Source organism: Panulirus ornatus, chromosome 2 (genome assembly GCF_036320965.1).
Source record: "Panulirus ornatus isolate Po-2019 chromosome 2, ASM3632096v1, whole genome shotgun sequence".
Classification (NCBI taxonomy): Eukaryota; Metazoa; Arthropoda; class Malacostraca; order Decapoda; family Palinuridae; genus Panulirus; species Panulirus ornatus.
The window spans coordinates 27486443-27537605 of NC_092225.1; the positions used below are offsets into that span (position 1 = coordinate 27486443).

The 51163-nt window shown below is 37.8% G+C and overlaps 1 protein-coding gene across 2 annotated transcripts; it reads right to left on the reverse strand.

The window, feature by feature from the left end:
- Positions 1–16235: 16235 nt before the first annotated feature.
- Positions 16236–44345, reverse strand: LOC139754890 (F-box/WD repeat-containing protein 7-like). Of its 2 annotated transcripts, XM_071672718.1 has the most exons (12): positions 43905–44345; positions 41266–41382; positions 39063–40058; positions 37967–38035; positions 34250–34329; positions 29076–29235; positions 27849–28118; positions 26005–26184; positions 22911–23092; positions 21805–22030; positions 20048–20258; positions 16236–17531 (listed from the first exon to the last, which is right to left on the reverse strand). In XM_071672718.1, the coding sequence occupies exons 2-12, from the start codon at positions 41371–41373 to the stop codon at positions 17257–17259; spliced, it is 2757 nt and encodes a 918-aa protein (XP_071528819.1). In that variant the 5' UTR covers positions 41374–41382; positions 43905–44345; the 3' UTR covers positions 16236–17256. The 2 variants fall into 2 exon arrangements, with proteins under 2 accessions (XP_071528819.1, XP_071528826.1); XM_071672725.1 differs by lacking the exon at positions 37967–38035 and having other exon boundaries at positions 43905–44342.
- Positions 44346–51163: the final 6818 nt, after the last annotated feature.

The following is a 51163-nucleotide window of genomic DNA, read 5'->3' on the forward strand; positions in this document are numbered from 1 at the left end:
AAACTCTTGCATTCACCTCCCTAACAACCCCATCCATAAACAAATTAAACAACCATGGAGACATCACACACCCCTGCCACAAAGCTACATTCACTGAGAACCAATCACTTTCCTCTCTTCCTATACGTACACATGCCTTACATCCTCGATAAAAACTTTTCACTGCTTCTAACAACTTGCCTCCCACACCATATATTCTTAATACCTTCCACAGAGCATCTCTATCAACTCTATCATATGCCTTCTCCAGATCCATAAATGCTACATACAAATCCATTTGCTTTTCTAAGTATTTCTCACATACATTTTTCAAAGCAAACACCTGATCCACACATCCTCTACCACTTCTGAAACCACACTGCTCTTCCCCAATCTGATATATATATATATATATATATATATATATATATATATATATATATATATATATATATATATATATATATATATATCTTTCTTTCTTTCTTTCAAACTATTCGCCATTTCCCGCATTAGCGAGGTAGCGTTAAGAACAGAGGACTGGGCCTTTGAGGGAATACCCTCACCTGGCCCAATTCTCTGTTCCTTCTTTTGGAAAATTAAAAAAAACGAGAGGGGAGGATTTCCAGCCCCCCCGCTCCCTCCCCTTTTAGTCGCCTTCTACGACACGCAGGGAATACGTGGGAAGTATTCTTTCTCCCCTATCCCCAGGCAGCAGGTTTGGATGGTATTGCAGTGGAATTTATTAAAAAAGGGGGTGACTGTATTGTTGACTGATTGGTAAGGTTATTTAATGTATGTATGACTCATGGTGAGGTGCCTGAGGATTGGCGGAATGCGTGCATAGTGCCGTTGTACAAAGGCAAAGGGGATAAGAGTGAGTGCTCAAATTACAGAGGTATAAGTTTGTTGAGTATTCCTGGCAAATTATATGGGAGGGTATTGATTGAGAGGGTGAAGGCATGTACAGAGCATCAGATTGGGGAAGAGCAGTGTGGTTTCAGAAGTGGTAGAGGATGTGTGGATCAGGTGTTTGCTTTGAAAAATGTATGTGAGAAATACTTAGAAAAGCAAATGGATTTGTATGTAGCATTTATGGATCTGGAGAAGGCATATGATAGAGTTGATAGAGATGCTCTGTGGAAGGTATTAAGAATACATGGTGTGGGAGGCAAGTTGTTAGAAGCAGTGAAAAGTTTTTATCGAGGATGTAAGGCATGTGTACGTGTAGGAAGAGAGGAAAGTGATTGGTTCTCAGTGAATGTAGGTTTGCGGCAGGGGTGTGTGATGTCTCCATGGTTGTTTAATTTGTTTATGGATGGGGTTGTTAGGGAGGTGAATGCAAGAGTTTTGGAAAGAGGGGCAAGTATGAAGTCTGTTGGGGATGAGAGAGCTTGGGAAGTGAGTCAGTTGTTGTTCGCTGATGATACAGCGCTGGTGGCTGATTCAAGTGAGAAACTGCAGAAGCTGGTGACTGAGTTTGGTAAAGTGTGTGAAAGAAGAAAGTTAAGAGTAAATGTGAATAAGAGCAATGTTATTAGGTACAGTAGGGTTGAGGGTCAAGTCAATTGGGAGGTGAGTTTGAATGGAGAAAAACTGGAGGAAGTGAAGTGTTTTAGATATCTGGGAGTGGATCTGGCAGCAGATGGAACCATGGAAGCGGAAGTGGATCATAGGGTGGGGGAGGGGGCGAAAATTCTGGGAGCCTTGAAGAATGTGTGGAAGTCGAGAACATTATCTCGGAAAGCAAAAATGGGTATGTTTGAAGGAATAGTGGTTCCAACAATGTTGTATGGTTGCGAGGCGTGGACTATGGATAGAGTTGTGCGCAGGAGGATGGATGTGCTGGAAATGAGATGTTTGAGGACAATGTGTGGTGTGAGGTGGTTTGATCGAGTAAGTAACGTAAGGGTAAGAGAGATGTGTGGAAATAAAAAGAGCGTGGTTGAGAGAGCAGAAGAGGGTGTTTTGAAATGGTTTGGTCACATGGAGAGAATGAGTGAGGAAAGATTGACCAAGAGGATATATGTGTCGGAGGTGGAGGGAACGAGGAGAAGAGGGAGACCAAATTGGAGGTGGAAAGATGGAGTGAAAAAGATATTGTGTGATCGGGGCCTGAACATGCAGGAGGGTGAAAGGAGGGCAAGGAATAGAGTGAATTGGAGCGATGTGGTATACCGGGGTTGACGTGCTGTCAGTGGATTGAATCAAGGCATGTGAAGCGTCTGGGGTAAACCATGGAAAGCTGTGTAGGTATGTATATTTGCGTGTGTGGACATATGTATATACATGTGTATGGGGTGGGTTGGGCCAGTTCTTTCGTCTGTTTCCTTGCGCTACCTCGCAAACGCGGGAGACAGCGACAAAGCAAAAAAAAAAAAAAAAAAAAAAAATATATATATATATATATATATATATATATATATATATATATATATTATATCATACTTAGCTATGTGAGGTAACATTGAAACCACAACCTACTATCCAGAACCTGGCCCCACAGACCTTTTTGTGCTTTCCCCTGGATGTTCCAAATGCCCTGGTTCAGTCTAATGACAGCACTGGTATAATTTTATGGGATAATCTTTGACTGTCAGTCAAACACTGTCAAACTAAAGAAGGTTTTAAGAAACAAGATTGTTTTTACAGAATGTTAGGTGCTAATGAGCTTAACGTGTTTCTCCTTAATATTTAATTCTTCTACACTGTTGCCAGTAACTGTGCTCAATCATTTAATATCATGTACTTTTTGGTCATTATAAAATTTCTTAATTTATATACTTTGTATTTTTGTTATTTATTCTTTACCATATGACATCAAATATTGTGAATGTATCATGATGACCAATTGAATATGTATTTCTACATACTTTATGTGCTATCCTCAGTGAATATTTATATACACACTACGTAGTATGAATTTTTTATTAAATTCAAACTCAACAGACGTTTACTCCAGAAGAATTCATGGATGAAGATTTGGTGTATCTGGATGTGTGTAAAAATTAAATGCAATCAGACTGCAGAATAAGAACAAACATCATAACTTCCTTGAGAGCCAAAAAAGAACATTACAAAAGTTTTAGTGAGTACCAATTAGTCAAAGTGGTCATGTGGGCACTGGAAATATTGCCTCCAACTTTTGCTGGTAACACCTACTCTTACCTCATCTTGGTCAATTTTCAGTGCTGGAAGAGCCAATGTCAATGAAATTAATCTCCACATGATCTGAAGACATCATCAGTGTCAAGTCATTCGGGATCATTTGCCTAGTCCTCCAAATCTACATAAAGCAACTTAATTTCCTTCCTAAAAAGCTTATGAGAATGTGTTGTTTTTAACATGGCTAGACAGTGACTGAGGGGAGAAATTACTGTGCACTGTCAGCTCAGCAACTACCACCCAGCAGGTGGCCTCAAAATAGAGGCTAGAAACTCATTGTGGTTATCAACCTCTGAAAGAGTCACTTGCCTTGTGCAAATTTATGTCTGGGGCAGTGAAGGGGTTAAACGACAAACACACAGCACCTGCATTGGTTGGTAAATAAAAATTGTAAAGTTTAGTTGTATTCAATCAATTAACTATGCATCATTGTAATTTATTTCATTCCTGGGTAAACTGTTTCTTTAATGCACCATACCTGTTCAAGAACAACTTAGATTATTGAGTTTACACCATTTTCTTGAATTCCCAACTGTTCTATAAAGGGTGAGAAAGAAAGAGCTTTTGTATGTATTAATAAAAAGTTTATTAATCACAATTCATGTTGGAAACTGTATTCCACAGCATAGCAGAACTGCTGATCTAACCTCCTCACACTTGTTCACACACACACACACCAACATCCACTCTATGTGACACTGAAAGATTATACTGAGGCTCCACCAACAGGTTTTTTTTATCCTTTGTATATTTTCATACAAACTGACTATTGTACAAATGAGATTTTTTAAGGGGAATTATGTACACACTATAGTTACTTACAAGCTGACCAATGGCATTGTTTCTTTTGATTTCTGGCTATGTCATTTGTAAAAAATACCCTGTTTTTGGCTATTGTGGTAGTCTCCTTAGGAATCTGCCCTTCTGTCACACAACCTTTAATGGCTGGACAAGTGGCCATTGCATGAATTTTGCCTTTAGTTGCTTATGATTGGTGTATGTATAGGAAGATAATAACCAAACACCATTCAGAAGTCTTAAGTTATACAAGTTATGCCAATATCCAGTCCAGCACATGCACTATCATTATATATATATATATATATATATATATATATATATATATATATATATATATATATATATATATATATATAATGTAAATCTTACGTACTTATTCAGCAAGAAAGCGTCCAGAACAGATGACTGAGCCTTGTAGAAAAAGAGATCATTTGGCCCTTTCCACCATTCCTTCTTTTGGAAAGAAATACAAGAGAGGAGGATTTCCAACCCCCACTCTAAACCCTCTTGGTCATCTAAGATATGAAGGAGATAGGTGGGCAGGATTCTTTCTCCACTCTTCCCAGATATATATATATATATATATATATATATATATATATATATATATATATATATATATATATATATATATATATATATATATATATATATATATATATATATATATATATATATAATCTAGGTTATTTCATACAGACTATTCTTCACATTCCAAAACATCTTTGACCACGTGAAAGCCATCATAATGCACCCTAGGACTCTCCAACACACAACACAAACACACAAATGTACAGGCAAACACATACATGCATACATGCAAAACATGGTAAGACTTTCAGGTGTCATCCATTCCATATGCTGCTGTTACTCAAAAAGTAAATGTAAACACCTCCCACTGACCTAGTGTGTTTACAGACTGAGGGTAATGAACACAAGATAGTGACAGTATCAGTTCTGAGCTGATTGGATGAAGGTTTATTAGCCAATACCTTCCAGAACCTGAGTGTGTGTGCTCAGCAGTGGTTCATCTTCATCTCATTCATACACTGAATATGACCCAAAAACAACCATACTTAAAAGACTGAAACAAGATAAACAAAGAAAGTGAAAGAAACTAAGAGAAAGTCATCAGTGAAATAACAGTCAAAAGTAAATAAAGTATTCATTGTCAACAATGGTAAGAAATTCATATAATAAGCTTTAGTTTACTATCTGAAAATATAAACTATTTATCCTAATTTTCTTTATCTTTAAATGTAAGCCTCTTTAGACCCCAAATAAAGCTTGCTCCTCTGACACATTTTTTATTTCATTGAGAAAGAAGAGAACTTAACAGAGAACTCAAGACCCACTGATCAACATGGAAAATTACATGGAGTGACAGGGCTGCTCAGTTCACTTATTGAAATGTACAAGACAAACTACTAGTTCCTTTATAAATTACTCAAATACACAGTAAACAGCATGGTAGTTCTTTCAATATGCACCATTTCTGCACCTGCACACAGACAATTAAACATGCTTTAGCATCTGAAGAGAGAATATCTTCCACGTTGGCTTTCTATGTTTAGTTGAAGATGTAGATTACTCTAGTATATTAAGGCGTTTTCTTTTTACTTTGCTACACTGAAAACAAAATGTTAAGTAATCTAACAATATCCTAATAGCTTATCCCCTAATCTGCCTCACCTCTTCCCATTCCCTATTTTTTTTTCAATAAATCCTGCTAGTACAGACATACCTTGGCACTATTAACCATCTTGAAATATCCAATGTTATTACACTGACACCCTAACACTATCCTAGTTTCACCCTGATGTATCAAACTCATTCTGATTTCCAATAGAATAATTTAGAATTGACAAACCTTACTTGATCATATACAGTTTTCATTTTTGATAAACTCTTCTAACCTTTATATCACACCTTATCATAGCAATACCCTGAAACAACCTATTCTATCTTGGATACACTTAAAATGTAATATTACTCAATTCTCCTTCCCCATGTACTATTACTAATTTCTCCCCACTGTATGATGCTTTATCATAATACACCCTTGCACTTTAATAGTACTTCCACTTTCCTAATTTCATTACGAAACAACCTAAACTTCCAAATTCAATCTATCATATCCTACCTTATCTATCCAAAATTCCTCCTGAGAGATCCAAAACTCTCTGTATTTTATTCTAACAATATCCTAACTCTCCCTATTTATTTCACCATGACAAGTCTAACAGTATGCAAACTATTAACACACACAGTTTATCCTAACCTCACCTTCATTTACCCCACTTCACACAATTGTGAATATCACACCAAACGAAATTGCCTGAAACAACTCTACCCAATCCTTGCCCAAGTTCTTACATCATCATGCAATCACATCTTTTCATACTGCTATCCCATTCCTAGCACTATCATGTTTAATAACATTATCTTACCATAATCCTATATCACAAACACAAACCCTGATTCTTCCTAGTTGCCAAAATTTACCTATACAAATCACAAACATATCACATCAATTCCATTATCCGAATTTATGCTGCCATTACTCTCCATCACTGTCTATAACATATCATATGCCAACATGAATAAGACGCATACCTTAAAATTTAAAAGAATCCTGTATAAAGTTTATTCTGTTATCACATGAAATGATTTGTGACTGTCTTTATGAATCCAACCCAATCACTCAGTGTTAATATTCACTAATCAGATACTAAGCTTGCATATGTGTATAAATGTGAGCACTTGTATGCGATAGTCCATGTAATTCTTTACATATGTATCAAATGACGTGTAGAGAGAACAGTTTATAGGTAAGAACACCTATAAATACCAGGACCTCTAGCATATGTATTCCATATGATACAGATATATAAACCTTAGGTATGTTCAGGTGTGTGTATATTTATACCTTACCTCTCTATCTTGCCCTGGAACCTATTCTATTGGGCTCCCACAGCATTCAGGATGCTTGCCGTATATGCAAGGAAAACTACATGGCAAAGTGTTGCAATATTTTTGATTAATTATATAACATCCAAGCCCCTCTTTCTGGGCTCCAGCGGCTACAAGGCTGCAATGGAAGTAGTGCATTCATATGCTGCACGAGCCTCTGGAAAGATGCTCTGGGTAACACCAGGACTCTTTTCTTAGATATAAATCCCAGGGTATTCACATTTCTCTAGCCAAAAAGATTACACCAAGATCTATGAAAGAGTCTTTGTTTAATCAGAACCTTTCCATAGGCTCCTGCAGCCTAAGGCTGCAAGTACCTCCAGAAGTAGGAAAATGTAGACTCCTTTGAGTGAAAAGTCTTTGACAAGACTGTACTCCAAATGTGTTAGAAAAGAAACAATACACTCTTACCAAAGGTTACTCTAAACTTGCAGTGCAACTTTGAGCAGGCACAGTTCGGTAACATCAAGACCTGGGTTATGTAGGAAAATACAGTCTTTGTTTGCTAACAGCACTGCACTGGTGGTAGATTCGAATGAGATACTGCAAAAGTTTGTGACAGTTTTGGAAGATTGCGTAAAAGGAGGAAGCTGAGAATAATGAGTAAATTCAAGGTTATTAGGTTTAGTGTGTAAGTTTGAATGAAGAAACTCAAGGAAGAGAAGTGTTTTAAATATCTGAGAGTAGACATGGCAGCAAATGGAACAACTGAAACAGAAGTAAGTCACAGGGTGAGTGAGAGGACGAAGAACATGTGGTACGAGAGGTCATTATCTGGGAGGGCGAAAATGTGTATGTTTGAAGGTAGTAGATGGTAGACAATGTCATGAATGCGAGGGATGGGATATAGATGAGGATATGCAGAGGAGGGTGGAAGTGTGGCAAATTAAATGTTTGATGACAAAGTGTAGTGTGAGATGTTTTGATTGAGTTAGTAATAAAAGGGTAAAAAAGAGGTGTGGAAATAAAAAGAGTGTGGTTGAGAGAGCAGAAGAGATTGTGCTGAAATGGTTTAGCTATATGGAAAAACTGAGTGAGGAAAGGTTGAATAGAGGATATGCCTCATGAGTGGATGGAACAAAGAGAATGGGAGACCAGATTGGAGATGGAAGGATGGAGTGAAAATTATTTTGGGTGAACCTGTAGACCATGAGGGAAAAATTTGCTTACATGCTTTCGTGTATTTCAACACATGTTTGGAAGCAATAGTAACAAATCACAGATGGAGGAAGATATTCAGAGACAGCAGAAGGTCTACAAGTTCATCTGTGATAGTCATGTGTCTGCTTTGTGAATATACCATATACTGAGTGTAGAATGGCAAAAGGTGAGAGCATATAACGTGAGAGAAGTGGGTGAGGAATGGGATGTATTTAGGGAAGAATGATGGCATGTGCAAGAGATGCAAGTAGCAAGAGAAAGGTGGGAGGTGGGCAGATTAGAAAGGGTAGTGAGTGGTGGGATGAAGAAGTAAAATTGTTATTGAAAGAGAAAAGAGAGGCATTTGGATAATACTTGCAAGGAAGGAGTGCAAATGAGTGGGAGATGTATAACAGAAAGCGGCAGGAGGTCAAGAGGTAGGTACAAGGGTTGAAAAACAGGGCAAATGAGTTGGGGTGAGAGAGTATCATTAAACTTTAGGAAAAATAAAAAGATGTTTTGGAAGGAGATAAATAGCGTGCCGAAGACAAGAGAACAAATGGGAATATCGGCGACGGGGAGAAGTAATAACAGGTAGTGGTGAAGTGAGGAGGAGATAGATTATTTTGAAGGTTTGTTGAATGTTTGATGACAGAGCGGCAGATGTAAGGTGTTTTGTTCGGGGTGGTGTGCGAAGAGAAAAGAAGAGGTGAAAGCCTTGCAGAAGATGAAATCTGGCAAGGCAGCGGGTTTGGATGGTACTGCAGTTGAATTATCAAGAAAGGGGGTGACTGGAAAAAAGACAAGTAAAATCCAATTTACCTTACCATTCTATTAGTTAAATGTTTTCAACCAAATAACAAGAATGCCTGTAAAGACTTCCATTCATCTAACCTATTTTCTCCCATATTTTTCTTAATTTGTAGATAATCATTGATTCACGCATTTGCTTACAACCTTCTGTTTAGAATTGGGTTGAAAAAAGTTATGAAAAATAAAATTCACCATATCTAATATATGCTGAATGTTTTCAAAAAAGCTGGATGAATGCTAGGCATGCATTCCATCTCCTTTGGCAAAATTATTTTCTTCTTTTTTATAGATTCTATTTTATGGATTCTATCTCTTTTAGCTATTTCCTACTTTTATACATCCATATAATTATTATCTCAATCATTTGGAAGATCCTCCAGAAAACAAGTGGAGAAAATATATACAAAAAATAAAATTTATCCATATCATTTCATTAATTATATGCTTAATGGTTTGATTTGAAAGCTATTGCCAATGACAGAGTAGGTACGATTTCCATCTATTTCACCTATTCCCCCTAACCCCTATTTTTCTGAATCTATACATAATTACTAATTCATGTTTTAGCAAAGAACCTTAAGAAGAGAATTGTGCAGAAAAAATTCATAAATACATTTACTGTATCATCGAATACATGTTGAAAGTTCTCAATGAAAAGCTGATTGGAGCTAGGTTATTACAACAAACTCTTTTGCTATTTTTCTTACATTTTTCTAACTATGAAGTCGATTCTCAATTCACACATTATGTAAGTACCTTCTGAAGAGAAACAGGTACAATATAAAAAATCAAATTTACCATATCATTTGATCATGTATGCAGTGAATGTTTTTCAAAAGATCAAAACGGCTCAGTAAGACTTTCATATATTTCTCCTATTTTCTAAATACGCAGATAATCATTAATTCATGCACTAGTTTTACCAAACAGTTTGAGGTTACACCGCAGGGGAAAAATTTCCTTTGTCGAGGTTGAATCACTGGGAATACAATCTCACCAGAGACCTTCTCAATCCAAAGGTATTTATATTTCCTTGTAACTGGAACAGTGTAGCCTTGGGCTGCAGGAGCCTTTAAAAAGGTCCTAGGTAAGACCAGGACTCTTTCATAAAAACTGGTCCTATGATAAGATAAACAAAAAAGTTATGCATTAACTAAACAAAAAAATTACAAATAACCTAGGAACTTTCTAAAAAGATTTTTTTTTTCCCCCCAACGAAGGAACAGAGAAGGGGGCCAGATGAGGATATTCCCTCAAAGGCCCAGTCCTCTGTTCTTATCGCTACCTCACTAACGCGGGAAATGGCGAATACTATGAAAGAAAGAAAGAAATATGATAAATGGATTCCATCTATAGCTGCTTATAGTTTTCTAAATATGCAAATGATTATCACTTCAATCATTAGGAAGAACTTCCTGAAGAGAACTGTGGAGAAAATATATATGAAAAATACAAATTACCTAATAATTGTTTCTTTTATGTTTTGAAGTGAATACTGTTGCTAATGACTGAGAGAAAGTAAAACTTCTGTTTGCCTATTTTCCACTATATTCCTCTGAATATGTAAGCAATTAATTCATGCACTGAGTTAGAACCCACTGAATTGAGGCATAGGAAAAACGTATACCAGTCAATGATAATAGATTGAATGGTTCTAACATAAATCAATCCAAGCATTCATAACACATGGCATTTTCAAGTTTATCACCAATTTTTCCAGCTACTTTTCTGAATATATATATAACTGATTATTAGTTTCTCCTGACTGTACGTACATATTATATTCATTTATGATTTATACATAATCGCTGTTTCGTGCATCAGCGAGGTAGCATCAGGAAACAAAAAGAATGGTCCATCCACTCGTATACACATATATATACATTAAATATTATATATGTTTAATACTTCTGTGGTTATTTCTTAAGTGTCTGGAGACAGGGCAACACATAATGTTTTAACAGGGGCCTCCAGTCCCTAACCAAGTATTTACGCAGAAGAAGCACTGAATCAAAATTCACACGACTAAGATTAATGCAATTCTTTATCCCTACAGTGCAAAATATAATAGCAGTAGTGTAAATGCAGTATACAGGGGATCCTTAATCTCAGTTGGGTTGCCTTCCAGGAAACTGACACTAATAATGAAAAAAAAAATTAAAAATTAATCCAATAATTCCATTGAACTATCATAAAGAGAGCCTATGTTCCTGGGAGAGCAAATTTTGGGCATTTCCCTCCTGCAAACGGTACTGTACTTCTCTGAAATTATATAAATCTTTAATAATTGAGATAAATTATATAGAAAATACGAAAACACTTACATGAGACAGGTGAGGAACTTCCTTACTGAGGCCTGCTTGGTGAAGGCTACCTGAGAGTCAAACTGCCTTTTATTTTCAATCCATATTACCAATAACCTCTTCATCTTATCCATAATTTCCTGTTCCCTGATAATGTAAGAACATTCTTGTTCAGTAAAAGTTTCATTATTTTCCTTTAATCTTATCACTAGAATCTCGGATGGGAACAATGCTGTTGTGGCAGGCTTAGAACACTAGCGATATCCACAGCTCTTTCCCCCCTTCTCAAACTTCATCAACAGGTGCTACAGGACTCCGGCTGCATGAGGTTACACAACGAATATGATGTCAATTTTCACGAGGCTGTATCAAAACACTTCTCTTAAATTGTGTTGCTACTCTCTAGTGTATTAATAGACTAAACTTTATATAGCAATTATGGATCAAGAGAAAGCATAAGATATAGTTGACCGAGGGGTTGAGTGGAAATTGCTATGAATAAATGAGGTAGAAGTCACTTAAAGCAAAAGGAGTTTTCAATAGAAAAGTAAGATATGTGTGTAAGTAGGAATGGAGAAGGATGAGTTGTTTTCAGTGAAGGTGGTTTTGGCATTAAGGATGTGAGGTCACCATGGTTGTTTAGTCAGTTTATTTTTGGAGCAGTGAGGGAGATGAAAGCAAGGACCTTAGAGCAAGGACAGGTCTATAGTATGCTGGTGGTGAGGAAGTATGGGATGTCAATCAGTTATTGTATATGTTTGATCCAGCTCTGGTGATAATCTCCTCATAAAAAGTCCATAAGTTGGTGATACTGTTTGGGAAAGTGTGTGAAACAAAGTTGAAATTAAGCATAAAAGTAAAGTAACAAGGTGAAGCAGGATGGTTTGAGAGTAAGTTTGAATAGGGAAGACCTGAAGGAAGTGGAGTGCTTAAGCCTTAAATACCAGGCAACTTGTCATTGTTCAATTATGAAAAAAGTAAAGAAATAAAATCATCAAATTTTGTTTCCCATTGTAAAATGAAATAAATTAATGTGAACATAAAGGATATGCACAAAAAAGTGAGCAATTATAACTTATATGGCTGCAGTACAGTGTTAAGGTTAGCATAATAAACCCCCAGTGGAGAAAGTGGTGGGATGAGGGAAGAAGGATGGAGGTAGAACAGGTCAGTGAGCCTCTCGAGCAAACCTAAAGATAACACTTACTACTAATTACGAAAGAAATACACATAATTGTGGAGTCTATATACAAACAAGTGAGCTAATGTACCTTATATGGCAGTGGTAAAGCACTGACACTAATGCATAAATCATCCAGCAGTGGCAGTGGTGGAGGAAAGAAAAGATGATGCAAATTCACTACATGACACTTACCACTACCTATGGTTACTATCTACATACATATACATACATCCACATATAATCATTTATATTTACAATTCAGAATGACTTCCATAAAGAGGTAGTCTATGAAATATGCACCTATAGTGACCAAAGAGACATATGGCAACCATATAAATGTGAAAATAGTGATTGGCGGGTTCAAAATAACCTGCCAAGTTGTCCGAAGGTGTGTAAATATAACCAAGATGAGATGAAGGGAGAGATAAAACAATATATTTCATAAATGGAACATGGATGTTCTAGCTCTTAGTGAAAGAAAGCTAAAGGGGAAAAGGGATAAATGCTTTGGGAACATCTTGAAGGTAAAGTCAATGGTTAGTCTTAGGGCAAGAACTAAAGAATGGGCAACACTTCTGCTTCAGGAGAAGTTGTAGTAATGTAGTAACATACATATAACACTAAGTCTAGAGTAAAGTTGGCTTCACTTAAAGTAGTTTCACTCAGAGTAAAGCATTTTAGGAATACAAATAACAAGTTTACTGGAAAGGTCTTGTACATTTTCTTGTCATGTAATAATTTCCTGCGCTGTTGTAAAAACAGCACTTCTATTATTTTCTGCATTTTTCAAGTCAGTTTTAATTCTCTCTACATCAGGATAATTTGATTAACAGGCAACATCAAGGTCCCAGGAGTGCCATTTGACAGGAGGATTACTGCACTATAATAAGTCTGTTGAGTGTACCCGGTAAGCTGTATGGGAGAGTAGCGATTGAAAGGGTGGTGGCATGCACAAACCATCAGAATGAGGAGAAATAATATGGTTCAGGATTGATTGAGGATGTGCGGAGGTGTATGCTTTGAAGAACTTATGAAGGAATTGTTTGTCGAATTAATGGATCTGGAAAAAGCATATGATACGGTTAACACAGATACTTTGTTGAATGTGTTATGAATATATGGTGTGGGAAGAAAGTGATTAGAAATAGTGAGGAGTTTATATAAAGTGAGTATGGTGTGCCAGCAAGTAGGCAGAGAGAAGGCTGAGCTGTCCCATGTGAATGCTGGGCTGCAGCAGGTATATGTATTGTCACCATGGCTATTCAATTTGTTTATGGACGAAGTGGTGAAGAAAGTAAATGTCGTGAGTTTTGGGGAAAGGGTTAGTCTTTTGTATGTCACAGGAGTCAGGCTTAGGAGCTGAGCAGGTTACTGTTTGTTACTGTAGTTTTTCTGTAGTTTATTTAGGGTTTTTGGTGAGTTATGTGGAGGGTTATCAAGATGAGCAAGTAGTTGGGATCGAGGGTAACCACAAAAGATCTGTGGGGTCTGGTAGTGGACAAGGTTCTCTGGTTTCAGTAAATTATATGTGACAGCTAAAGAGTGCATGTGAGAGAAGGTGGCCATATTTTCATCTGTTCCTAGTGCTATCTCGCTAATGCAGATAATAGCAAACTTGTATAAAAAAATATATATATACATACATGTACATTCTGTGGTGTTACTCCACCTGCATGAGGTTACACTGTGAGTGAAGAGTCACCTTCAACACTGGGAGTACAGTCTTGTGAAAGAGCTTCTCTTTAAAATTTTAGAGTCCACGTTTCTGTGCTTCTATAAGAAGTGCAGCTTTGCGCTACAGGAGCCTCAGGAAACATATCCAGGGTAACACCAAGCTTTCTTACAAAGAGGTCCCAGGGTAATTATGAATAAAAATAAACAAATATACATTTGGTGGTGATACATGTGATTATACTGAGTGAAAAGTCACCTTCAGCAAAGGTCTATCATTGTCAATATACAAACAGGAGTATAGTCTCTTCTACGAACTTCTAGCTCCAAAGGATCCCACTACTTCCCAATTTCTGACTGAAGTATGAAAGCCCAATAAAAAAGGGTCCTGGGATTGTATTACACATTGTGTGTGTATGTATGTTTGCAAGGATATCTGTATCTGTGTGAGCTATTATGTCTATGTACATGTGCAAAAGTTTTGAGTATACCTACATTCATGTGCATATCTCCAACATAAAGGAATAAAAAAACTTGAGCAATCTCAGTTCTCTTCTCTAAAGAAAAGAAAAAATACTAAAGTAGTATTTCCTATCAGTTTACAAATGCCCAGACCAGGTGAGGTGCAGCGTGACTAGCAGATTGTGAGGGCCCATGGCTTTTGACTACCACATCATTAACCCCTGTACCTGGGATCTGACATTTCCCCAACACCTAATTAGCATCTGCCCTTATCAAAATGGGAAAATAACATATATATATTCTAAACAATGGACGGCTGAGTAAGCGACAAAGTGGTTACAAACATCCAACAGCAGGCAAAAAATACCCATGACTAGGGGTAATAAGGACAAGATTTTAAGCATTACAAAATAGTTCCCCTCCCATAATGCTTCCCTGAACCAGCTGTTGGAAGTGTTAAACCATGACATCATACAGTTCTCATACACTATGACAGTTTTCTTTCCTTACTGGTAGTGGGTCAATGGTGTGGCAACAGTCACAAGCCAAAGTTTTGGAGAATCCACAGCTTCTTCAGTCACAACATCAACATGACACCAGTGTGTCAGTGTTCCTCACTGCAGCAGGAAGTGGCAAACTCTCAACATAAGACACCACTGTTATGATAAAACGAAATCAATTACTGATGACATTTTTTTTTCACTCTGTGAGCTACCTAGCAACCTCAAAATTGTGGTGATACACAAGACCACAATAATAGTGAGATGCTGCTGCTTCAGAACAGCAAAGCACACTAATACTGTAGTTGTACTTAGTGTACCGAGATGCTAAACAGTACTGTGATGCAGCTTTGCAAACTCAATCTATACAAAGATGTTGTACAGTACTGCAACACAGGAAGGTACACAGCATACTGTACTATGATACTGTAGCATGTGACACAAGCCACCCTTAAAGTTGTAATGACTTGCTGCAATATTAAGTTTCACAGCAAGACCTACTGTGTACGTTGTAGTGATATGCTGCACAGTATGAGAAACATACACAAATTGTAATATGCTGCAGAGTACTGTGAACAAGCCACACAACAAAATGTAATGACATGCTACACAGAAATCTGATACAGCTACATTACAATATGTAATAAAAAAAATTTCAATAAGCTGCAAGCCACACTTGTGTAACACCTCAACTCAATATCTTTCAAGGTCTTTTTACCAAAGGAATATCAAACACTAAATATAATCTTGTGAAAATGAAACTGTGGGCTGTCTTTCAGGAAATGGCAGACTAGACATCTGAATGTTCCATCATAGCTAAGTTTCTCCTTTAACGAAAAGTACTCTTCAGAAGTTTTTAGAACTAATGGATAATTATCAATCATCACAGATACAACAATTCTGGAATAATGCACTCATAATTTCCTAACCACAATGAAAGTGTTGTTACACAAAGCAAAAAGCTTCTTCACTTTCTAGCTTTTCAGGTCAGGCTAAAATATGAACTACATGAATCAACAATGGTATGGCCTATGACAGGTATAAAGTATCTACACATTACAATTACCAAATAAACTTAAAAAAAAACTAACTGAAGAGACAAGAACCTGATCCTAGTTCATTTCAAAATTATCCTTTCATTATTATAGAGTCCATGCAATACATGTCACACAAGAAATTATGCCAAGAGATAATTCCCCACTGAATACTGTTGCAAAAATCTAACCCTTGGCTTAATAAAACAAATTAATAATGTGAGAGTTTAATTATGTGAGCTAGTCGGCTGGTCTGAATCCGACCAGAGGGACGACAAAGGACCCACAATTTCAACCAGCATCTAACTGTTACCCGTACAATCTCTCTCACCAACCCCATCCCCCAGCCCATGAAATAATGAGTAAAAAATAAGTGTATACGAGTTTTTTCCTACTTTAAGTTCCATCACAAGATAAACTAACAAATTTTTGGCATTTCTTTTACCCAAGCATTGCCACTTTACTTACATAAAGCAACAACCCAGACCTATATCAACATTGTTTCTTAATGCTGAAATCACGTCCAGTGCTCCTCATAAGTTGGTGCATTTCTTGAACTGCTTCAAAACACCTCAGAATCCCACAACTAAATAAATGCTACACACTTAATCAAGGTTATGGCACACCACAATTGCCACACCCATCACGTCATCATTCCCAATATCATATCCCTGCAAGGTCATTTAGTCTTAACATTTCTTTACCTTTTTTCATCTTTGATACTCCACCAAACAGCTATCCTTGAGATCAACAGCTTAAATACAAATCATAAACCATATTCTATCATTATAATCTAACACTTTGAATTCCTTCTCTTAATATAAATGACCCAGTAATATTTTCATTAATTGTCCATTTTAAATATACTATGTTACTCAACTGTGAACACAGTATAAAAAAAGTCTACTGGAGAACTAAACTGGGGCACTGACAATTCAGTATCTACAGTAGTTAGTTTACTTGACAATTTTACAAATACAGGAAATGACAGTGAACAAATGACAGTCTGCCAAGTAGAGATGTGTAGCGGATGGTGATGGAGGTGAATGTCAGATGATCTTGTGTGTACAGTATTAGCACCAGGGAAATGTTAGTCATAACAAACACTGTCCAACTGACACACCCGAGAAACTTATCAAGAAGTTACATGGCAGCACAATTAAAATAACATCACTTTGAACTTTGTAATTATACATGGACAGGACATCATCCAACACTAATGTCCCCATGTATCACTTGGCATTCTCATAAACATCGAAATCCAACACAAGCAGCTTGGTCTCTTCTGTCCCATTTCGGCTGCCAACTGCACACACTAGTTTTGTGTCTGATGCCCGTATACGCCACACCACTCCCCCTGAACCACCAGACTCTAGGGCTACCAAGTTCCTTAGAAATTCCCCAGTTCGAACATCCCATAATTTAACAGTTCCATCATCTGATGATGTTACCACAAATTTGTTGTTGAACTGAAGACATGTTACAGCTGAACGATGCTTGTTAGGACCTGTGGAGAAATTAGATAGTTTAAAAAATCAAGCTGAAAACCCTATAAAGAACGGTTAACTTACAACTTAAATACACATGAAACAATCAATCAAGGAAATTCTAATAATCAAATGACCTCTAAACTTTTTTTCTACATCATTTAGTAGATGTAGGTGCATGAGATTGGTGACTTACTCCCATGTAGCTTTTGTCCTGGCACTTGCAAGATTTTCTTTCTGTGCCCATAACTCTACAGAGATAAAAAACACCAAGGATTTACAACTACACTTTTGTCATGTGGATTCAGAGAAAGTATTTATATAATACAGTACCAGAAAGGTGTTCCATGGAATACATGTCACCTGAAGTCCAGCAGTTACTGGGAATGAAATAAGAATGGGTGGATATACTGTCTGGAACATTGAAAAAAATCTGTATTAATCTTCAACAAAAGCACTGACATATGTCCATCTACCATTTTGCTGTTGGTCCCAACTTTTGTCGACTTAATATTTCAAACCTGGTACCTTTAAGATTGAGATAATTTCACTGGCACTATGAAAGAAAGTTGCTAGACATCATGAGCCTCACTCAAGTGGAAGGAAACAAAGGCCTTAACACATATATGGAGACCAGCATCATATATTTCAACTTTTCTCAAATATATCTGCATTACCTATTAATTTACGGTAACACCAATACCTTCAAGAGGTCACAGGAAAAGTTTTTGTATTTCTCATTACCCCTACAATCGCTGAGACAGACGCAAGTCCCTTAAACCCTCGTAGTGAAATGTAAACTGATCCCAGGGAAAATACTGACAGCAGACCACTGATCCCAAGGAAAATACTGACTGTTGACTGCTGAATGACTCATGTGATGAGGAGAAACATTTATCCTATGATGTATATCATCTGGTGAGAAAAGTGAGGAAAAATGCCAACTGAGGTGAAATAAGTAACTCAAGAAAGTGATCTCAGAAGCAGTGAGGAACATGGTGAGTACAGGATACCACTGGTGGTGTCACAGCCCACACACAGCCTTTGTGTGCCTAATTTGTACTGATGTAACAGATGATTGCAAAGAGTGAAAACATTTTGAATTATATTTGATGGCACACTCATGGATTACACTATTGGCAAAACAAATAAATATCAGTTTTTGTGTGGGTGATGATTCAGAAATACAGCACTGGCAAGAAGTTAACATGAATGAAAACTTAATATTTTCTGAACTGGTAATGCTGATGCCAAACATGAAGAATCATGTTTTATATGATTATAATTATTGCAACCAGCACCCACAGATTAGTATACCAACTTTTGGTATGCAAATGACTAGTACAGGCTCTGACAGCTCCTGAGGTTTCTAAACTTTCTAGACAATGTTAAAATTCCAATGCACAGGACTGCATAAGGAAAATCAGCCATGTTAACAAGTCTAAGCAATAGATCCAAAGCATTCTTCAAAAACGCCCACAGTGTTAGGTGCAACTAATAAGACTCCCAGTGTTTCCCCGGAAAATCAGCTCCAGAAGCCTTCAACATTAAAGTATTAGGAATGTTAATGCGGAGGGGGGTGATTCTAGTTCCCCTCTCCCATCTCTCTTAGTCACTTTCTACAACACAATGGAGATATATGGACAGTATTGTATCTCTCCTATAACCAGGGATTAAAAGAATCTGTCCCCAGGTATGAAATCAATTATGAATAACGGGGAAAATAAAGAAAAAAAATGAAAAAAATTTTTCTTTTTGCTCTCTCAGAAATCAGTTATCAATTTTCTTCTAATGTCAAACATAATAAGTACCAATAAAACTGGATTTGGAAAACTGGTAAATTTCTATAAAGAAAATTTGGCTCACATCCTTACATCGTATTCATGACCTTACAATCAAAAACATGATAAATTCCAAAACTAATTTACAGATGCTCCCAACTTACAATGGTACAACTTACAATTTTTCAACTTTATGATGGCATGATAATGATACACATTCAGTAGAAACCATACTTCGAATTTTGAATTTTGATCTTTTCCCAGGCTAGCAATATGCAGCATGATACTCTCTCGTGATGCTGCACAGCAGAAGCAAGTCACAGGTTCCAACTGGCCACACGATCATGAGTGTATACAATTGTTACTCTACAGTGTACTGTGTTGCAAGCTTTTTTTTTTTCATTTTGTGCTTGTTTTTGCATTCCATCATGTTTACAAAATGCCCATCTTTGTCTCCTCATTTTGTGCTTGTTTTTGCATTCCATCATGTTTACAAAATGCCCATCTGTCCCCTGCCTCTGGTGAGAAGTGCCCAGCATGAAGCTATACCTGAGGCATCGAGAAAGTTCACAGCAAAGAAACACTATTATAAAATTGGCTAAGCTCTGATGTTCGGTAGGTTAGATGTACAGTATCAAATGTGTTTTTGACGTGATATTTTCAACTTACGATGGGTATATCGGAACGTAACCTCACTATAAGTCAAGAAGCATCTGTATGTTGTTATATCTAGATACTCATAAGAAGCAACTCACCTGAGAGTGTTTGTAGACACTGTCCCGTAACAATGTCCCAAACCTTTACAGTGGAATCAGCATTACCAGATATAAGAATGTTGTTCTTTAGTTCCATACCCGATGTCAAACTCTGATGACCCATCAGTGTGTGACGGCACTGTCCTGTTTCAACATCCCAAACTCTGATGCTTGTGTCAAGGGAACCACTCACAACATGGATGCCATCAAACTGTTGGATCAATAATATTAAATCTTAAGGTTGAAAAAGATATGTAAAATTCTATGGAAATACAACAAAAGAAAATATAATAATAAAATTCCAGATGCATACTTAAACTTTCTCTTTCTGCCCCAATATCCCCTTCTAATAGGCTTTATTATCACTCATGATGATGGCCAAATCTACACAGAAGGACCACAGGTGTTGTATGTATGTCTGTGCAAGGTGAGTGCAGGACAAATGAAGAGTAAGTGTTCAGTCTTTTGTACGAAAGATGCATCTTTGCCATGAGGATACTACAAAGCTCTTTTCCGTGTCTGTAATGAGTGCCAGTAGCTGTTCTTAGTGCATCTAATTCATCTGTGTTCTTTGTGGTGTGGGGAGTATGTCATGTGAGTGAACTTCAGAGTGGTTGTACTTCATGTATGCATTGCAAGTGATACTCAGTATGGTTGTATGAGTGCACTGCATGTGGTATTCAGTATGGTTGGAGTTCAAAAGTGTAAATAGTTGACCATTCAGGGTTATGGGAGGGTGCTTGTTGGATTCACAGCTGTCCAGGGGTAAGAGTGTGATGACAGAGTTCTGTGAGGATGCAGACATTCAGTTTCAGGTCATCCATTGATCCAACAGAGTAATGTAATGTTCCATGTTCGTTACTGGTTCAGCAATGTCATGGTGTTGTGATGCACTTATGAGGTTATCGGAATGACAAAATTTTCAAGCTGTGGTCCGCAGGATGTGAAGGGAAGTCATGCAAGAACATACTGAAGAGGAGATAGAACTTCTCAATGGGGTACCCAGTTTAAGATTTCAAGGGTTCTGAAGGTGATACAAGTATGAATGACTGGCTTGGTGCTGTACACTATAAAAGTACTTCATATCTTTCTCAACAAATTCCTTGCCTAATTTCATGCTATGTCCCCTGGCTTTTCTATCTCTACATCTCTTGAAGAACTGATTATTCTCGAAATCATCAGGTCAAGCCTCACTCATATCTTCCATGGTGGACAAATGTAAGGCCTCTAGCCTTTTCCTATAATTAAGTACTCTAAATAAACTCCTATCAAATTTCCCAAAATTGGATTAAGAGAATTCAATATTCAAATCATATGTACTCCAAGTGCATGTCCAGAGCTCTGAACATGCCTTCATGAGGGGGAGTGATGTGCAATGGAGACAACACCACTAAAGACAGCTATTACATCTGAGTAGTATTTTCTGGTGGTAAGGAGCTGGCACTGTGGGATGATGTACTCTGAGGGTCCAGGGCTGGAGTTGATATCACCAACTTGCAATGGTAGCTGAAGGATGTTATCCAAGGTATCACCCCCAATAGTGAAAATGTGTGTGTAAGGATGGAAGGTGTTTGGGTTCAATGAATGGTTTGGTACAGCAGTTAGAGGCAGCTTAAGGCTGTCCCTAGCATAAAATAGAAGCTAAAACTGTTTAAGATTGAACCATATACAAAAAAGTATAACTACATCTACATCTGCAATAATTATCACAAAATGACTTGCTAATCTGCTTAGTAATCTAGACCCATGAATATTACCTGCAATGAGTAGACTCTATTGGTGTGACCTTGCAATGTATGTAAACACTCTTCCCGATCAGCATTCCATACTTTAACCATATAATCATAAGCCCCAGACACCACGAGACGGCCATTGTATTGCACGCATCGTACAGCTGCCACATGTCCAACAAGTACATGTTCACAGGCACCTGAATGAACATCCCATACTCGTAGTGTTGCATCTCGTGACCCACTGACAACTCTGCAAAAAGAAAGTAAGGCTAAAATGTGAGATGTGGGTACTGAACTGTGGTACACTGTTGATAGCTAATTAATCTCCTAATTTAACTCATGGTTTGCAAGAAGGGTGTATAACTGCACAATGGTGAATAAATACAGTAAGATGAGTCATTCTGTATGGCTTTGTAAGTCTTGCAGTCAGAGGATGGCAAAATCTGGAATAAGTGGAAAAAACACGAAAACACATATAACTATAATGGTAACAGTACAGGTGATACTGAATATGATCAAAATGAAGAAAGAGATGATGACCATGAATATTACCATTCAGAAACTAAACAATCTTAATGAAAAACAGGCAAAAAGAAAAATGTGAAGGAATAATTGCAAGCATACTGTAGACCTGCTCCTTACTCCAAGACATGTGTACCTACCCCCTGTTCAAAAATGGATTAAACAGCCATTTTTACATCACATACTCCAGATGCAGACCCACCTTCAGTGTGTACCACTCACCCACCTCCCTTCCTGCTTGTAAACATGTCAGACTCTCCTAGTAAGAACTCCTTGATGTATTTAGTAGTTTTCCATTTACCACATATAACTGTGGTACCATCCATATGGTATCTCAGTCAAATCTATCATACTCTTTCTCTAGATCCATAGATGCCATATCATTGTTTAAGTCACTCACATTCTCCAAGTATTTCTAAAAACATTCTTCAAAGAAAAAAACAAGTCCACATCACCTTTACCTCTCCTGAAACCACATTCCTCCTTTTCAAGCAACTGTTCTGTGCATGACATTACCCTCTCCATTAATATCATACTTGTCCAACATTTTGTATCCACTGAGGAAAAAAAATCCCCAGCAATAACCTAAAGAAGTAGGAGATACAAACTTGCTGCCATGAAGGTGGAGACAACGGACAGTAGAGGTATGTCCATAAAGTGTGTGAAAACATTCCCCAGTTTCAGCATTCCAAACTCGCAGCATACGGTCTGTGCTGCCACTTACTATCAGGTTACCAGACATCTGTGATGACCAGACGCCACCTGTATGGCCGGTCAGCGTCCTCATACACTGCAACAAAGATCAATAATTACAATAGAGAAGATTAAATTAAGACAATGCAATCAATACTGCCTGAACAAATTGTGTAATTCAATCAGCAATTAAAATCACCATCAATAAGTGTCCAATGGTTGATCCATCAAAATTGTAATCACTGGATGAGCCAATAGTAAGTAACAAGTATACTTGAAAGATGACTCTATATTTTGAAGTGGTGAAAGATTGAACCATCAAAACAATCTTCAGTGTTAACTCGCTACAGTGGACAATATATGTAAAAGAAATTGGCTTTATCAGACATCCATAGCCAATCCAGACTATTAGCACTTTTATCGGAATGTCTGATAAATCTGGCAGCAGTCCAGAGCAACCCACACTTGTAACCACATGTAACTGCTCTGGTAAATAAAGAACAGCTTCTGTAAATATCAATCATTGTACTACTAAAAAACAGCTTCTGTAAATATCAATCATTGTACTACTGTACTCTTGTGTTGTATTACTGTGTATATTAACCCCTTTAGTGTTACCACACATTTTGGTGAGACTGTATCATTGGAAATACAGTCATCATATAGTTTCTACCTCCGGAAGAGCCTACATTTCTCTGTTAGTGACAATGAAAAACAACTGCTCGCCCAAAGACTGTACACTATTTTCTTGATTTTGCAAAAGTATTTGATAAAATAAACAATGGAGTATTACTAAAGAAAACTGCAAGTCAAAATATGACAAAAAAAATAAAAAAATGGCTCAAAGAATTTTCAATGATGAAAAAACTCAAAATAGTTGCAAATGGATAGGTCTTGGGAAGATGATGTTTAGCACTATCTAGGGTCCTGCAAGGAACAGTTCTGGCCACAATACTCTCTGTAATTGTTATCTCAGAGAGAGATAAGTAAGTGAGACTTCCAATATGTAGCAGTTTGAAATTGCTAACTGTGATGTATTCACAGGCCCCCAGGGTTGAGCACATAGGCTCGAATCTTGGCTGCAGTAGTCAGTCGACAAACAGTCCTGCTGTTCATTCACCCCTAGGGGGTTGGTCAATAAAATGGGAACCTGGCTCAGGCTAGGGTATATGTAGATATAAACAGGCAGGCCACATCTGCTCACATCCATTCTCAAGCTGTTGTGTGTAATGCATCGAGACCACAGCTCCTTGTCCACATCAAGGCCCCACAGAACTTTCTACGTTTCACCCTGGTTCATTCCGATGATGGCACATTGACACAGTATACCACATCACCACAATGCACTCAATCCCATGCATGCTATATACATATTTCTAACATTAATGAGATGACTTTGATCAGAGCCTCAGTTGCCTGTGCCATGAGAGTGTAAGTGAGATAGAGCAGTCAGATGTTCATGGATGATACAAAATTAAGTAAATCAACAAAACTTCAGAGAGACCTGGATAATATCTGAAAGTGGACATATGAAAACTGTATCGAATTTAATGGAGAGGAATTTGAATGTACACTAGTCATGGGACTGTGATGCCTGCATACAAAGGCTTCGCATGAAAAGAAACATAGTGAAGCAAACATCAGGCTTGGAAATAATCCCCAAATGATGGCATCATCTACCGGAGGGACAATAAGCTGCTGCCTAGATTGCAAGATTTTCAAAAGAAAAATGTGGGAACCTTTAGCACCTAAGTGACACTAACACAGGATGAGAAATTGATCACATATATGTGATGAAAACAACAAATGGGTCAACTGGATAATGATGGGTGAGGAAGGGCACTGCTTTCTTAATGGAAACACTTAGGACTGGATGGTCCTAATTTTAATTTCCCTTAACAATATACTAACGATTACTTTATGCTCACAAGAAAGACCCAAAAGGAGAGAAAATTATACCTTATTGGAAAAACTGCCATTAATCCATAAGTATTATGCCAACAAAGACTGAATTACCAGTATATTGAACTCAGTGGTTGTAACATCACTATGTTGAGCTAATACCTAAGCCAACATTATGTTTTTTCCTTATTCTTAACTATCATTACAATGTAGTTAATATAACAATCACCAACAAAGTCAGTCTGCTTAACCAATATAATGAGATCAAGAATAAATCAGGTGAACTAATAGTATGACAGTGTCAAATTCTCACTCACTAATGTAGTTTAGTTAAAAGTTAGACCACTAATATAATGTATGCAATTAACTAACCTTACAGCTTACCAGAACTCAATAATGTCCTAAACAATAAAGCACCACTCTCTGATTCTGTTCTCAACAATAAAAGTATATGTTCTAAAGAATCATAATTACATTTTTTCTTCTAAATTTTTTTTTTTTTTTTTCATTATACTTTGTCGCTGTCTCCCGCATTTGCGAGGTAGCGCAAGGAAACAGACAAAAGAAATGGCCCAACCCCCCCCCCATACGCATGTATATACATACGTCCACACACGCAAATATACATACCTACACAGCTTTCCATGGTTTACCTCAGACGCTTCACATGCCTTGATTCAATCCACTGACAACACGTCAACCCTGGTATACCACATTGCTCCAATTCACTCTATTCCTTGCCCTCCTTTCACCCTCCTGCATGTTCAGGCCCCGATCACACAAAATCTTTTTCACTCCATCTTTCCACCTCCAATTTGGTCTCCCTCTTCTCCTCGTTCCCTCCACCTCCAACACATATATCCTCTTGGTCAATCTTTCCTCACTCATTCTCTCCATGTGCCCAAACCACTTCAAAACACCCTCTTCTGCTCTCTCAACAACGCTCTTTTTATTTCCACACATCTCTCTTACCCTTACGTTACTCACTCGATCAAACCACCTCACACCACACATTGTCCTCAAACATCTCATTTCCAGCACATCCATCCTCCTGCGCACAACTCTATCCATAGCCCACGCTATGACATAACCAAAACTACAACTCACCTTGCCCGATGTGGCATTCCAGACCTTAAGAGTGTTGTCATCAGACCCAGAAACTATTGTGTTACCAGAGAATTGTAGGCAAGTAATGACATGGTCATCATGGCCCTTCAGAACCCGTGGGGGCCGTAGAGGAGCCGCCCGCCAATTCATTTCTATTCTATGCTGACGCATAAATGCAGCCTGAAAAACATATAAAATATCAAACCTAGAACTTAACAATTATAATTCACATATAATGATTTTTACACCAGTGTGTGTGTATGTAAACACAAGGATTACAGAAAAAGGCCTTGATGAGACCTTTACCTTACAGAATATATGAAGGAGACCCAGGGGTCACATTCATGAGTAACCTATTGCCAAAGCTCCACACAAGAACAGTTAAGGAGGAGAACATTCTAAGGGCAATTATTGGAAGTGCACTTCAAGATGTGAATATGGAAATGTTTGGTAAACTATTCAAAATATATATCAAACCAAACCTGCTGATTTAAAAAAATCTTGGACCAATTACACAGGGAAGTTAGCTAAGGTGTTCTAAGATTAAACTGATTTCTAGAGTTTGCTGTCTACTATAATTAGCATATACAAATAAAGGACATAAGAGTTATTATCTTGCATTGTTTAAAAACAATCCTTCAAATTACGAAAAATGGGGCAATTAGGCTGTTTCTGTGACACCTAGTATGGTAAAGTGGATGGCAATGTTTAATTTGTACATATTTGGTATTTGCAAGCTACATGATTGATAAGTTCATTACAGCACACAGTGTATAAGGTTAAACACTAAAAGCTACTCTGAGGATATAATGATACTATAAGTGTAGGAGAACAATAACTACATAATGCAATTTGTAGTTCAATAAAATACTGATGCAATTTATCACATGGGCTCAACTGAAAATATGGATTTTCCAAAGTTATCGATATTCAGATCTCTCGGTCCCAAGTACTATGAAGCTGTGATACTTGAGTGAAAATCTTGAAGTGAAATCAAATGTTCTGAATCATTCAAAAGCTGGTAAAGAAGAAGTCTGCTTAACATCCAATCCCAAGTCAACATTGCATATTCACAACTTCAGCAACTTAAAAGTTTGGCTATGGGCATTAAAACAAAAGATTGTTAAATGGAGCAACATTATACATGGCGTACTTAAAGATTAAGATGTCTGAGTGTAATCAGCATATGTTGTAACCATACCATTTACATGATCTGCATGGATTACCCTATTTCAAATGTGGAACACAACTGAGTAAACACATAACACAAATACACAGCATGGGAAAAAAATATCAAATATATGACTGGAGTCAGAAATATCAAATTGCTCTGAAAATGTTCCAAAAATTTCATATCCAAAACAGTGTCTGATCTTTTTTAAAGTTTCATAAGTCTTTCTAAATCTGTGAAGTTACATTTACCATAAATCTATCAAGATAGTAAGTAAAACTTAACGAACATGTGAAATTCATGAGCTAGGTGAGGCAAGCTATAGTCACAACAATCAAATTAGAATCACGAAGAAAAGCAATCACTGCTTAAAGAATTATTCATCATATACGTACATGTGTACACTGCTGGTCACACATATCATCTTAAAAGAGCAACTATAAAATATTAATTAACTCTTACCTAAAATACAACATGAGTTAGCTGCAAATGTTGCTGACATAGTGGGCAGGAATTCTCTTCAAACCTTGGATTTGGATCTGAATTTGCTTAAACCACACTAAACAGTCATATATATATATATATATATATATATATATATGGTCTCGATGGCAAGAACATAAAATCCAGGTTTTTCAATACCCCTAAGTATACAAATTTCTCAGTTACATACCTTAAATGGAGACATATGACTAACACTGGTGCCTTTCCTCCGTCTACGATCCATCACAATCATGTGATCATCAATGCCAGCCTCACGACATTTTTCTCTCCACAGGAGATTATCAGCAGCCAAAATATTCCAATATTTGCAAGTCTGAGCTGCTTTTAAGAGATCCTTTGGGGGAAGGAAACTTAGCACATAGAGAGCCAATTCCTTTGGTAATAAGGAGATAAAGTCCCGTTGAAACTGAGGCAGAATAATTTGGTGAAGGTGCCGAACCTGTAAAAAACATCATATTTCAAACATCAATCAGTAAACAACCTGAGATTGCTCATGACATGGATAAAATAACATCTAAATACAGCAGTATTACTCAAATGTTCTTGCTTATAAAGGTTTTCATATCTCAAATACTTTGTTAACAATCATATACAAATCACAATTATCATAGATCAGCTAAATACAATTCCTTTAGCTTTTCCATATTTTTGCAGAGAAGTCAACTTTCCAAATCTGAAAAGCATTACATTCACCATCACTTACAATCAGCAAGTCAGCTATGTATATGCATATGTTGATATGTATATGTGCATTTACGTAAACATATGTGTATATGAGTGGATGAGTCATTCTTCATCCGCTTCCGTGTGCTACCTTGCTAAAGCGGGAAATGGTGATCAAGTAAAATAAAAAAATATGTAAATATATATCCCTGGGGATAGGGAAGAAAGAATACTTCCCACGTATTCCCTGCGTGTTGTAGAAGGCGACTAAAAGGGGAGGGTGTGGGGGGCTGGAAATCCTCCCCTCTCATTTTCAATTTTCCAAAAGAAGGTACAGAGAAGGGAGCCAAGTGAGGATTTCCCCTCAAAGGCTCAGTCCTCTGTTCTTAACGCTACCTCGCTAACATGGGAAATGGTGAATAGTATGAAAAAAAAATATATATATATATATATATATATAAGAAAAATTTGAAGCACATGAAAAATGTTACAAAGAAGCAACTGAATACTGAAAATTACAATTATTCAGCAGTACACTATGAAAGAACTAAATGTTACAAGTAACAGCATGGCAAAACCATCACCTTTGGTTCCATTTCAAAACACTCACAAGGAGAGAAAGAGTGCAAGAACTTTATAAAAGTTTTATAAAAGTTAAGATCATCACAAAGGCTTTCGATTCTGGTCAAGTGGAAAAACACTAAAATGAAGATCTGAGGTAAATAAAACTTACTTCATTAAGATCACAGACATCAATCAGCGAGTCCAAAGCATAACGCTTCTGTGCAGGCGACCAAGTCTGGTACTTGGCTAACCAAGACTTTAAGCCTGCTGGAGGAGGGGACACCTTATGAGCTGCCAAGCCACAGACTTTTCTTCGACTACTTTCTCCACTGTAACAAAGAACATAAACGAAACTGACTGAAAACAATAGAAAAGGAATCATAGGAACTATTGTAAATTATAAATCAAGCATCATAAAATATATAAATGAAAGGTGTCCTTCTTGCTATGCCCCACTACTAACATGATCAGAATGATTTTCATTATATATGAAGAAAAAATTCAATCCTATTTACTGTTCTTAGCTGATGAAGTACTGTACAACTAAAGATTACCTAAAACACTTTAACAATGAATTGTTATGTGCAAGAAACATATCCATAAAAGTGAGGGAAACGCAACACTGTGATAAGGAATATGGGATTCATTCTGAAGGACTGACAATGGGTCTCTGATATCAAGAACTGATTAAATTTTCATCACAGTCCAACATATTAGAAAAAAAAGCAAAGGAAACCCCCCTAAACATGTGATTAGTAACTGGAACAAATAAAACTTCAGCAGGGCTCTAAAACAAAAATGTAAATAGAATCCCACGGTATTTAGAAACAAACTTAGGTATCTTAATGTTAAGAAGTTTCCAAGGATGGTTGAGGCTGAAGTAATGCCATGTATACTGACAGAATAAAAAGGTTAATTGTAACAATTTTTAGAGCAAATTAAGTCATGTCAATAAGAATAAAAAATCGAAAGAAAATAACAGTACAGAATTTCATATTATACCTACACTACTGAAACTAAAGTAACAAGTCTTATTAACCCTCAAACTGCAACACACATCATGTCAGTACTTGGTCAACTGAGACAAGATTTCCATGCCACTGTTTCAAACTGCACTCAAAGTGTAGCATTCAAAAATTTTAATATCTCCAAAGAAAAACAGAGGCACATAAAGGATTTACATTTTCATTTTTCAGAATTCTCCATTCATATCTTTAATTCCATTAGAATAAGATATTTTTTCTTATCTTGTGCCAAAGGCAGCATTCATAAATTTCAACAGTCTACCATATCAAAACAAAGGTATCATATCATTTATTCATTATTTATCATATTTTGTCGCTGTCTCCCGCGTTAGCAAGGTAGTGCAAGGAAAGAGATGAAAGAATGGCCCAACACACCCACATACACATGTATATACATACACGTCCACACACGCACATATACATACCTATACATTTCAACGTATACATATATATACATACAAAGACATATACATATATACACATGTACATAATTCATACTTGCTGCCTTTATTCATTCCCGTCGCCACCTCGCCACACATGAAATGACACCCCCTCCCCCCGCATGCGTGTGAGGTAGCACTAGGAAAAGACAACAATGGCCACATTCGTTCACACTCAGTCTCTAGCTGTCGTGTGTAATGCACCGAAAACACAGCTCCATTTTCACATCCAGGCCCCACAAAACTTTCCATGGTTTACCCCAGATGCTTCATATGCCCTGGTTCAATTCATTGACAGCTTGTCAACACCGGTATACCGCATCGCTCCAATTCACTCTATTCCTTGCACGCCTTTCACCCTCCTGCACGTGTAGGCCCCGATGGCTCAGAATCTCTTTCACTCCATCCTTCCACCTTCAATTTGGTCTCCCACTTCTCCTTGTTCCCTCCATCTCTGACACATATATCCTCTTTGTCAATCTTTCCTCACTCATTCTCTCCATGTGACCAAACCATTTCAATACACCCTCTTCTACTCTCTCAACCACAGTCTTTTTATTACCACACATCTCTCTTACCCTTTCATTACTTACTCGATCAAACCACCTCACACCACATATTGTCCTCAAACATCTTATTTCCAACAGATCCACCCTCCTCTGCAGAACTCTATCTATAGCCCATGCCTCGCATCCATATAACACTGTTGGAACCACTATTCCTTCAAACATACCCATTTTTACTTTCCAAGATAATGTTCTCGCCTTCCACACATTCTTCAACACTCCCAGAACTTTTGCAACCTCCCCCACCCTGTGACTCACTTCCACTTCAATGGTTCCATCCACTGCCAAATCCACTCCCAGATATCTAAAACACTTTACTTCCTCCAGTTTTTTGCCATTCAAGCTTACCTCCCAATTGACTTGTCCCTCAACCCTACTATACCTAATAACCTTGCTCTTATTCACATTTACTCTCAACTTTCTTCTTTCACACACATTACCAAACTCAGTCACCAGCTTCTGCAGTTTCCCACCCAAATCAGCCACCAGCGTCATATCATCAGCAAACAACAACGGACTCACTCACCAAGCTCTCTCATCCACAACAGACTGCATACGTGCCCCTCTCTCCAAAACTCTTGCATTCACCTGCCTAACAACCCCATCCATAAACAAATTAAACAACCATGGAGACATCACGCACCCCTACCACAAACCAACATTCACTGAGAACCAATCACTTTCCTCTCTTCCGACTCGTACACATGCCTTACATCCTCGATAAAAACTTTTCACTGCTTCTAGCAACTTGTCTCCCACACCGTATACTCTTAATACCTTCCACAGAGCATCTCTATCAACTCTATCATATGCCTTCTCCAGATCCACAAATGCAACATACAAATCCATTTGTTTTTCTAAGTATTTCTCACATACATTCTTCAAAGCAAATCCACACATTTACCACTTCTGAAACCATACTGCTCTTCCACAGTCTGATGCTCAGTACATGCCTTCACCCTCTCAATCAATACTCTCCCATATAATTTCCCAGGAATTATCAACAAACTTATACCTCCATAATTTGAACACACCTTTATCCCCTTTGCCTTTGTACAATGGCACTATGCCAAGGTATATAAAGGATTTATTCATACATATCTCATACCTCAGCATGCATATCTCTTAATTATATAAGAACATATAATTCTTAAGTTTCTCTCCCTCTATCTCTCTCTTTTACAGTGTTAGGAAGGTGTTCCAGTATATACAGTTTACCTCTCTAATATCTCACTTAGTTTTACTTACCAACACTCAAAATTCAAGTCTTTCAAGATGTTTAAAAAATGTATCTAAACTTACAATTTCATAGATATTCAAATGTCATTGGTAAAAAAAACACTTCAGAAGTAAACGTCAGCCACTACTTCACTGTAACAGAGCAGAAGTTTTGAAGATGTTTCACCAGAATGTGCTAAAAAGTGCTGGAGTAATTATGAACAGAGTGACAAGTGAGTTGCCAATTCACGTTTTATAATTCATTTTACCTACACTGTTACCATTATCATTTTATCTTATATTCTCATCTTATCAACAAATCTTTTCTTGTTTTAATCAATGTGATTCAATGATGAGCTTTTCCATAAAAACAAAACTCAACCACTTTCCTATTTTCTTTTAATGTTTTACCTAGCTATTTTTGTTACTACTGTAACAGTCTATAGTTTATTTTGTCAGATGCTTTTGCAAAAAAACAATGTCCATTCTCTTATCTCTAATTAGAGTTTCACATACATATCATTATAATGAACTTGTGGTTGTGTTGCAAACTTTAACATGGGCTGATCTGCAGTGGCCTTCATTTATGAATCTGTTGCTTATACAATCTTCCATTATGCATTTATCACTCAATGTTTGGCTCACTTGCCTAAAGTTTCATCTGCAAACGGGATCCCCCCTTCAGTAGTGATGTTACATATGCCATTTTGTGTATACATGCTATGCTGGACTGGTCAGGGGCACTAGGGTTATCTATATCACCCAGGAATCATCTCAGTCAACAACGGCTGACATACCACAGGAAACGCTGATGATATCTAAGCAACTTGCTAGAAAACATGGTGATGAAAGCCTGATTTGGTGGTGACCAGGGATGTAGTGGAATGAGGGGTACTAGGCAGGGAGGGAGCGAGGGCAATTGGCTTGTCTACATAACCTCCTGAATCATCTGATTCAACCATTCTTTAAACTGGAGGTGGATTAGTTTTCTAAGACCTTTTGAAGACTTTTTTTTTGCAATGTTAACTATGCAGCATGCACATTTCTTTCTTGCCTTACAGCCCTATATGGAACATCAGGGAACAATAATAGTTGGGATCCATATCAAAAGCAAATACAAAAAAACTCATCAGAGAAATCAAACATTTCTGCTACCCATGTGATTTTGTAGGGGATATGTATTATTCCCTTTCCTCTTGGAGTTTTTCTGCCTCTTTCTAACTGCATGAATCTTATATTTGTTAAGTCCTCAGGATCAGCTTCCTCAGTTCCTTCAAAGCAACATTGTTGGCAAGAGTCACAACAGTTTTTCGGATCTACTGGAATGTTTCTGCCTTCTGAAAATCTGAGGAACCATGCACATGCTCTACCCAAAGCTTACCCAAATCATCATTCACTGTTGTGGGTTTGACTTCCTCCCATGACCTAGCAATGTTGTCCACAGCATTCAAAATGTTACATTTCTTACATCAATCCCAGAATGAGGGCTTACTCTCCCCACCTTTACCTTTGAGAAGTTGCTGGAATGTCCTTAACATGTAAAATATCCTTAAGGTGGCAATTATGCCCTGATCAAAAGGTTGAAGGGAGAAAGTTGTGTCTCCTGGGAGGAACTCTACCCTAACACATAAATTAATTAGTTAAGTGTTGTGGATAGTGTGGTAAACATCAAGACTAAAAAATGCTGCACATGGTAATGAAGGCCAAAAGATGTATGGAAAAGTACTAAAATGTACGTACAAAATAACCTTGAAAATATATGGAGGCAGACAAGGTTTTCAATGGACATGTAATTAACAATCACATATCTGTCCCTGACAACTGCCACACACAGGTGAATGCAACAGAAAAATGTTGTTGGTAGGCGGTTAATATCTACAAGCCTGTCCTTTATGAAATACTAGGAGAAATGTCTGAATTGCATTATCTATCTAAAATTATATCATGAGCACATACTGAGGTGAAATATGCTTACTACAATAGATTTGAAGATGCAATGCACCAGCCACTATAATAGCTTCACAAGACCTGATGCAGGAAGAACTTCATTATTTCAGCTTATCTGTTACCCATCATTTTACTCCCATGACTTACCTATGTTCCACAGCCTTGCAGGATTTCTTCACAGGACAAACCCCTTTTGAATCTGAGCAAACTTCAGACTTTCTCTTAATCTGAAAGGAAAAAAAATTAATAAGTAAGCTGGTGAAATCTTAATAACATGTGAATATCTAAACTGGTAATCACTACTTTCATCAAAATTGGCAAATCATTCAGTGACAAATAACAAGAGGACTGAGAAGCTCTCCATGCTATATGATTGCAATTATTTTAGCCTTTCAAGGTAGTCCAATTTTGCTTGTAAAGTGCTTCTGAATTCACACTAATATGTTTATTCCTAATTGTTTCATTGGCGAAGATACAACACAGCAGAAAACAAATTTGCATCTTATATATACACATTAAACATTTTCATCAATAAGTATCTATCTCGTCAAGAACGTTCTCAGAATCATACCATTCATCAACTGATAATGATATCTTCTCAATGTACTCTCTGAATTCTTGTTTATCATTTACAATGACAACCAAATCTTTTACATTTGGCCCACTTTCTGTCAAGTGTTTTAGGAGGAGCTCGGTGTGAGCATCAGCAATTTTGATGTGATGAACTGACAGGAACCAAGTATAGTGATGGATGATATAATGCAGGAGTGGGTGATAGGGCAGTGAGGGGTATAATCTGGGGGCATAGGGCACCAAGTGTTTTGAATGAAAATTAACAGCTTGTGGAGCTGTGTGCTGAAAAAGGATTGGTGACTAGAAATGCATGATTTAAAGAGTGGAACATTAATAAGTATATGAGGGTAAATGACGAAGATGGTTAGCTGGATGTAAATGTGTCGAGAGGGGCTGTTGGCGAGATGTCTTATCACTTACTGATGGAGGTGATGGTGCAAGTTTGTAAAGGCTCCAGGAAAACAGGAAATGATATAGGTGAGAAAAGGGTGGTGAAATTAAGTGACCTCAGAAAAGAGGTTTATGTGAAGAAACACCAGGAGAGATGGGAGAAGTATTCAGGAAAGCAGTGATTACATACCCAAGAGAAGTATGTGGTATGTGATGATGGGATGTAAGCAAGTGAGAAAGAGTAGTTAGTGGTTGGATGAGGAAGTAAAGTTGCTGGGCATTACTAGCAAGGATGAAGTGCAAGTGTCTGGAAGATACATACATGAAAGCAGCAAGAGATCAAGAGGCAGGTGGAGGGACTGAAAAAGAGGGCAAGTCAGAGTTGGGGTGAGATAGTATGGACAAACTTCAAGGAGAATAAAAAAAATGTTTTGGAAGGAAGTTACTAGAATAAGGAAAACATGAGAACATATGGGAGCATCACTGAAAGGAGCACGCATGGAAGTGGTATCAGGTATGGAAGAAATGAAGAAAAGATGGAGACAGTATTTTGAGAGGCTGTTGAATTAGTAATATAACAGGATGGCACATGTAAGGTGTTTGGATCAGAAAGGTATGTAAAGAAAGAGTCAGAGCAAAGTGACTGGTGAAGAGTTAAGACTTGGTGAAAGCTATGCATGAGATGAAGTAAAGCAAGGTGAATGGAGTAGATCACACAGCAGGATATGACAAGTGTTGTTGATTGGTTGGTTAGGATGCAGTTGAATTTCTCTAGAAAGGATATGACTGTCCTCCTGATGTGCTGGTTAGGGTCCTTATTGTATCTAAGGCTCATTGTGAGGTGCTACAGCATTAATAGAATGCCTGTGCAATGTCAGTGAATAATGGTACAAGGGAAACATGAATGTTTGAATTATGGAGGTATAAGTATGCTGAGTAATCAACTATTTGTAATTATCTGAGTAATCAACTATTTGCAATTATCTATTTGAATTGTACAGGAGGGAGTTTTACAATGGAGGTACTCCATCTCTTAAGCTTTCTCCTCTGTCATACAGCTTAAAACTTTACACATGCTCTCTGTATTAACCATGTCCTAAGTCATTCTATTCATCTAAAACTCTAATGATATGAAAAAGTTCTTGACATATATATAAATGTTTCCTTTTTAATCTCATGTTGTGCCACCTGCTTTTTCTATCCCTACATCTCTCAAAGCATTGTTCAGTGTCCACATCATCAATTTGTTTTAAAACTTGAATGTTGTAACCAGATCATCCCTAACTCCTCTCTTTCACAGTGGGCAAATCTAAAGCCCCTGGCCTTTTCCTGTACCTTAGCTCTTTCAATGCTAGCATCATCTTTGTTGCATTTCTCTGGACCTTCTCTTTTAGCTCTTGGTGCTTCTTTAGGTGCAATGACCAAACATGAGAAGGATTTTTCAGTTTTGAACAGTTTGCTAGATTCCTTATCCATACACTTGAAAGCTATTCTGATATTCGCCAGCAGACAGTCTGTCTCCTAACTATTTTCCTAATGTGGGAATATGCTGACAAGATAGGGATTACATAATTGCCCAAGTCCTTCTCACACAAAGGATCCTGATGCTTATTTTCTGCTATATAATAATCATATTGAGGCCTTCTTTCAGCATGTCCAATCCTCACTACTTTACATTTGCCAAGGCTGAATTTCATCTACCATGAATGTTACAGGACAAAACCTTGCTCATGAAACACCAGATGGAAACCCCTTTACTATATCTACAAACATACCCATCTTTGCTTTCACATATAAAATGCTACACCAAGGTAACACTAGTAATGTGTCAATGAACAAAAAAACAGAATAGTGAAGAAAATGAAAATACAGAAAAATTATCATGAGAAGGAAGAAAATTTCAAAAGAAATCTTAATACCGAATTCAGGAAAAAAAAAAAACGTATTGAAGAACAAAAGACGAAGGTGAGGCAGCAATGTGAGGTAGAAATACAAATTGGTAATTACTATACAAGAGATGAGTGAAGATCAAAGCAGTTCTCTGATGTGTTACTGAATGGCATGGGAAAGCAGTAACATCTACACGAAGATCTATCAGGAGGTATATGTGGTGGTACGTGCAAACACTTAAGACAGAATAAGCACTGAATTTATTTACCCATATATCGATAATAATACCCCTTGACCTCTTCTTAAGAAAGTTCTGACTGTATAAAGAGGTGTAGGTCATAAAAAAGGAAAGACATGGAATAGTCCTTGAAAAGGAATACATGACTGAAATGGCATGTCACTTATATGATATACTGGCACATAACATAACTTTAAGACTGTTAAGCTGGAGCATTATATATATGTGGATAAAAAAGATAATCTTTTATATATTACTCTCTGACTGTACAATGATGTTCCAAATAGGTAGAAATCAGATTAAAAGGTCCATATCACAAGGAATCAGGTATAATTTTGACTTAGAATATGGACAAAAGCAAACATATATGAAATTAAGTTGTTTGCATTATTACCACAACATAAGCATGCAGAGCAAGCAAATGCAGTGGATGTAGACTCTCCCTGAAGGTTTAGACCAATAAAAGACAATTTCTGAACACAAATAAATGAATTGATAGAAAGATAGATGGAAAAATCCTGATCATAAGCAGATGACAGGATGAGCATTCCAAACATCACTTACCTACCAAGCTTAGCTAAGGACATACCAAAATTAAAATCAACAAAAAGATATAAGGAAAATGGTGTTAAAGGAAGAAAACTATCAAATAGCAAATCATAAGTTAAAGACAAAGACCACTATGAGGAGGCACTAAGTGATGATATGTCTCTGTTACATATCTGAAAATTTTATGCCATTCAAGAAGTAGCCAGGAGTCAGTACTCACTGACCTGTGGTAGCTGGCAGATGTCTTTCTCAGTATGATGAAGCATGGATTGTTCCAGGGTTGCCGTTTCCTCCTAGTGCAATTAAAGCAAAAAAGTATGGTGTTATTAACAAAAACTATGTTCTGTATTCAATCTGCCTATTGAAAATTAGTATGCATGCCAACATTAATTGTTAAGAATCTATTACAGTCTGCATTAACTTGCGCTACAGGATTAGGGATGGCAGTATGGAAAGCAGGATTACCTTAAAACAGCACATGAAATGTTTCTAGTAGGCTAATTTGGAATGTTAGAGAATCTAGAGCCACAATAATTGTTCCTCCAGTAGATAACTGACAGAAACCAGCCAATACACTATCTTTTTTCAGCATTTTGAGACATTTTCAAGTTGAAAACAATCTGAAATCAAGTAATAACTGTACAACTGTAATGCTTGTAGATACTTAACAAATAGGGAAATATTTTTCTTAAAGACACATGAATATAAACTGCACAAACACAGCATATATCCAAATATATTCAAATCAATATCCAATGATACTGAATCAAAGGCAAATTAATCCTAAAATAATGTAAGACTACCTTAGACTACTACAATGATGAATACTGTACTGCAATACTATAAAATACATAAAGATTTTTCTTATTCACACTCCCACCTAAATGTAGTGGGTCAAGGATACACACAGGTAACCTCTGCTGAGGCCATGATCAATTTCAGCTGTCAAGGGTAGTGCATCAAAATCAGAGGCCCCAACAACAGCCGAACTTCACAGATCTTTCCCTAGAATCCCTTATCCAATCCATGTGCCCTCTAGCATGGCACAATGACAGCATGCTGCCCCCTATATACCACCATGCACAACTCACATCCTTCTGCATTTTAGGGCCTAAACAACTCAAAGCCTCTTTTGCTCTACTCTCCTATCACCTTCTTGGACTCATCCCCTTTTCTCTCTCCACTTCTGGCACGTGAAAAATTACCTTAAAAATAGAATTTTTTTCTATTAAACTTTATACATTTGTCAAGTAAAATCCAAACTTACACCACAGTTCAACAAATGCATTAAAATGACAAGCATTTATGTGCTGAACTTACCTGTTTTTTGTCGGTGCACAGTGAAGTGGGAGGATCCACTGTCATACAGTCATCGAGAATATCCTCAACTCCATCCTCCTCCATGTGCCCCTCCTCTTCATCTTCTTCCTCCTCCTCCTCCTCAACATCCCCTCCATCAACTTCCTCCTCAGATGAGTTGTCCCCATCTGTTAGCTGGTGAGAGGATAGAGCTGGAATGTCCAGAGGGAGGTCAGGTGGGGCATCCTCATGGGGTGTGTCTGTCCCCAAACAACCACCCATCAAGCCACTGTTACAGCTACGCTCATTTCTGCCACAACCAACACTGTGGTACACTTCCCCAGTGCTGATCTTCATCTCAGGTGCAGTGTTTACCAAGTCATCACTGCTCATGATAGCCTCCTCAACAATATCACCATTCTCCTCCTCCTCCTCTTCATCTCCCTGTTCATTATTCTCCATTACTGGTATACCATCTACACTAGTTCCTTCACCCTCCTTTTCCTCCCCCTCCTCATCTTCATCAAGGCAACACTCACAACAGTCACTACGGTCTTCTTCCGGAACACTAAGTGTAACCTTTTCTTTCCTCTTATCACCTTCATCCTCTCTTCTCTCTTCATTGCACTGCTTTTTAACTTCCTCTTTAGATCGCAAATCACTTTTGCATTGAGCACTACGAGAGGTATTGGAGTGTTCTGCAATACGTAACTGATCCACAGCACCAGAATGACTCTGATCCCTAAGACTGATTCGGTTAGGTTTCAAAACTTGACTTGAGGCACAGTTGGCACTATCCCCTTGTGCCTCAGGGGCGGTCTCCTCTGACTTACCAACCTCTCGATGTCGAATGTCAAGGGATGTACGCCTAAGGCTACGGCGTGAAGCAGTGTTTCTGGTGTATGGAGCTCCACCTGGGATGCTGCACACCAGCAACCCACGATTCTGCTCAATAAGATTTCGGCCAATCCCTGGGACAAGGAGCAGGTCATCCACACTCCTGAACTCTACCACAGACTGTTGACAGAAGTAGACACATTCCATTAGTTTCACACTAACCATTCGAATTGTCTATCTCTAAGACTGTTGTGTTCATCAAGTCATATTACTGTGCTAATGAATCTATAAAACTATAATCACAGAGTCAATGACTGTACTCATGGAATCAAATTATTGTACTTGAAGTGGCTCAGCTACATAACTTACGAGGTCAAATCGTTATCACTGAATGTTGCATAACTATACTCAGAATGAGAACACTATAAATCAGGGATAGTCACCAAACCATTGGGGTTGTCATATGGGTCAGAAAAGCCATTTATGTTACAAGTTTAAGCCATCATGTTCAAGTGATTAATGTGAATTCATGAAGTCCTCCTAAATAACATGAGGTATGCATTGTAATTACATTGGTTTAAACACAGCCCATTATTTGAAAAGTTTACTCTTTTGCTATCCCTATAGAATTATCCATCTATCAATTTTCAAATCCTATTCCTATTCAAATGGGCTGAATCAAGTGCATAAAGCTGTGTATCATTTGTGGGAATGAACTTTACAGAACTGGAATCCTAATCAAAACCTTATTGGCTTGTATGAGAAAAGGATATCCAATACCCTGGGTTAAACTTCCTTCTCTGCTATCCTTCATGATATAACCATGCAACATCATCATTTACAAAACGTATTTTGTTTATGTATCAAACAGTTTGAGGACTAGTGGACTACTGTGAGGAATATCTGACATATTTCATAACCATTTAACATCTGAAAAGAATAATCAGTAATCTATGACTTATCACAGCTCATTCAACATCAATCTTCAGATTCTTTAGATTACTTCATTAACAAATGTTAAAATAGTAGCAAGCTTTATTTTCTTCAATTTCAAATGCAATCAGAACATGGGATCGGAAAATATGCATTCAAGAAGAACATACTTGGAAATTAGATTTCTATGAGATCCTTTAGAATGCTGGTATATAACTCACAGTAAAACCAGTAACTTTAACCCCTGTGGACCCTTATATCTCCAAGTAATTTGGTTAATTCTGATATAATGTACATCAACAAAGAGTATTCAGACATACAGTTAACAAGAATATCTATATCACCTATAAAATAAAAAATTAACAAAAAATATGGCTAAGCACATAACTGATATAATGAACTATGAAATTCCAACTGTGCTCAAGTCTCACCTGTCTAGAGTACTTTTACTCACATTGCGAATGGTGACAATGGCCTCAGCCTTGGCTCGGCCAACACCCACCAGGGTCTCCAAATCCTCCACTGTAGCAACATTGATGTCAACCACTCGATCACCCATCATAACATCATTCTGAAATACAATGTTAATGAACTAAAAATCCTAATGCACTTGATTAAATTCCAAGTTCAGTATGTATTTACCTAGGAATACCTTATATAACTATAATGCATTCGTCCATTCATGCCTAACATGACCAGTAATGCATTCACATGGCCATGCCTTACAGAACCTATGATTCATTCACCCAGTCATGACATTTGACAATTGATGCATTCACCCAGTCATGACATTTGACAATTGATGCATTCACCCAGTCATGACATTTGACAATTGATGCATTCACCCAGTCTGGAGCTCACTTCTGTGCATTCTTTCACACATTCACAACTACTACTTCAGTGGTATTGTTAACCCTTCCTTGGCTCTTGCCCTTACACTAACCTCTGACTTTACCCTTGCAACATTCCCAACTCATTCTTCCCCTTTATCCTTGAGCTTTGTTTCACAAAGGGATATAACATCCAAGCTTCTTTCCTTAAAAATACAACCAATTACTCCCTTCTTCTCATCTTGATTACATTCAAATATCCTAGCATGAACCTGGGGAATGCATGACTGCATCCTGTGTTGTCTGTTTGTTGACATTCACTGCCAAGTTGGTGGTGCATTTTCATGAGCGTGACTAGCATAATTCAGTTACAATAATGAATATTAAGTTAAATTGTAACTGCTAGGCGGTTAGGTGTGGTTTTCGTTTGTTCTAAAGATTTACGGGTATGCATTAATGGATCTGAAGAAATCATATGACAGGGTTGATAGAGATCCTTTGTGGATGATAATGGAGTTGTATTCATTAAGAAACGGGGTGACTTCACTGTTAAGTCGTAATTAGGATTTTCAAAGCATGTTTAGATCATGGTGAGATGCTGAGGATTGGTGGGAAGCATGTATAGTGTCACTGTATAAAGGCAAGGGGGACAAAGGTGTCACTTATTGTTTGCTGATGACACAGCACTGGTGGCACATTCAAGTAAGAAACTGCAAAAGTTAGTGTATAAATCTGGAAGTGTGTGTGTACGAAAGGAAAAGTTGAGAGTAAATGTGAATAAAAGCAAGATTATCAGATTAAGCTATGCAATGAGTAGGTTAGTTGGCATGTGAGTTTGAAAGAAGAAAACTTGGAGGAAGTGATGTGTTTTATGGACATGGCAACAAATAGAGCCATGAGAACAGAAGTGAGTCACATGGTGAGTGAGGGGTCAAAGGTCTTAGAAGCACTGAGAAACATGTGAAAAGAGAAGGAACTATCTGATAAGGCAGATATGTTTGAAGGTATAGATATCAGTCCAGACAGCGTTGTATCAATGCAAGGCATGGGCAATATATGAGAAAGTAGAGGGTGAATGAGTTGGAAATCATAGTTTAAGGTTGACATTAGATACGAAATGGGGTAATCTCATCAGCAGGAATGGGGTATGAGAAAAGTGTGGTTGAGAGAGCCAAAAGTGTGCTATGATTTGGACATATAGATAAAATGAGTGAGGAAAGGTTAACAGAGGACATTTGTGTCTGAAGTGGAAGGGACAATGAGAAGGGGAGACTGAACTACAAATGAAATGATGGAGTGAAGAAGGTGAACTCAGAGCCTGAACATGCACGAAGGTGAAGGGTGTGCATGGGAGTGAACTTGTGATGTGGCATACAAGGGTAATGTTCTGTCAATGAACTGAACCAGAGAATAAGAGGCAGCCAAAGCAAACCGTGGATGGGTCTGTAGTGCCTCGTTTGTGGATAGGGGGCTGTGCTTTTTCTGCAGTACACATCATTACTAGAGAGTAGATGTGAGAGAACGGAGCTGCCTCTTAGTTTGTTCCTGGCACTACCACACTCATGTGGGAAACTGTGGTGTGAAAGAAAAAAAATTCTACTCGCACCAACTACAAGGAAGGTTTGTATAAGTTCTGATAATCTACAAGTGCATACTTAATTCTAAATTACTTCACCTTATATCATCCCTGCTATACATAAACATTTAATATAATATTCTGCAAAATATTGGTAATACTCCAAAGCATGTTCCTCAGGTATTACTGTAGTAACACCCTACAGGAAGGACTTCAAACAAAAGTGGCCATTTCCCTAAACTAGTATGGAAGCAGAGCTGAAATATACATTGCTTGGGGGGGAGGAAAATGATGCCAACTGTGAAGTCTTCATGAGGAATTCACGTGATCTATATATACCACCTCTACCAAGTATAAGGGAGTCTCATGATATGCATTTCATCCAAATCCCCAAGGTTATTCCTGTGGTTCCCCTGAGCTGGAACTTTTCTTCCTCATAGTCCAACACTAAATACTCATTAATATTCTCATTCACAACCCTCGTCCCTGGTTATGTCATTACACTTCCTGTCTCGTACATACGACTGCCTATAACCACAAAATTCACTACCACACGGCTGCTAACCTCCATACTCCCTTGAAATACCTTCCCATCTTTTAGCATAAAGGTGTAAAAATTCCCAAAAGAGAGAGAGAGAGAGGCAGGAGGTCCTTAAACCTACAAAACACACACGTCAGGAGCCTCACCTGCAGCAGATCCTCAAATGTGTCCTAAGACGAGAAGGACCAGCAGAGAGGAGTTGGGCGGCGCGTGTGGGGCAAGGCGGCCCCTGCACCCGGAGATCACCGTCATCACCAGCCTGGCTAGCCCCCCTCACCAGCTACAACCACACAACCCTCCCAAGACCTCACAACCCCTCTGGGCGCTCGCTCCCCCCTCTCCTCCTCCGACACACTAGCTCCAGCAAGGTTAACCCTCTAGCCCAACTTTTCTCTCCTGCCCCTGGCAGCGGCGCACAACCTCTAGGCACACATAGGGGGACACATCGGCAGCACGTAATGACGGGCTGTGAGCTCTTGCCCTCACTACCTGTCCTCCGGGGGACGGGAATTGGCACGAGAAGATAAGTGTGAGCAGATCGCCTAGTAAGAGCAATCACAACAAAGACGCCATCTTGGATTTCCGGTTACCGTCGAGAGCCTGACTCTGGCGGGAGACTCAAATAAAATTTTCAATCACATTTAAATGTTCTTTTCTCTCATATGGTCATGTCCATGTGGATTTGATTTTGAATGAAGGCGATTTTGAGGGACTTTCATCGTGATGTGATGAGATTTCCAGCGCCTGGTGCAATTCTGAGCTATGCTACTCCTGTCAGTGAATGATTGTAGTTCAGATATTATTAAATTTCATGAAGTTTAATGATGATGATAACAAGAATCACTACATTATCAGGAACTTCATGAATATTTTGAGTAAAAGATACAACATTGTACTATAATGAGAACATTCTTTGTTAATATATTCATTGGTCACTTTTTTTTTTAGATCTCCAGAAACTCCTCATTTAACAAATAAACTTTCACATTAAAAAACATTATTACACACAGAAGAATGAAGACAATGAATATCATATAACACTTTAGGCTTTATCAACCAAGTCTTTTTTTTTATTCGACCTGTAATTAAATGCAAGTATCGTGCAGTTATTTAGCAAACTAAGAACTACAAATGGTTATACTATCATTACATCATTGTAATATCCATATGCATTTTATTTTTTTCATGAAGCGAATGAACAATCCTTTTGTGCATATAACACGTTATGAACATGTTCAACGCTATAGAAAGTCATTGATTACTTAAGTGTCATATCAGTACATGTAGAGTTATCCTCTCTCTCTCTCTCTCTCTCTCTCTCTCTCTCTCTCTCTCTATATATATATATATATATATATATATATATATATATATATATATATATATATATATATATCTGTTCCCTGGGGATAGGGGAGAAAGAATACTTCCCACGTATTCCCTGCGTGTCGTAGAAGGCGACTAAAAGGGGAGGGAGCGGGGGGCTGGAAATCCTCCCCTCTCACTTTTTTTTTTTTTTTTTTTTTTTCCAAAAGAGGGAACAGAGAAGGGGCCCAGGTGAGGATATTCCCTCAAGGGCCCAGTCCTCTGTTCTCAACGCTACCTCGCTAATGCGGGAAATGGCGAATAGTATGAAAGTATGAAAAGATATATATATATATTATATATATATATCCTTTGGGTCAAGGATCATATGTGCATTTTTGTCTTATGGGCTTCAATCATGCTAAATAGAAAATCTGATAACATAATCACATCTGAAATTAGAACAATTTTGTTCATTACACATTAGGTGAGGATTATACTCAATGTCATTCCATATGTTGGCAATATTTAGGACAACAAAGACACGGGTTTTCGTGGTGTAGTGGAGCGTCAGGACGTGCTAGCCTGGGGTCGGACCTGCAGTGGTTCGAATCCTGGGCGTGGCAGTCGACCACAAGCTCCTCCAGGTGTTCATCCTCCCTCAGGGCTGGTCGATAAATGGATACCTGGCTTAGGCTGTGTGTGTGTGTGTGTGTGTGTGTGTGTGTGTGTGTACATACATAAGAGTGAGTACATGGTATATATTTACATGTTTAAGAGGCGGAGCAACACGAATGCAAACCCTTCTTCATGTAACACACAAATAGTAATCACACAGGCCTCCATGGTGTGGTGGTTGGTGTTACTGACTTTGAGTGAGCACGGGCCAGCCCGGGGTCGGACCCATATGGATGGATTCGAACCCCATGCATGGCAGTCGGCCTACACCTAACCCAGGTGTTCATCGACCCTCCTCAGAGCTGGTCGATAAATGGCCACCTGGCATAGGCTTGAATGTGTGCATAAATACATAAGGGTAATGACATTATACATATACACAAGGTTAAGAGACGGGAGCGACACAAGTTCAAGACTCTCCCAGTAACACACAAATAGTTAACACATACAGGAGAGCTGAGTTACAGAATCAACAAACGAAGACAAAAATGGAGAATTTAGAGAGAAGTAAAGCATTGAGCTGGATGGATTGATATAGCAGGATCTAAAGGAGAATGGATGAGGCTAAACCAAAATTGACAAGAATCGGTGAAGCGGGGAGGTAAACAGATGTTATCAACGATTATCTTTTTGTCTAGATTACAACCACATTCCAATACAAGAAATAAGGGTAGTAGAGAAAGAAACTAAGAGAATCAGTATAGGCCACAGGCATGGAAGATGCAACTTCTGAGATAAAAAAGAGGAATAAGTATAGTTAAGATATAAGGGAACGACCAATAAATCTTACTTTCAAAAGAGAGGTGTGTAGTCACGGGTACTTCAGCAAGCTAAGTAACTTGATGACAGAGAAAAATTCAGTTAGATGTTCATCAGATTATAGAAGTCGAAGGAAAAGAAATAAAAGAAAGACAGTACAAAGGCAAAAAAGGGATATCAAAAGAAAATATACAGCAGATTATTCACAACACTTAGAAAAGTGATCCTATAGTGTTTGAATTTGACCACGCAGTCAGTGAGGACATAACTAGAGCTACACAATTTCTTTGAGAAAATAAATTGCAAAATGGAATTCTATGGTTAGAATAACAAAATATAATTTTCGAAGATTCTGCGAAATATATAATGAACGGGTTCGAACACGGGTATCATAAGCAATAAATGGAGAGGGAAGATTATAAACAGATATGGATTGATAAATGATGTCTAGAAGATAAAGATCATTTGATGAGTAATGGAGAAGATATATGCCGTACAACAGCCACATTTACGAAAGATTGGAGGCTGTTTAGAAAGCTTTAATGGTCTTAATCATGAACACTACTTATTTATTTCACAGATTAAGCTTCCACCACCAGCATATTCAAGTATGATTTATCTTTCGCGCCAGTCATTTACACTGATCACGAGCGACCACAGGACAGAACCTTGCGGCACCAGGTATGAGCCTTGCGGCACCAAGACCGAGCCTTGCGGCCTTAGGAACTAACCTTGTGGCTCTAGGAACGAACCTTACAATCCTGGTAATAAACCATGAGGACCCAGGATCGAACTTTGCGGAAACAGGATCGATCCTTGTGGCAGCAGGAACAAGCCTTGTGGACCCAAGAACGAGTTTTGCAGACCCCGGGAGCGAGCCTTATGGCCTTAGACCGAGCCTTGCGACCCGTGGGCCGAGCTTTGCGGCCCTAGGAACGAGCCTTGCGGTCAAAGGACCGAGTCTTGCGGGTCACCACCACCAGCAATAACCAGGCACGAGAAGCCACTGCTTACCGTGTCATGTGTCCTCCGCTGCAGCTCAGGTGACTCGATCCACCGACGGAGTTTCCCTCTTATTCCTGTCGGGAAATCCGTACTTTTATACCAGCTCGTTTAAGAATACATTATTAAATTTCTCTCCAAGAAAACAGTTCCACTTTTTTCTTTAAGGGCATAACTCACTATAAGTTGAGAAACTCCCGCCTGCCTGACTCCTTCCTGTGAAATGTACCTTCATCACTTCTGATTATCTTTCCCTTATCGCTTTTTTTCTTAACATGGGGCGCAACATTTCCTGCCATCCGTGCCCTTGGCAGTGATCTGCCTTAAGTCTCGACGTGATGAGCCTAGTGGCCTATCACCTGCTGCCACTCAGATGTTCAGGGCGGAATATCATTAAGACCATACACCCGGTATGGCTTTTGATCTTATGTCCAACATTATCAGTGCCCTCCATTTTCTTGCTTGCATCCAGTCTCGATAGTGTTGGCAGTAATATGTATTCCATTGCGGATAAGCTGGAAGCAGAGCAAGAAGTGAATGTTAGATTCAACTAAGTACAGCAAATTTTGAAAAATAAAAATCATTGTTGACAGCATTTGTTAGTAAGAAACTAAGATAGAAATTTAGGTGTAGCAAGCTGTCAAAGATTGTTCAGTTTAGTTCTAGAAAGTACAGAGCGACTGAGCAGTAAGTGTTCGGTACTTAATGTGTTGTATCGGGGGCATGAAGGGTTGTGGGATATGTTGAACCTGTGTTTGTTGTGTTGTAGTGATGGGTGATGTCCAGACCGTGAGTGACACGTGTTTGTCTGGGGAGTGTGCTCCCGACGGCAGTCTATCTAGTGAGCTGGAGTTAAAGACAGATACGAGGTCTCGGTTGTTTAGTGCTTGTGGGGTTATTAGTGTATGTGCTTTGTTAGTTTTCTGTTTGTTGGATCTGTGAATAGAGGTTACTTTAGTGTGAAGCAGGGTTAAGCTTTATATTTCTTTTTAGGAGTTGGTTAGTAGTTGATGCATAAGGCCTTTTTACATCATTACATAACCCTCAAAGATTCTTCGCCCAAGGGTTCCTGCAGCTTCATAACTGGACTAATCGGTAGTAGGGAAAGGAGGACGTGAGTTCTTTGAAAAAAGTTTTACTTTCATGAGACAACCCTACCAAAGGTTACTTTTTACTTATGACATACCCACATTCATTATATCCCTTCTTAGCAAATCGTACTCATCTTCCTTGATTCTGTCATGTGAATTTTTGAATCGGTAAAAGTATGTCTTTGCTACGTTCATGGCTGTTGATGCACACGTTCCAATTATTGTTTCACCATTATCAATTGCACCTGGAATCTTTATTGGGGTACCATTCCCTCCTCCAACCTTTCTCCTCAATCATTAAGCCAAGTCAGCCATTAAATGGCTTCTTTGAGTCTACATCCTCTATTGCTCTTTTAAGTCCTCTTCAAAATGCATCATTGACCTCCTCTTCTCTGTTATCTCATGGCACAAATGGATCCAGAAGTCATCCTACTCATGTACACCATCATATCACCCAAAAAATGCATGATATAGAGAAGTGCATCTCTAAAATACAGAAATAGTGCCAATAACATTATGGTCTAATCACATAAAAACACACTATACCATATTGTTGTTCTGAGAACTTTTCCTTTCAAACCTGTTCATTTTCTCCCTTAGTGAGGTGGTGTCAGTATATTAGTGAGCATTAAAGGAATGTCGAAATAAGAGTGGGTCGTACAGCGATACAGCTGGAGTAACTTAAACTAAGGCTATGAAAATACAGGAGTTGCAGAATCTGTTGGAGCAAAAGGCATAACCTGTTAAAATGACATCAGGAAAATGGGAAAACAAAAATGAAAAAAAAACAAAGTATGTTAGATTTAACAGTGGATGAGACTCTTAAACTGAAATTAGAACACAGACACATGATGATGGGGTCTTAAATCACAATGAACTTGTAGCACAGGCAGTTATGACAGATGGTGGCAAAAAGACTCTTAGAACATAACTGGAGCTCAGAGTTATGATAGGTTAACAAGGTCTTAAATCACTACAGGACAAAAAACATGATTTTCCAACTCTTCATTTATTACATGAATCTTAAAAATTTCAATATATAATATATTTTCCAAACTTCAAAGTCATCACATAATATACATAATTTCATCTGCTGCTACACAGATTGATGAAGCAATAATAATAATAATAATAAAAAAGAATTCTATCAAAATGTTTGGAATAACATAACTGAAAAAAAAAATTTCTATCATAAATGGAATTTTAACAAAATATTATTACCCTTACAATGACATGAGCATCAATTATACTCTACAATCTCTATGGGCCTAAGGTTTCAAACAGCAAAAGGAATATTTACATACAGTATTGAGTACATAATACAGCTAGTGTGGTTTATATCAAGGGACACGCAACTCTCACCTCTAGTACCGTAAATCTCAGCATTCTTTACCATTCATTCTAACTTGCTTTTGTGTAACAAATCTGTATATGACTGTGCAAAACTCAGTGCAACAAACTTATGAACATATCAAAATACAACTTTATGTTAAGACTGTGTATCTCACATGTGGTAAAGCTGGTTCTATTATTCTCACGAGTCCTTTTCATGCATCATCATCAACCCTGGATCTTAAAAAGCTGTTCATAAGTACTTGGTCTGCAAAGTTGCTTTGACACCTGACTGGCGACAACCACTCTTCTTCATTATCCCCTGACTACTATCACTTAGAAAATACTCATAAATTAAGCATAAAATCTGGGGATAACCAAACACCTCTGTATCTTGCACAATTTCCCAAGCTACTCAAAAACAAAATGAAAATCAATTTTAGTGGTACAGACATCATACTAAATTTGCTTTTCTCAAGAGAAATCTATACATACCTACCTCAATGAAAAATTTTGAAAAAAATCACCATAATGCCCAATCCTTAACCTCCTGATAACATCACTGCAATAAAGACAGCACTTTCCTCAAACTCACTATCATTCTCAACATATGTAAACCTGCCATCTGTTGCTTAACTACATTTCAACAACTAATTGTCACAAAGAGAAAAAGTACAAGAAAATATTTAAAACAGAACACAATGGCAACATTTTGGTGTCAATGTACCCACTCAGTTATCTACACCATACAAATAACTGTTTCAGGTTAATCCTATACATATTACCACTAAACTTATAAACAAACAAATACCTATACATTAAATAAGTTTAAAATCAATCACACAGCAAACTGTCAGAATAGTCACATCAGTACTATTATGCTATTCTATCTCCTCCACACTGTGACCAGATGTTTGTGTTAAATTTCTTTACTGGTGTGTTCTAGGACATATAACCAATAATAACAACCACAATAAACGTACTAACATTCACACAGCTACATAGCATTCTCTAAAGAGGGTCTACTCTATTTTTAATCTACCTTCTTACAGCCAAGTTTCTGCTCACATTTAAACCTGCATATAAGGCACTTGGAGCCAGAATTATAAATTGACCAACCACCTGATGTCAAGACTTAAGTTCCAAATGTCAGCTACATGCTTTTCTAACTGCCAAGATGGTAAGGGAATGTATAATTGTCAACATGTAAAGGTGAGCAGCCTCTCAAAAAGGTAGTA

Bases quoted from the DNA above. Each gene is read 5' to 3' on its own strand.
- LOC139754890 (XM_071672718.1), bottom strand. From the start codon at position 41,373: ATGATGGGTGATCGAGTGGTTGACATCAATGTTGCTACAGTGGAGGAT. The intron at 26,185-27,848 runs GTATGTAACTGA...TATGTTTTTCAG, and splicing joins GTCATATGTCTCCATTTAAG to GCTGCATTTATGCGTCAGCA. The intron at 23,093-26,004 runs GTGAGTTGTAGT...TCTTTGTTGCAG, and splicing joins GGAATGCCACATCGGGCAAG to TGTATGAGGACGCTGACCGG.